This window comes from Miniopterus schreibersii (genome assembly GCF_964146895.1).
Source record: "Miniopterus schreibersii genome assembly, chromosome: 1".
Classification (NCBI taxonomy): domain Eukaryota; kingdom Metazoa; phylum Chordata; class Mammalia; order Chiroptera; family Miniopteridae; genus Miniopterus; species Miniopterus schreibersii.
In genome coordinates, this window is record NC_138101.1 from 105156850 (window position 1) to 105228353 (window position 71504).

At 46.9% G+C, this 71504-nt stretch overlaps 2 protein-coding genes across 2 annotated transcripts in view; one reads left to right on the forward strand and one right to left on the reverse strand.

Annotated features, from left to right (window-relative positions):
• The first annotated feature begins 15102 nt into the window (after positions 1-15102).
• On the forward strand, positions 15103-37971 carry LOXL1 (lysyl oxidase like 1). The gene is made up of 7 exons (XM_081156308.1): positions 15103-16549; positions 29400-29508; positions 32636-32773; positions 33411-33567; positions 34167-34262; positions 35860-35975; positions 37633-37971. Exons 1-7 carry the CDS (start codon positions 15427-15429, stop codon positions 37637-37639), a joined length of 1746 nt encoding a protein of 581 aa, XP_081012434.1. The 5' UTR covers positions 15103-15426; the 3' UTR covers positions 37640-37971.
• Positions 37972-56241: 18270 nt separating this feature from the next.
• STOML1 (stomatin like 1) overlaps positions 56242-71504 on the reverse strand; it is a gene marked incomplete at its 3' end in the record, with an annotated part of 32910 nt that continues 17647 nt past the window's right edge. The window contains 7 exon segments of the mRNA XM_081150409.1: positions 56242-56435; positions 56962-56974; positions 56978-57084; positions 57087-57170; positions 57654-57663; positions 57665-57744; positions 57747-57849. Of these exon segments, the coding sequence (XP_081006535.1) occupies positions 56242-56435; positions 56962-56974; positions 56978-57084; positions 57087-57170; positions 57654-57663; positions 57665-57744; positions 57747-57849 (591 nt within the window).

Consider the following 71504-nt stretch of genomic DNA (forward strand, 5'->3'; position numbering starts at 1 on the left):
CGTCAGGGCACATGCTTAGGTTGTAGGTTCGATCCCCAATCGGGGTGCATACTAGAAGGCAACCAATCAATGTTTCTCTCTCACATTGATGTTTCTCTCTCTCTCTCTCTTTCTCTCTCTCTCTCTCTTTATTTCTCACTCTACCCCCCCCCCCATCTCTCTTCCTTCCTCACTCTCCAAAACCAATGGGCATGTCCTTGAGTGAGGATTTTAAAAAAAGAAATGCAAATTTTAAAACAAATATTAATAAAAAACACTTAAGAATTAATTTAACCAAGGAGGTAAAAGACTTGTATTTGGAAAATTATAAGACAGTAAAGAAAGAAACTGAAGAAGATACAAATAAATGGAAGCATATGGATAGAAAGAATTAGTATTGTTAAAATAGCCATACTACTCAAAGCAATCTATAAATTTAATGCAATCCTTACCAAAATACCAATGGCATTTTTCATAGAACTAGAACAAATAACCTTAACATTTGTATGAAACCACAAAAGACCCTGAATAGCCACAGCAATCTTAGGAAAGAAGTTGGAGGTATCACACTCCCTGATATGAAACTATACTACAAGGCTATAGTAATCAAAATAGCATGGAACTGGCATAAAAACCACCTGTCAGAATGGCTATCATCAATAAATCAACTAACAACAAGTGTTGCCAAGGATGTGGAGAAAAGGGAACCCTCATGCACTGTTGGTGGGAATGCATATTGCTGCAGCCACTATGGAAAACAGTGTGGAGGTTCCTCAAAAAATTAAAATAGAACTACCATTTGACCCAGAAACTCCACTTCTGGAAATTCATCCAAAGAAATCCAAAACACTAATTCAAGAAGATATACACACCCCTATGTTCATTGCAGCATTATTTACAACAGCCAAGATATGAAAGCAACCTAAGTGTCCATCAATAGATGAATGGATAAAGAAGATGTGGGACATACATACAATGGAATGTTAGTTGGCCATAAAAAAGAATGAAATCTTACCATTTGAGGTAATGTGGATGGACCTAGAGGGTATTATGCTAAGTGAAGTAAGTAAAACAGAGAAAGTCAAATACTGCATGATTTCACTTATATGTGGAAACTAAAAACAAAATAAATGAACAAACAAAACACAAACAGACAAAATACAGAGAACCAACTGATGGTTTCCAGATGGGAGGGAGGTAGGGAGCCTGGATGAAAAGGTGAAGGGATTAAGAAATAGAAATTGGTAGTCACAAAATAGTCATGGGGATGTAAAGTACAGCATAGGGAATAAGCACTAGACTTATCAGGGGGATTACTTCATAAATTATATACAAAAGTAGGTTATAGTTGTGAGTACACAAAACAGGGTTTATTCTTGTATTATTATTTTTAATTATTGTATCATTTTCCATGCAAACAACTGTAAACCTACCTTTGCCCCACCCTGTAAATGTCTATTCACTATGCCGTACACCTGAAATTAATATAAAATAATACTGAATGTCAACTTTAATTTCAAAAAATTAATTGCACAATATGTGGCAAAGAGTGATATATGAAAAGGTGCTACTAAATATGCTACATCTTATAAATCAATACTAAACAGATCAACATTACAAAACATAGTCAAAGAACATGAACAAGAAGTTCATCATTCCTTCATATTTTCAACAAATATTTATTGAGTGCCTCTTATGTGCCAGACAATTCTAGGTATTTGGCACACAGCAGTGCACAAGACAAGAGGGTACCTGTCCTTGGAGCTTACAGTCTAGTGGAGAGAGACAGGCCTTAATGAATAAGTAAATTATGGAGTATTTTAAAAGGTGATAAGTACTACTGGTAAAAGAACAAGAAGAGTAAGTAAGGAGATCAGGAGTGAGGAGTGGAGAGGAATCTTATTGAAAAGGTGACATTTGGCCAAAGCCTTGAAAAAACTCAAGGAGTCAGCTAGCCATGGTGGGGGTTACAGGGTGTGCAACAGCTCTGGTGTGCGGAAGTGATAGAAGGAAGCCTGGAGGAAGGCTGGAGCAGGGAGAGCGAGGGACCAGTTGGTAAGGACCTACAGGCCATTAAGAGGGCTTTGGCTTTTATCCCCAGTGAAATGGGGAACCATTGCTGGGCTTAGAGCAGAAGAATGAAATTTTTCCTTGTGTCTTAAAAGGATCATTCGTGCTACTCTCTTAGAATAGACTTCTTGTGTACAAACCTAGAAGCAAGAAAGACATTTGGGAGGTCAGCAAACAATACTACGTGCTCCCTCTCATAGGTAATGAAAGATATGCAACTAAAAAAGTATTAACTTGTTTTTAACCTATTCAATGTTTAATGCCCTTTTAAGAAGACAGCACCCAGTGTTGATAAGGGCATTCCAGGCAAGTAAGTGGAGATCACCTTTTTAGGGGCAGCTGGGTAACCTCCACTAAAACCTCAGAAATATTCAAGCCCTTTCATGAGAAAGCCCTGGTCCGTAACTCAGTTGGTTAGAGCATTGTCCCAATACACCAACATTGTGGGTTCGATCTGCAGTCAGGGCACATACAAGAAGTAACCAATGAATGAATAAATAAGTGGAACAACAAATCAGTGTTTCTCTTTCTCTCTCTCACTCTCTCTCTCAAAAACTAAAATTCAGGGGAATCCAAGATGGCGGCAGATTTAGTGGAAGATACACTGACATTCTCCCAGGACCAAACTAGAATTACAACTGAAATATAGAAAAACCATCCTGAATAACCAAATGAAGACTAGCTGGAGAGAACCCTTATAACCAAGGACATAAAGAGGAGGCCACATCAAAGTCTGTAGGTGCAAGAGGGCAGGCTGGAATTCCACAGGTAGAAGCTGAAGTTCCCGAAGGATATCTCAGCTGCAGGGGGTTGCCCCTAAAAAGCCTGGGGTCCAAACCCAAAACCGGGCTACCCCGCTCAGAGCACCAGAACTGGGAAAGGTAACCACATAACATCTGGCTATGAAAAGCAGTGGATTTTCTGTCCACCAGGGAGAGATGGCTGGAAATGCAGGCACCTTCTTAAAGGGCCAATGCACAAAATTTTGGGTGCAGCCACTCACCTTGGGCTCCAGCAAAGGGAGGGCAGAGTGGATTAGAGCTATGCGAGGAGAATCTGGGATTGGTGGCTCTGGGAGAGTAATGAAAGGATAGCTGCCTGGATCCTTGTGCTGAATCATTCCCCTATACTACAGAGGCCATCTCTGTCAGGCAGACCTTTAGCCTGAGGGGAAGCAATTGCCATACCCAGTGGAAACCCTCTTGTCCCACCTTGTGGAGTTTACGCCTTGATGAGGTCTACAGCTGGAGGTTCATTAAGTGACTAACAATCAGCCTGTAGGCAGGAGTGCTTTGAGTCTTTGCCTGATCTGCTTCTAGGCCTGGGGATAGGAAAAGCAGACCTTGAGGTGCAGCTTGGTTCTTCCAAAATTCCCCAGGCAAAGCACAGGGGGACACAAGCTGTAGATTGCTGATAGCTCCAAACAGGGCACTCAGAGCCAGTCACAAGCAGCATCTGACATTGGCCTGCACCAGAGACCCTCTGAGGGGGCCCAAAAACATTAAACACAGTGGCCAGCTTCAGGCAACAACAGAGCAGGATAGAAAAAGCTTCAAAAGCAGTATGTCCATAGGGAGATATTGACAGGCTCCAAAACCTGCTAAGGTGAATTTCACTTCATGTGATAGAAAACCTGCACAGCACCCTGCATGCTGTGTTTGGGGTTCAGCCTCACTGTCAGTCAGCCTGAGCGTTGAGCTCATGCACAAACCAATAGCAATCAAGACTCAATTACAAGAGGAGGGCCCACAAAACGTGCACAAGGGACATTATTAGAGCACCAAGTCTGGTGATCAGGGAGACTGAACCACTGGGTCCCACAGGTCACCTATGATATAAGGCCACCCTACCAAGACTGAGAGTCATAGCAGACCTACATAATACATAGAACCAAACCCAAACAGGCAGCCAAAATGGGGAGACAAAAAAACTCCAAATGAAAGAACAAGAGAATTCTCCAGAATAAGAACTAAATGAAATGGAGATAAGCAATTTATCAGATATAGAGTTCAGAGTAAGAATTATAAGGATGCCCAACAGCATAAAAAAAGATATAGAAATTATGAAAAACAACCAGTCAGAAATGAAGAATGACATAGCCAAAATAAAGAATACAATGGAAAGAACAAACAGCAGATTAGAGGAATAAGGATTGGATCAGCGAATTAGAAGACAGGGTAGAAAAAGATTACTTAATCAGAGAACCAAAAAGAAAAAACAGTTAAAGGTCAGGAGGCCAGTTTAAGGGAGCTGTGGGACAATAAAAACATAACAATATCTGCATCATAGGAGTACCAGAAGAAGAAGAAGAAAGTGAGCGAGGGATAGAGAAATGTTTGAAGAAATAATGGCATAAAACTTCCCTAACCTGGTGAAAGAAAAAGTCACACAACTTTGGGAAGCACAGAGAGTCCCAAACAAGAAGAACCCAAAGAGGCCCAAGCCACGACACATCATAATTAAAATGCCAAATTTTAACACAAATGGAGAATTTTAAAGGCAGTAAGAGAAAAGCAATTTGTTACCTACAAAGGAGCTCCCATAAAGCTGTCAGCTGATTTCTCATCAGGAACCCTACAGGTCAGAAGGGAATAGCATGAAGTATTCAAGGTAATGAAAAGCAAGGATCTGAAACCAAGACTACTCTAACTAGCAAGACTATCATTCAAAATTGAAAGTGAAATAAAGAGCTTCCCAGACAAAAAGGCTAAAGGAGTTTGCTACCACCAAACAAGCATTGCAAGAAATGTTGAAGGGACTGATGTAAGAATAAGAAATATATAGAGAGAAGACATGGCCATAAAGAATTAAAATGGCAATAAATAAGTACCTATCAATAAGCTGTCTAAAAGAGACCCACCTCAGAACAAAAGACACCAGATGAGAGTGAAGGGATGGAAAAAATTTTTCCATGCAAATGGAAATGAGAAAGAGCAGAGTAGTGATACTTATAACTGACAAAATAGACTTCAAAGCAAAGGCTTTAACAAGAGACAAAGAAGGTCACTGCATAATTCTAAAAGGATTGATCCAACAAGAGCATATAACCTTGCTTTACATATATGCACCCAATATAGGAGCATTTAAATATATCCTAAATACATTTTTAAAAATTCTTGGAAGACTTTAAGGTGGAGATCAACAGCAATACAATCATAGTAGGATACTTCAATACCCCACTGACTTCACTGGATAGATCTTCCAGACAAAAAATCAACAAGGAAACAATGACTGTAAATGACACTCTAGGCCAGATGGTGTTAACTGATATTTACAGAACATTTCACCCCAAAGCTGCAGAATACACCTTCTTCTCAAGTGCACATGGGAAATTCTCAAAGACAGACCATATGTTAGGACACAAAATAAATCTCTACAAGTTGAAGAAGACTGAAATCATATCAAGCATCTTCTCATATCACAATGGCATAAAACTAGAAATCTACAATAAAAACACTCAGGAACTTTCAAACACATGGAAGCTAAATAGCATGTTATTAAACAATGAATGGGTTACCAATGATCAAGGAAGAAATAAAAAACTTCCTGGAAACAAAGGAAAATGAGCACACAACCACCCAAAATCTATGGGACACAGCAAAAACAGTGCTGAGAGGGAAGTTCATAGCACTACAGGCCTACTTAAAGAAACAAGAATAATCTCTAAAAAACTATCTAACCCTACAACTTAAAGACTTAGAAAAAGAACAATAAGAAAAGCCCAGAGTAAGTAGAAGTAAGGAAATAATAAAGATCAGAGTGGAAATAAATGACATACAGACTAATACAACAATACAAAACACCAGTGAAACCAAAAGCTGGTTATTTGAAAAGATAAACAAGACTGATAAACTGCTAGCCAGATTCATCAAGAAACAAAGACAGAGGATTCAAATAAATAAAATCAGAAACAAAAGAGGTGAAGTAACAACTGACACCACAGAAATACAAAGGATTGTAAGAAAACTTTACAAACAACTATATGCCAACAAATTGAACAACCTGGGCAAAATGGATAAATTCCTAGAAACATACAATCTTCCAAAACTGAATCAGGATGAATCAGAAAATCAAAATTGACCAATAACAACTAATGAAATTGAAGCAGTAATAAAATAAAAACTGCCAGCAAACAAAAGTCCTGGACCAGACAGCTTCACAGGGGAGTTTTAACAAACATTTAAAGAAGAACTAACACCTATCCTCCTCGAACTACTCCTAAAAATTCAAGAAAAGGAAGACTTCCAAGCTCTTTTTACGAGGCCAGCATTATCCTAATTCCAAAACCAGATAAAGACACTACAAAGAAAGAAAATTAAAGGCCAATATCCCTGATGAACATAGATGCCAAAATCCTCAACAAAATATTAGCAAATCAGATCCAGCAATATATGAAATAGATTATTCACCATGGCGATGTGGGATTTATCCCAGGAATGCAAGGCTGGTACAATATTTATAAATAAATGTGATACATCACATAAACAAAAGGAAAGATAAAAATCATATAATCATATCAATAGATGCAGAAAAAGCATTGGATAAAATTCAGCACCCATTTTTTATAAAAACTCTCAGCAAAGGAGGAATAGAGAGATTATATCTCAACATAATAAAGGACACATATGAGTAACTTATAACCAACATCATACTCAATGGGCAAAAACTAAAAGCGTTTCCCCTAAGAACAGGAACAAGACAGGGGTGTCCACTCTTATTCAACATAATACTGGAAGGCCTAGCCACAGCAATCACACTAGACAAAAACATAAAAGGCATCCAAATTGGAAAGGAGGAAGTGAAACTGTCATTATTCGCAGATGACATGTTATTGTACATAGAAGACCCTACAGAATCCACCAAAAAACTACTTGATTTAATAAATTAATTTGGTAATGTATAGCAGGATACAAAATTAACATCAGAAATTGATGGCATTTTTATACCCCAGTAATGAACTCTCAGAAAGAGAAATTTAAAAAACAATTCAATTTACCATTGCAAAAAAAAAAAAAAAATTAAGATGCCTAGGAATAACCTTAACCAAGGAGGTAAAAGACCTGTACTCAGAAAACTACAGGACATGGGAAAAAGAAATAGAGGAAGATACAAAAAAATGGAAGAACATACCGTATTCACTGATTGGAAGAATTAGCATCATTAAAATGTCCATATTATCCAAAGCAATCTATAGATTTAATGCAATCCTTATTAAAATACCAATGGCATATTTCACAGATCTAGAACAAACACTCCAAAAATTTATATGGAAACAAAAAAGACCCCAAATAGCAGCAGCAATCTTGAGAAAGAACAACAAACTAGGAGGGATCACAATACTGGATATCAAGTTATACTACAAAGCTATTGCAATCAAAACAGCCTGGTACTGGCACAAGAACAAGCATATAGATCAATGGAACAGAAGAGAGAACCCAGAAATCAACCCACGCCATTGCATTCAATTAATATTTGACAAAGGAGGCAAGAGCACACAGTGGTGTAAAGACAGTCTCTTCAATAAAAGAATAAACTCAAAATGGATAAAAGTCTTAAATGTAAGTCATGAAACCATAAAAAACCTAGAAGAAACCATAGGCAGCAAAATCTCAGACATCTCTTCTAGCAATATGTTTGCTGAGACATCTCCTAGGACAAGAGAAACAAAGAAGAAAATAAACAAATGAGACTCTATCAAACTAAAAAGTTTCTGCACAGAAAAAGAAATCATCAACAAAGTGAAAAGGGAGCCTACTGTATGGGAGAACATATTTGCCAATGATACATCTAATAAGGGGTTAATAATTTCCAAAATATATAAAGAACTTAAAAAAAGACAATCCAATTTAAAAATGGGCAAAGAACCTAAATAGACGCACCTCCAAAGAAAACACACAGATGGCTAAGAATCATATGAAAAAATGCTCAAAGTCACTAATCATCAGAAAAATGCAAATTAAAACCACAATGAGGTATCACTTCACACCTGTCAGAATGGCTGCCATCAACAAATCAACAAATGACAAGTGCTGGCCAGGTGTGCAGAAAAGGGAACCTTAGTACACTGCTGGTGGGAATGCAGACTGGTGCAGCCACTGTGGAAAACAGTATGGAGGTTCCTCAAGAAATTAAAAATGGAGCTGCCATTTGACTCAGTGATCCCACTTCTAGGAATATATCCTAAGAATCCCGAAACACCAATCAGAAAGAATCTATGCACCCCTATGTTCATAGCAGTGTTGTTTACAATAGCTAGGATCTGGAAACAGCCCAAGTGCCCATCAGTAGATGAGTGGATAAAAAAGCTGTGGTACATTTATACAATGGAATACTATGTAGCTATAAAAAAAGAAGGATATCCTACCCTTTAAGACAGCATGGAGGGACCTGGAGAGTATTATGCCAAGCAAAATAAGGCAGTCAGAAGGAGACAAATATCACATGGTCTCACTTATATGTGGAATCTAATGAACAAAATAAAGTGACAAACAAAATAGAACTAGAGACATGGAAACATGCAACAGACTGACGAATCTCCAAGGGGAGGAGTAGAAAGAGATTAATCAAAGAACTTATATGCATACATGCTTAACCCATGGACACAGGCAATAGTGGGGTGAAGGCTTGGGCAGGAGGAGGGTGGGGGGAGCAGGTCAATGGGGGAAAAAGAAGACATCTGTAATACTTTCAACAATAACGATAAATATTTTAAAAATTCAAACCCTTTCACCAGAAATCCAACTTCCAATAAATTAATATAAGGGACTAATAATGACTGATGTTTATTGAGTGTTTGTATGCACCAGACTCTGTATTAAATACAACCCCTATGTCATCTCATTTCAATACTTATCATTTCCATTTTACAGAAAGAAAAAAGGCACAGTGAGTCACACAGTTCACAAATAAGGGCTGGAATCAAATCCAGGCCCTCTGAAGTTGCTATGTAGCAGAGGTAGACATAAAAATATGTGTCCAAGGGTGTTCATTACAGCATCATTTATAAGAGTAAAGAAAGTAAAATGAAATCAAAGGGAGAGTTTAATTAAATTATTATTTATCCACATAAATCAGTCATTTAAAATCTTGTTGAAGAAAAATAGTTTTCAATATAGCCAGGTGCTGACATAGGCAGAACTTCAAGGAGCTTCCTGTTAGAAGGTGCCACAGCTGTGATGTTCCATTTCTTCAGCTAGGTGGTAGTTCCACAGGTGTATTTGCTTTGGAATCATTCATCAAGTTGTACACTTTGTGTACTTTTCTGTGTGTATGTTACAGTAAATTTTTTAAGGCCCTGGCCAGGTAGCACAGTTGGTTAGAGCATCATCCCAATACACTAAGGTTACAGGTTGAACCCCTGGTGAGGGCACATACAGGAATCAACCAATGAAGGCATAAATAAGTGGAACAACAAATCAATGTTTTTCTCTCTCTCTCTCTCTAATCAATAAATAAAAATTTTAAAAATAGTTGCTTTTGAAAATTTAAGTTGCCAGATGCTTCTCCTCCTAGGGGAACACAGAAAAAGTGTGGAGCAGACTTTTTTTTTCTGGGGTCAAAGAAGCCCCTGGAGTCCCTCTTGGTCCTGTAGACACAGGCTGCAGCCACCAACCACTCCACAGGGAGTGTGCTCCCAACCTTTCATGGTCATAGAAAGTCTGGTCCTTCCAACACCACAGGAAGGAAGTGGCTGGAGTCCTGCATAGATAGAAATAAGGCAATCCCACCACTGCACCTTCCCATTTCAATCACTGGGTCAAGATGCCCCAATTTAGACCTGAGTTTCTCTTGTCAGAGTGAAACTGAAGATCTGTGGATTCGGGTCTAGTCCTGGAGAGGATGAGATTTTGATAGGAGAGGAGCTGAGGCTGGAGCCTTGCCTGAGCTAGCTCCCCACTGCCCAGACAATGGGCATTGAGGGGAACAAAATCTTGAGCATCGCCTCATCTGGGTAGGCAGGAGCTCCTGCGATCAATATGAACACTGGAAAGAAAAGTAGATCATGACAGTTACCCTTTCTATTCTATATTCTAAATTTCCTATCACTGACATATTTCATTTGTAATCTAAAATGCAAAGCTATAAAAAATTGTAGGGAAGAGACTGCTAATATTTTGTCTCCACTCCTCTTTCATCACACTGTGATCCCTTCCTCTTCCGGCCCCAAAGTGGGCAAACTAAACTCCTAGAGGATTCCTAGAGGTGGGGGTCACTTACACCAAAGTACAGGAAAGAACCTTACTTTGTTTGTCCTATGGCATACAATAGGAGCTTAATCCATACAGATGATCCTCATCTCATCTCACTCAGAAATGCCTGAAGAAAATCCTAGTGTCAGACTCAGGGCCTCAGAAGTTCACTGGAGCAGTATCCTGGGGAGGCATCCCTGTCCCCAGCACATGGCAGGCATGGCTGTTAGCAAATGTCTGTCAGCACATGTCTGTCAGCACTGACCCTGAGGGCCACGCTCCTTTTATCACCCACCTCTACCCTCACCCAGACCACCTGCTTCCCCCACCAGAGGGAAAGAAACAAATGGCGTGTGTCTCACAGAAAGTGGAGAGCAAGCCACCTCACAAAGGTGACACCTGGAAAGTCACAGATGGACAGGGACAGACAGACGAACAGAGACCGAGGAAGATAGAAATGTCTCTCAAAGGTCACAAAGAGGCAGCACAATGTCTTTGCTTCCACTCGGGACTCTCACTCTATTCCTTCTGCTCACTTGAATCACCCTCACTAGCCTTTGGGGACCACACAGGTTTGCTTCTCTCTGTAGCTCCTGCAGCCAGCCAGGTGCCCAGGGATACGCTGACAAAGTGAGTGGACAGGTTAAGGGATAATTGGGAGAAACATCAGCAGATGGGAAGTGGAAGAATAGAGACTGCGAGACCCAGAAGCAGAGGGAGACAGAGAAAATGAATGAATGAATATACTTAAAACAGAAACAAAAGATCTAGAGACCCAGAAACTTAGTTACAGAGGCAGGAAAACAAAAACAGAGAGAGGGGTGGGGAGAGAATGAAGAGAAGAGCCTTCCCTTAGAACCAGAGGGTTCCTGCCTCTGTTTCCCTGCTAGTTCTCCAGGGTTATCCTGGTGGTAGCCTAAGGGCCGGAGCATCCTGCTTGGTCCTGCCAGCACACTCCTTTGGGCAGGAGACTGTTACCTCCTTCTCCCCACTGCATACTGGCTGAGGTCTACCCTCCTACTTTGACATAAGGGGCTCTCCCACTCAGGAGACCCCAGCCAACAGCTTTGGCCAAATGCCTCCACTGAGGAAGGGCCCAGGATGAGTGAGATTCCCTCTCCTCATCTTGTAATAATGACCCTCCCCTGCCTCTACCAGTCCCCAGAAGCTGGGGGGGGGGGGATGGGAAGAGGAATGTACCATTGAGTCCCCAACGCCATGGCTGCCTGTTGGGAGGGGGAGAGTTAGGAAGGGGAGAAGCTGACTGGGCTAGAGGCTGAGGGGCCCAAGGGGGCTTCCTGCCTCCACAGAGCCTTGCCTTGATGCCCAGACTGTTATATTAGTACCAGTATTTCCAATTTCCCAAGAATTATGGGGGAGGGGCCCAGAAGGGCCCTTCCTGGGAGGAAAAACTGAGTGGGAGGTGGCCAGAGCCACCAAATTCCCGTGAGTCCTAGAGAATCGTGGGTTCCTTCCCTTCTCGTTCACCCCATCTGTCTCTGACCGCACCTCCCCCACTTCCTGGCTTCTCCTAAGTTCCAACCCTAAAGAAAGACATTTCCAAGCCATGGGGCCCCAACCCCCTCTACGGCCCCTCCAGTCTGCCTGGGCTCCAGGGAGACAGAAGCCCCCCTGCCTCCTCCACCATTGCGCCAGATGTGGCTGCAGGGGAGGGGTGGGCACAGGGCCCAGCTGGCAGTGGTCACTTGGTGGTCCTTTTGCTGCCGAGTCAGCAGATTCTGTTCCAGCTGCCAGGCCTTCTCACTCAGCACTTCCTCCAGCCCACTTTCCAGAGTGGCTGGGGCTTCCAGTCCCAATTCAGCACAAAAGCTATCCACGACCTTTCCTGGGCTTCCCACCCAGATGCCAGGGCCTGGGCTCAGCAGTCAGTGATCATGGGAGGAGGAAGATGCCCAGCCCTGCCCAGTGTAAGAGACATAGGGCAGGGGCACCAGAGCCTGCCTCACCCCTTCCCAAGCACAGAAGCATTCTGACCCACAGTGGGTCTCCTTGTCCTTTGCAAAGCAGTGAGGCATGCCATGGGCTCCTATCCCTTCTCTGCTCCCCAAAGTCTCTGCTGATCAGGCCTAATGCCTCCTTGCTCCCCACAGATTTTCCATCACAGGGGCAAGAGACACTGGCCACTCCATGGGAACCCCAGCAACAACAGAGCAGCCCAGTCCAGAATTAAAAACACAGCAGGTGCTTAAAAGTCATGCACACTCAACAAGCTCTTTCAGCCCCGTATCACTGTCCCTCCAAGGTCCCTTGGGACTGATTCCTAATTCCAGGAACTGACAACAAGCCTTAACCCCATGGCTGGGTCTTAAAAATGTGGGTATGAATCTTGGCCTGTAGGGACAAGGCCTCCAGACAGCTCAGGCCCAGCCCAGCCTGGGGGCTTGAAGCCCTCATTTGACCCAAGCTCTGTACCCTATACAGCCTACCCAGGTCTCTCTCGGTTCCCCACTCTGCAAGCCTCAGTGAAACGATGCCAGGACATCTCCAGCCACTGAAGCAAGGTGTTGCCCTTTGTGAAGAGGTGGAATTACAAAGGCTCCCCTGAGCTCATAGAGCTGCTGAGCTGCCACACCACCCCTACAGTGGGAGACCCAGCCTGAATGAAGAAGGAAGTCAGAGGGAGGGAATGGAGAGGAGGCAAGAGGACAGTCCTCAAGGGAGGTGCCTGCCTTGCACAAGGTTCACACTGGGCAAGGCAGAGTGCTGAAGACAGGTAAAAACAGGAAAGAGACAGGGAAAATTGGGGGGGGGGCTTGAGAAATGATCCCCTCCCTTCTCTCACAGTCCAAGGGAAAGAGAGAAAATAGTGGCCATATGCCTGGTACTATGCTGGGTACTTTTCATAATCTTCTCGTTTATTCTCCCAGATAAACCATAAAAATGGTATTACCCTCAGGCTATAAATGAAGATTCTGAAGCTCTGACAGCTTAATTGGTTTCCCAGGGCAGAGGCCTGGCCAAGCCAGGACCCCAGCTCCATTATACTGGGGACCCCAGGTCTCCAGGCTTGGCAGGGGCCTGGCAGAGCTGCAGCCCTGGCCCTGGGAGCCTGTGCAGAGGCCCAAGCTGTGTTCAGAGCAGTTTATTCAAACAGAGCCTAACAGGAAATTTGGCTTCTCTGACTCACTCTGATTTGACCTTATTAAGAAAAAACAAAGAGGCGCAGGAGCCAGCATAGGATAGGGTTTCATGCCAAGAGCTGGCTCAGAGTTAGAGGCCTGCAGAGCACAATGGCCCATGCCCTGATCTCCCCACTGCTGGAAAGCTTGAGGCAGCCCCTGCCTCCTGCCTGACTTGCAAAGAGGGGTTCTGCCTTCTCCACTCTAGGCCTGTGAGGCTTCCCTATCTATGTGCTCCCTCCATTCTTCCTCTTCCCTTCCCCGCCTGCCTGGGGGTACCCTGAGGCCTGTTTCCACTTCACCTCCTCCTCTCCTGGCGTTGCTGCCCATCTGGCTGGCAGGAGGGCCCTATAGGACCCCAGGGATTCCAAGCAGCTGAGGCCAGCACTGCAGGGGGCAGGCAGGAGGGAGGGAAGGCTTAACCCTCCAGGTCCCGGTGATCCACTGTGAGATGGTTTTGCCTTTGGCTTGATGTCCTGAGCCAAACCAGTTGCTCCTTGCAGGAGTCCTGTCTGGAGTCTAAAACCAAACTCCACACTACGAAGCTGAGGGACCAGTACTGACTGGTTGCTGGCTAGGCTAAAGGATTTAAAGGATAGACAGATACCCCGAGTCACCTGAACCAGGCCTCATCCTAAAGTATAGTGTGATAGGTAAACAAGTGCTGGCTGGGGGACAAAGGTTCAGGATTCCTAAGGAATGTCCATTCTGGCTGTATCCTCCAACGGTGGACCCCAGGAGTTCCCAAAGTAGAAGGACAATCTGCAGGGGCCAGGTTAAAGGCAGGGTCTTCCTACCTGGTTTATAAGCACCAGAGTGGGATTTCTACTCTCCAGTTCCCAGGAGCAAGGTTGGAAGGCAGAAGGCAGCCCAGAGGAGACATTCAGAATGTGATTTCTTGGACACCAAAATGTTCAAACAGGACTAGGCCCATTCTCCTGAATTGTCCATTCTGCTGTTGTATGTTATAGCATACAATGCTCTGAATGATCCCCATCCCATATCAGACAGCCCTGGGTTTCATTTTATGCACTCGGGATATTTCTAGGCTATTTAACTCAAGAGATACAGAACAGAAACCACATATAATGTGTAGGAAGTTGATCTCTCTTATGATTTCACAAGTTCTATTCAAAACAGGGGCATATGTCCTTTCTATAGACCAGGAGGGTAAGAGAGAAAAAAGCTGAAGCTCCAGCCCCTTTGTATTCAGGCCCAAGGAATTGAGGTGTATGTGGGGTCCAGCATTAGAGGGTGGTTCAGCTAGGGATTAGCATCTCCCCAAGAAGGCCCATCAACAAGGAGGGTGTATCTTAGCTTTGGGGAATGGGAGCCCAGGGATCCTGGTGAGAAGCTGGAGTGGACAGGAGTCAGGGGCTCATTCAAGCCCACACAAGAAGCAGTAAGTATGGTGGAGACCAGGGAGTCTGGGTCCAAAGCAGAGAGAAATGGCCAGGGTGCTGCTGACCCCTCCAGCCCTGTTCTGCTTGCCTGGGCGCCCCTTGCCAGGCCTGAGTCCCCATAGGCCCCCTCCTACTCCAGGCTTCATTCCCTTTCTCAGAGGCAGGTCTGTGGCTTGGCTGGGAGATCCAGGAACTGAGGGAGCACAGCAGCTGTGGGACAAGCCACATAGCTAAAACCCGGCGGGCCATAGGGCCCTGCGGAGGAGACCCCAGCAGGCGGACTAGGCTGTCCAAAACCTCCTAACACTCCCAGCCTGTTGCTTATTCATTCAGAGTGGGAAAGCGCCAGCCCCAAGACCAGTCTGTGCAGGGCTGCCCAAGTGAGGCCCCCAGGCGGTCTTGCCCGGTGCCCGGCAGAGAGCCTCGTGCAACCCTGGGCACCGCCCCTGCCCTGCCCTGACCCCTTGGCCTCAAAATGCTGTCATCGGAGGAGCCGTCCCGCTCGGACCAAGGCCAGGATGGACAAAGCTAGAGCTGAGGCAGGCAAGGAGCCATCCTGTCCTCGAGGCCGTGGGAAGAGAAGCACGCATAGGGGGCCACTCCTGACAGCCTCTCCGTCCACCAGGCCTCTGCAGAGGGGCCACCATGGCTCTGGCCTCAGCCGGCTGGGAGGTGGGGGCGCTGGTGTGGGGCGCCTGCCTCTGCGTCCTGGTGCGCGGGCAACAGGCCCAGCCAGGGCAGGGCGCAGACCCCGGGCGCTGGCGGCAGCTGATTCAGTGGGAGAACAACGGGCAGGTGTACAGCCTGCTCAACTCGGGCTCCGAGTACGTTCCCGCCCGAGCTCAGCGCGCCGAGAGTAGCTCCCGGGTGCTGCTGGCTGGCGCTCCTCAGATCCCGCAGCGGCGCAGCCCAGGAGGCCCCCGGCGACGGCAGGCCCCGTCCCTGCCCCTGCCCGGGCGCGTGGGCTCGGACACTGTGCGCGGCCAAGCGCGGCACCCATTCGGCTTCGGCCAGGTGCCCGACAACTGGCGCGAGGTGGCCGTCGGGGACAGCACGGGCGTGGCACGGGCTCGCACCTCGGTCTCCCAGCACAGGGGCTCCGCCTCCTCGGTCTCAGCCTCGGCCTTCGCCACCACGTACCGCCAGCAGCCCTCCTTCCCGCAGCAGTTCCCCTACCCGCAGGCGCCCTTCGTCAGCCAGTACGAGGCCTACGACCCGGTGGCGCGGACCTACGACCAGGGCTACGTGTACTACCGCGGCGCGGGTGGCGCCGGCGCAGCGGCCATGGCCTCGGCGGGGGTCGTCTACCCCTTCCAGCCGCCCGCGCGCTACGAGGAGTACGGCGGCGGCGGCGAGGAGCAGCCCGAGTACTCGCCGCAGGGCTTCTACCCCCCGGAGAGGCCCTACGCGCAGCCGCCCGCGCCCGCCGACGGCCTAGACCGCCGCTACTCGCACAGCCTGTACCACGAGGGCGCCGCGGGCTCCGAGCAGGGCCCCCCTGACCCCGGCCCCGACGCGGCGCAGGCCACGGGCGGCGCCTACGGCGGCGACCCCCGCCTCGGCTGGTACCCGACCTATGCCAACGTTCCTCCCGAGGCCTACGTCCCGCCGAGGGCCGTGGAGCCGCAGCCCCCGTTCCGCGCGCCGGAGCCACCCTACCTGCCCGTGCGCAGCTCCGACGCGCCCCCGCCGGTGGCCGAGCGCAGCGGCTCCCAGCAAGGCCGCCTCAGCGTGGGCAGCGTGTACCGGCCCACCCAAAACGGCCGCGGTGAGTATGGTCCCCGTTTCCCAGCCCTGCGCTTTGTCCTCCTGGTCTCTGGTGCGCTGCTCCGTGTGCCTAGACCCTCCTCCGTCCGTTACCAAAGGCCCTCCCTGAGCAGCTAAGTAAGGGCCCCCCAACCCCCAATCAACAGCCCCAGTGCGTCCCACCTCCCAGCTTCCGCATCCATACATCATCAGTGCCAGCATTAGGCCGGCGGGGCTGGGCTCAGACCCTGGCTGGAGGGGCAGGGGGTGGAGGAGGAGGCACCTCTCAGGCCTGGCTTGGGTCATTTGGGGACAAAGGGCAGGAGCCCTTCTCGGTGCCTCTTCCTCATTCTAATCAGGGCAAGTCCTCCACCCTTGAAGATGCCCCTATGTCAGCCTCACCGGGTGAAGTAGGGAACAAAGGGTCAGGAAGACCTCTGGAGGTGTGGCAAGTTCACAGTCACTGGACTATGTGAGCTTGGCCCCAATGAGCAGGAGGTTAGAGGGGAAGCTCTTGTCCCAATCAGGAATCCAGTCTATATGACAAGAGTTCCCGCAGGGACACTAGAGAGGCACAAAATTGAAGGGACTGCCAAAAACTCAGTAATTGAGATAAGTAATATTTAATGCATTTTTTATATCAAAACAGTGCAAAAATTTCACGATGAACAAAATATCCCGATTTTCTACAGTACCTATAATGGTATCATGCCAAGCCATATAGGAGCCTAAGGTAAACTGAAAAATCAGGAATCCTTATACTGTCTTTATTTGAAATTTTTATATTTTGTTCATCACACAGATTTTTTGCATTGATTTTGATTTTTTTAAATATTGCATCAAATATTACTTCTCTTGATTACTGAGTTTCGTACTCCAGGCCAGCCCATCCTAGTCCTGGCCCTGAGGGAGAGTCTTAGGAGGCCACTGTGGATGGGCTTCCCTCTGTCTTTTTGGGGGTGGAGGGATGAAGATATGACTTGGGAAGGCCCAAGCCATCTGCACACAAGGACACAGTGCAGGGGGCAGCCTTCCTTCTTCAGATGGACAACTCCTCATGTGCTATTAGCATGTGGGCTACTGTGCCAAGGACCTGCTAGTAGTCTGGCCAGGGCTAGCCAGCTATTGGTCCATCCTCTACTGTCTTAGAATTCCACTTCCTGCTTCTGTCTTGGTCAAGGTTTTCCATTCAGTCTCCAATGCATATGTGGTCCACTCCTGCCATGCCTCTTTCAGGCTACAATCAGTGCCCTGATTCTCTGCTGCACACTGAGGTTGGCGTGCCAGCCTGCCAGACGAGGGCTAAAGCCTTTGGGCCCAGAGGCTCAGTTGCTGCTCCCCCAGCCTTTGCTCTGCTGCCTCTGTCAGCACAGGGACTGCTGCCGTGTCTTCAGCCATACTGACCTTGGGTGAGAGGCTGCTGCTGAGGCAGGGGTTGGGGTGAGGGTGGTGCTCTTGTCTCCCTAGGGGCTACTGGAACCCAAGGCTAGGTCTCTCGAGAAGAGTGTCCCCACTGGTAGCACATCCAAGGCATAGAACTCAAGTTGGGTGCTGATTCCCAGCTTGAGAATCTGCAGGAGCTAGGAAAGGACCGAGATGGAGGGCCCTCTGTGATGTGATGAAGGGTGCATCCTTGTGGTCCTCACTGTGACTTGTAGCACCTGAGCATCAGCTGTTCCTAGAGTTCCTTGGAGAAGAGGATGTTTTGCTATAAGGTGCTAAGTTTTTGTGGTGGCTTTCCTTAGAATGCAAGACCACAGAGTGGGGCTCAGCCAAAAAGCACCCCACCTCTGGGCAGAGGAGAAAACTGAGACCTCAAATTCCATAGCACTGCTGATAGAGCCAAGCATGGGACTGGATGTATGTACTCCAAACCAGTGAGTGTTCTAGGGCCCCTTTTTGGCCTGTCAGTTTTTAAGGTTCAGAAGGGGACCTGCGAGGATAAGGCCATGTCTGGAGTGGAGGTGCTTGCTACTTAACAGGGCCTCTGGCCATTGCCCCTGAGCCCCACTGTTCATTTGGATTAAAGACATTTCTCCTCTAAAGGTAGCATGCTAGAGGCCAGGCAGAGTGTGCTGGTATGCACCAAATTTAGGCCTTGCTCTGGGAGGCACAGCAAAGAGGGCATCTCAGTACTGTGATTCTGCAGGCATTGGTGGATGGACTAGGGGAGGTCAGAGGAGGAGTCTGACCTGCACTGTTGCAAGGAATGGCCATCAGCACCCTCCCCTGGTCATGAAGGGGATGGTGTGTGGGGTGGGACTGTGGGGAGCGCAGGGTAGTTTGGGGCTCAGAGAGGGAGAACTACCTTCTCTCCCATCATTGGTTCCTCCTTCTTACCCTGCTAGGCCAGGACCATGGAAAATCCCAGTTCAGGGAAGGCCAAGTCTTGTTCTTTAACTCAGACCCCCAGGCTTGGTGTGGGAGTCCAGGGCAGATTCTCCAAAGCTGACCTCATTCCTCCTGGCCACACACCCAGGGGTCTGAGGCCCGGTGCTGGCAGCCTGAGTGTGTGGGCGTGGATGTGTCCTCACAACACTAAACACATGTGCACACCACCCTCGTCCCTCTGTGTCTGGGTGGTTTCCAAGTGCCTGTCCAGAACCCAGTTTCTTCCTGGTGCGCCTTGACCCTCTCCCTCCCACCCAGGGCAGGGGTGCCCAAGGACATCCGACTCTGAAATGTGTAACTGGATGGAAGACTAGGAAACAGAGGCTCAGAGAGGGTGACATACTTTTTCTGGCTCTCCACAAATCCATGCAGAGTTCTGGAGGGTGGCCACCTGCTTCCCAGGCCCAGTTGCGTCCCCTTCACTGTGTCTCTCTCCCACTGCCAGGGCCTCCTCTCCCAGCCTCCTTGCCCCCACTTCTGCCTCCCCACAGCCTCAGCTTCTCTGAGCTGGTGGTCTTAGTGGTGACTCCAGAAGACCACAGCTCTTCTCCTAGGCCCCCCCTCCACACACACCCTTTGCCTGATTCATCAGCTCTGACAATCCTATGAAAGTAACATGGAGCAGGCTGCCCAGGCCGTCCTCCCAGGACATCTCTCAGGACCTCACCAGCCTAACCTGACATAGGTCTTTCAGCCCTGTCTTCACACAGCCAGTCAGAGGTTAGGAGAGAGTTGTGGTTGCCTCCTCCCTGGTCCCCTGGTCCCCTGGTCCCCTGATCCCCGCCTCTCTCTCGCCAGTCCATCCTACACATGGGACAGATAAATCTTTGCATTGCTAACCATGCTACTCTCCTGCTCAACAAGGCCCTTTGGCTCCCAAAGCCTTCAGGACAAAATCTAATGCCTTGGTCTGTGGCTCCAGAACCTTGAGGTACCTCCTTCCTCTCCCCTCCTCCTCCTCCCTCTCTCAGGCCTCTGAAGCCCCCATGGGGACTCTGCTACAACTAGGCCTAGAGGTTTCCTCTCCCTCCACACCTGGGTGTTTCTGGGGTACTCACCTCTCCATCCAGTGCCCTGCACTCAAGAGGCCATACAGGGTTCCTTAGTCCCTAAGAGCAGCCCTAGCTCCCTGCCCACACACCTACTGTCTGCCCCTCCAGGTCACCTGCCCACCTCCTCAGGACTTGAAGTAGATGCAGGGAAGGACAGAAGCAGTCTCCCCAGGCAAGCATCCAGAGTTAGAGTCCCAAGGCAGAGATGACGGTAATAACGTGGCCATTTGCTGAAGAACACCTACTGAACTTAGTGGTTTCAATGTTTAATTTTCATTCACCCTCACAGCCTCCCAGAGAGGTGGAGATGATGGTCCTCTGGTACAGATGAGAAAACTGAGATTTAGGGAGGTCTCACTGCTAGATGCAGCTGAGCCAAAGTTCAAACTGAGCCTGTCACCTCTGCATTGCACAGAGATGAGCCAGGAAGAGCCTCCCCCCCCCCCCCCCCCCCCGCAAACCAGGCAGGCAATGAGAGAGCCTGGGCCTCCACCACCAACCTCCCCTCTCTGGGCCTCAGTTCCCCCAGCTGCAGCAGGGGAGGGGGATATTTACACTAGCATCTGTTCGGTACTTTACATAGCACCCTTTTTAATTCCTGCAGCAATAATGAGTCAGGTACTGTCATTCATCCTATTTCATAGATAAGATGATAGACTCACTTGCTGATTTTCACACAGCCTCTTAGTAGTGAAACCAGGATTCGAGTCTGTGTGACTTCAAATATCATACATTATTATTTAATTTTTGTGTATTCTTGCTTACCCCGCACACTTTATCTGTTTGCTCATTTATTTGGTCAATCAACAGATATTTGATTGTCAACTGTGTTCCAGGCAGTGGTTGTGGCAGGATGAGATGGGTCAGTGAGTGCACAAGGCTTTGGAAGTGAAGAGTCCCTCAGCAGTGTGGTGCTAGAGCCTTGTCATCCTCACTCCAGACTCTAGACCTTGACTTAACAAACACTTATCTAGTGCTTCCTTAGTGCCTAAACTGTTCTGGGAGCTTTACAATTAGAGCCGCTTAACTCTCATAACAACCCAAGGTACTATTATTATTATCCCCGTTTTGCAAATGAGGAAACGGAGGCCCTCAGAGATTGACTTGCCCAAGATCATATAACTGGCGACTAGTAGAGCCAGAATCGCAGTTCAGCACTCCTTCCTCCTTCCCTGAAGTTGTCTCAGTGCTCCTTCAGAAAGAAATGGAGTCTTCAGGCCAGGAAGCTGTCATAAAGGGTCAGATGGGCTGTGGAGACAGGGACCTGGGTCCTCCTCCTAATTACTTTTGACAGTTAAATGCCACTAGTGTGGGAACAAACAAGTGGTGTCCTGGCAGCCTCATCTTAGGCAGACTTCCTGTCTCTCTTCTCATCCATTTGAGGGGTCACATCGTCTCTCCCCTGGTATCAAAATGGACCATCCCTGCAAGAAGAAACAGCTCCTATTTTAAATAATAATAATAGCAGCTGATCTTTACTGAACACTTACCATGTACCAGACACTATGCCAAGTAGTTTATTTTTATTTTCTCATTTAATTCCCCCAGCAACCTTGTGACATATATAGTTTTATCACCCCCATTTTACAGACCAGAAAAGAGACTAGAGAAGTTCAGTAACTCATCCAAGGTCTCAGAGCTCATCAGTGGCCAAGCTTGGACCCAGGCTGACTCTACCCCACTGAACTCCCCATATGGGAAGGATATGTCTTCGTGTTCATTGTTTCTCTCAGGTCTAGATTCCCTGAAAAACCAACTTTTGGATTTTTACCTTGAATCCACAGGTGCCACAGAGCCTTTTTGGGGTGATGGCCAAGCAGGGTGGAGAGTCGTTAGGACCTACAGGCACCAGGCTACTGCAGCACTTGACCTGGGAGCTCTGGCCTTTTGTCCCCCTCCTCCCTCTCTCCTAACCCTAGAGGCCCCTATTTCAATGTCCTCTCAGCTCTGAAGGGGCACCTCTCCCCAGCAGTCCCAGCCTGATCCCACCCTACTCCTGTCCAAGCCAAGAACACACGGAAAGCTCTTCAGGGCAGCGGCTGGAATGGCAGGAGAGGAAGAGCTGGGATAGCTGGAGATGAGTGGTCGGCCCAGGCAGCCCACACCTGCTTTCAATTCCCATACAAGCATTCTTGCTAAGCAGCTGTCAGAAGGGCTACGGAGGGAGCCTGGAAGGAGAGGTTAGGTCTTGTCCCGTCCTCTGCCCTGACCTAATGGCCTCCTTGCTGCAGGCAGCTGGACCCAGAGGGCCTTTATTTCTGGATTTAGAATTATAGGGCCAGGATTGGGCCGGGGTTCCTCTTCCCCTTGCTGATGGCACTTAGAAATCAGACATTTCAGTATCACCTGGAAATGGGTGATACTGGTGTCAGAACTCCAGAGCAGAAGGGACTCGGGTGGAGAAGACATGGCTGGAGAGGCCTGTGCCATCAGGAGACAACCCACCCTTCTTCCTGCTTGTGAGCCAACTGGTACCATGACCTTTTGCCAAAGAAAGGACTTTTGGAGTCAGTCCCAGCCTTTGCTTGATAATGAAGTCTGTGCTTCCACTGGCAGGTGCCACCAGACCCTTTGTGGGGGGCAGGTGTTTGTGCACATGCTCACCAAGGGTGTATGGCTACCAGGCCCTGAGCTGAGTATAGGGAACCCATCCCTATCCTCACCGAGGTCTCAGCCCAGCAGCAAGAAACCAGGCACACAGGATGCAGTGACCCAAGGCCACCTCCATCTTGCCTGTCTCTCTAGTTCCCAGACCTGCTGTGCACTGAGACCTGGGCCCACAGCTGGGCTGCAGGCAAAGCAGAGCCCCACCCACTCCCAGGTGCTCTGTCTGGCTGATCATTTCATGAGGACATTCAGCCATTCAACAATATTATTAGCACCTTACTATGTTCTGGGCAGTGGTCTAGAGCTCGGTATTCATTAGAGCAAAGAAAGATAAAATTTTTGTAATTGTGGATCTTATATTTTCATGCGTAAGCATAATAAATAGGTAAATAATAGAAAGTGGTAAGTACTGTGGAAAAAATATAGATACATAAGGGACATCTGGAGCTTGGGGGAGTAGGTTGCAAAGGTGGTAAGGGTAGGTCTCATGAGGTGACATATGAGCAGAGACTTTGACTGGAATGAGCGAGCTATGCAGCTCTCTGTGGGAAGAATATTCTAGATAGAGGAAACAGCCAGTGCAGAGGCCCTGAGGCAGGAGTTCCCTGGGGTTTTCAAGTATGTGCCAATGGGGTTAGAGCAGAATGGAATGGGAGTGGGGGCATAATAGGAGACAGGCCAAAGAGGTATCAGGCCCAGACCATGGAGGGATTTGTAGGCCATTGTTAGAACTTTGGCTTTTATTCTTCATGCATGGGGGAGCTACTGCAGGGTTTGAGCTGAGCAGTGACATTGAAACAGAGCCCTGACTGCTATGCTGGGAATGGACAGTGGGAAGGTAGGCAGGAGACTGAGAGGAGGCTGGTACAGAGATCCAGGCAGAGATGATGGCAACTGGGCAGGGTGGCAGCAATAGAGATGATAGGAAGTCAGATTCGGGATGTATTCTGGAGATAGAGCTGATGGGATTTCCTGATGGACTAGATGTGTGGTGTAAGAGAAAGAGAGGAGTCAGGTATAACATGAAGGTTTATGGCCTGTGCAGCTGGAAGGATGGAGTTGTTAGAAGCTGAGATGGGAAGGCTATGGGCTGAGTGGGTTTTGTAAAAAAGGTAAAAAGTTCAGGTCACTGTGAAGCATCCCAGGGGCAGAGAGGGAACTCAGGGGACTGCAGCATCCAGGAAGACTTCTGGAGGTGTGGCCAGGGGCACTGAGCAGGGCCTGCAAAGGTGGGAGGGTGGGAGGGCAATGAGGTGTGCAAGGAGGAGGCTAAAGGTTTGGCCAGAGGGGTAGGTAGCTGACCTCCCTAAGGTTAGCCTCCTCCCAGCTCAGCCCCATCTGCTTCCTGGGCAGTTTGCTCAATTAAACAAACACTCACAGATCCCCTCTTCTGAGTCGGGCCTGCCACACAGAGGAGTGAGGTTGTCACTGCTACTGGACTGTGCCTCCCAGTTGGGAGGGGGCAGCAGACATGTGCTGGAAAGGGGGCACAGGGTGATGGCGGAGGGGTGGTCAAAACTGACAAGGCAGGCTTTGGCCTAAAGACTGTGAGGTCATAGCTGGCCTGTGCGTGTCTGTATGTGTGTGTGTGTGTGTGTGTGTGTGTGTGTGTGTGTGTGTGTGTGTGTAGTAGAGAATTCCAAGACAAGGCACCGTGGTGTCAGAGGCCAGGGCAGAAAAGGTCAGCTGTGCTAAGTAGATGTCTACGGGTCCTTAGGGTTAAGAGATCTGAAAGGTTGGGTTAAGTAAGGCTAGAGCAACAGAGGCCTTAGCTGCCACTTTGAGAAGTTTGGGCTTGATTCCATAGGCAGTGGGGAGCCATTGAAAGTTCTGGGCTTGATTTTATGGCTATCATAGCTCCTTTGCCTGGGCTGCAATTGACCCTTCATGGTGGGGCACAGAGGACCCTGCAGCTACCTTGCCTGGTGTGGCACTGCCAGGCCGGTGATGACAATTTAATGTTCTCATTTTTAGATGATAACTTCATAGGGCACAGAGCTGTCAGCTCCCACCCTGGAGGCCCTCTTGGCTCATCTTTATTCAAGGCTGTGCTTTGTGAGCATTCTGCTTTCCTTTAGGGGCTCCTCTGGAGCCTAGCTGCATGAGCCAGTACATCCCACTGCACACATATTTCAGAGCCCACTGCCCCATTCCTGCTGGACATTGTCTATCCTCCAGCCTGGGCTCAGGAGATTAGAGCTATTTGGCATTCCAGTCTCTCTCATCTGTTTCTCATGAGCAGGAGGCCTGGGGAGGAAAGATTTCCAAGGAGGTGGGTTTATGGAACCCATAGAAAAGGGAAGTCACCAGGGAAACAGGTGAGGTGTGGGGAAGCAGCAGGAATGTAATCACAGGCCCTCTGCTCTGGGCAGCCTTCAGGAACCACTGAGCAGGAGGGAACAGATCTCTCATGAAGCAGGAAGGATTTAGGTCAGACGTGGGCGAATTTCTTGGCTGCTAAATAATCGCCTGTAGAGGTTGTGAGAGGTCTTAGGCTTTTGCCCAAGGCTGGGGAGTAGACTGAATAGATCCTGAAAAGTATTTTAGTCTCCAAATATTTATGGAATTATCAAATTATGTCAAGGACTGGTTAGTCCAATCTCCCCGTCGTCCACATGGGGAAACTGAGCCTATGAAAAGGGAAGGGACTTGGACAATAGGGGATTGGGGCAGACTGGTCCTGAGCACATTGTGAAGGGGCTTTGGATCCCCCCACAGAGGAGGCTCTGGGGACAGAGCCAGAATGCAAAAGCTGGTCCTTGTCCTTGGCTCTGTCTTCGCTGCCCTGGAGGGTCTGACGGGCCCTCCTAGGCTGAATGACTTCCCAGACCAGCAGCTGCCTATGGAATGGCCTTGTTACCCAATTCAGTTACACCCAGCCCCTGCCTAGCCAAGCAGCCTGGCTCATCCCACAGGCCTTTGCTACCCTTTGACTCAGTGTTCCCCACCCTGGCCCAGGCTCTAAGCAGCCTGAATCCCTAAGTGCAAGACCCCATGGTCAGCATGGAAGAGTGTCCATGGCTCCAGGCCATGAGTAGAATAGAGGACAATTAGATCTGAAGAAATGGTTAGGCCTGGAGAGGGCCCAGGCCTGCCCAGGGTCACACAGAATGTCTGTGACAGAGTAGAGTAGAATCCAGGCTCTTGTCTGCCTTGTGGGAGCAGAAGGCCAGAAGCTGATGGTGACCAGGGCCTCCCTGGGTAGCCTGAGCAAGACCATCCTTCAGGTGGTTAGCCCCACCCCTGGGGGTCTATCCCAGGAGACCATATAGACTGGCCATGGGTCAGAGGGTACACACTATTTAACAGTGACAAGCAATGAACTAAATAGATCTTAAAAGTTTACATTGACTGAAAACTCAAGAATCAGAATGATATTATAAGACAATATCAATTATATACTTCAAAATGCATAAGCACTGCAGATTTTATAGAGACACAAATGGTCAAGGGCCTATCTAAGGGTCAGGGGTGAGGATGAAGGTTAAAAAATTTTATTACAAGAGAGGAGCCTTGCATCGGCCAGTGATAATGGTTAATTTGCTCTGAAATGAGAATTATGATTAATTCCATTTTCCGCATTCATAAAAACGAGAGTCTCCAGGAAAAGTTCTCATTGGAACCCACTTAATATAGTGTCCAGTGCCACGTCCAAGGGCTGGATTACTCCATACATTCTGAATAAGAGATCCCAGCCCCTCTTCAAATCCATAGCTTGACTGTGGTGATATACATTTGTTAAAACTTGTCAGGCTGTACACCTAAAATCTGTACATTTGAATGTGTGTAGATTAAATTTCAAAAGTGTTCATTTTTATTAAAAAAAGAATGGCCCTAGCTGATTTGGCTCAGTGGTTAGGCCTGCAGACTGAAGTGTCTCGGGTTTGGTTCTGGCCAAGGGCACTTACCTCCTCGGTTGCAGGCTCAGTCTGGGCGCATTTGGAAGGCAACCAATCGATGTGTCTCTCTCACATTGATGTTTCTCTCTCCTCTCTCTCTCCTCTCTCTCTCTCTCTCTCTCTCTCTCTCTCTCTCTCTCCCCCACACACACACACTCTCTCTGAAAAAAATGGAAAAAATATCCTCGGGTAAGGATTTAAAAAAAATTTTTTTAAAAAGAATGACAAGAGGAGTTCTGGGAGGGGTTCAGGACCTGGGATCTCCTGGAGCTGCCCCAACTCCCTGTGTGACTATGGTAAATTCATTGCCTTTTTAGAGCCTCAGTTCCCTCTAGCACCTCCATGTGCCCTAGTGTCCTGTGGGGTACAGGGTGAGGAACATGCTTGTGGATGATGGAACAGTAAAGTATAGTGGGCCCTCCATATCCAGAGATGGGGCTGGCAGATAAAGAGGGCTGACTAAGGGACCTGAGCATCTGTAGATTTTGGTATCCTTGTGGGGTGGTCCTGGGACCAATCCTCCTTGGATACTGAGGGATGACTATATTACCCTGCTAATCATTAAAGAAGCTTACCTGACAGAGTCCCTTGGGATTGGCAGTCCGTCAACCCCTGCAACATGGGGATGGGAGATGGGGGGGCCTTCTCTGCCAATGGAAGCGAGGGCACCTGCCTGGACCTGAGATTTCTCAACAATAAGAGGAAGAAGACCACCTGTGGCCAGGGTCAGGGCTCATTGTAACCAGCAGCTCAGAGGTGTCTGCACACATGTAGTACTCCACAACCACCACCACCACCCACCACCCCGCCATGGCTCTGGGGTTATTTAAAAAACTGACCACACTCAGTTACAATAAAAAAGGATTGATGATATCAAAGCAACTCCTTTTAAGGTGTTTTTTTTCTCTTAAGTACCACATTTTAGTCTATAATCTGGGGACAAACTGTAATGAGTCTGGGGTTCAGAGCTGTTGATAGGTATTAGACCTCAGTGTGTGGCTAGGATTAGGGCTTAGTATAGGACCAGGGTCACGGATCAGTGAGAGGTCTGGAGTGGCATTAACCCTCGCTGGCCCTGAATACCCCTGGCCTCTTACCCAGCAGGCTCTTCTACTTCCCCAGACTGCACAGTTAGCTCATGAACTGGCCTAGAGAGGAAGGGTCAAGCCAGAAAAGCTTTGTGGAGCCATCTGTTCAGTGTTTATTAAAACCAGGCCTGGGATGGGGGTGGCAGCTTCTAGGGCCAAATGCTGGGTCTCATGAGGCTTCAAGCCCAACTGACCCACCCTCACATGTTGCTGAAGGACGGGGGATGATTCCTGTCTTCCTCACCTCTCCCCCAGAAGCTTTTAGGAACCAGTGGGTGAGAACCAGCTGGACACCAAGGTGGCCTCTTGCTTCGAGGGCATGAGGATCCCTGGAAAATGACTGCAGGCATTCCTGGGGGCTTGAGTAATGGGACCTAGGCTGGCCAAGATGGCCCCACCAGCCAGGAGCCGCTTCATCCTCACCCACCCTTGTGCTCCAAGCTTCCTCTTCATTCCAAGGCCGTGAGGTCACACTGGCTGCCTGGACCCAGTCCCCACATAAGGCTGGGGCCCCAGGGTGAGCCGGGGTACAGTCTGGAAGCCCAAGGGATGTGTGCAAGGGATGGTATGCAGGCAGACACCTCTGTGAATGGCTTAGAAGCCAGAGTCCCCCTCCTCTGCCTCATCTCCTGGACCTAAAAGCTGACAAGAGGGTTTTGGCAGCCAGAAGGGGGAGCTGGAAGCCTGTACACATGACAGAAGTCCCCCTGCCTTGCTTATCCCCCGAGAATAGATGGCTTAAAAGAAGCTAAGAGGAACTTATGGCCTTGTTTCATCTTTATCTGTCAGAATCCCTGAAGCCTGAGAGGGGAGGGGATGTGGAGGACCCAGCCTTGCTCCCCTTTAAGTCAGTGGCCCAGCAGGAGCCCATGCAGAGGGGTCTGGACACCTGAACTCGGTTTCTGCTAATTCCTGAAAGCTTCAATGGGAATAACTTATGTCTGAGGGGAGGGGAGAGGAGGAAGGAAGGTAGGATGGACTTGGCTCTAGCCTATCCTGGGAACAAGTGATCACAGGGGCTGGAGCAGACTCCATACTTCCCCTGGGCCCTGCAGGGGAAGGAGCCAGGTGCCCTCAGGTTGGAAGCCAGAAGCTGCAGACAGGGGAGGGCGTGGTTCTGTCTGGGGGCAGATGACAGGAAGAAAGGAATAGGGCTAGGTGCCCAGGCTGAGAATCCTGCCTAGTCAGCAGCCTGCTCTGGGGACGTGTTTTCCTTCTAGCCCATCCCTTCCTTCCCACCCCCACTTCTGCCTGCCAACATTCACCTGGCTCTTCCCACGAGCCTGCTGGGACCCAATTAGGGGCAGAAGCCCAGCACTGTCTTGGTGGTTTATGAGAAATGCTGGGTGAGGGGTGCAGAGGGTATCTGGAGGCTAACGCAGAGGCCTGGGGAATAGGACATGGAGGAAAGTGTCTCTGTCGAGAAATTACTTGGTTCATTCAGTGTTGCCTCCAGGCCCTTGTCCATGCTGTTCCCCCTATCAAGAATACCCTTCCCTCTTTGGCTTTCCACATTCTGCCCTGTCTCCCAGCTCTTACTCATGTTCCAGCTCTGCCAGGAGGTCTCAGCACTCCCACAGCATGGAGTTTGAGAGGTGAACTCCTGCTCCCTGACCTCCCTGACCCCACACCTGAACCTAGGGAGAGGGGATCACATCCCACACCTGGCTCCAGCTGGGAAGCTTCCTGAAGGAGATGACAGCCTGTGTAGAGGAAGGAGAATGGCAAAGGGTGTTTGGGGCTGGGGAGGTCTCTGGGTATTAACCATAGCCAACCTGACTCTCCTCAATGTCACACTTCCTCCCTCCCCCCTTTCTCCCACTGCCCATTCCCAGGTCTCCCTGACTTAGTCCCAGACCCCAACTATGTGCAAGCATCCACCTATGTCCAGAGAGCTCACCTGTACTCCCTGCGCTGTGCAGCAGAGGAGAAGTGCCTGGCCAGGTAAGGAGCTGAGGATGAAGCTTGGCGCATTGGGACAGTCTCTAGGAGTCACTCAGAACCCACTGGCATGCCAGCCAGGCGGCCAGGATGCCTGCAAGCCATTCGACCCTGGCCAAGTGTTTGAGCCTCTCAGGTCCTGGCCTTCCTCATCTATGAGCCTTGCCTGCCCCGAGGGAGTTGGGAGGGAAAGGGAACAAGCTGTTATCCAGCATTTGTCACTACACAAAAAAGCTGACTTTTACTGTGGCTTTTAATCTTCACATCAGCCCTGAAGGTACGTGGTGCCAGCAGGGCAGGAAACTGAGGTGCAGTGACAGGAACTAAAACTTTTCCTCTCTGAGCTGCCTATGAGAAGGTTCTTTGCCCAGCTGGCGTGGTTCAGTGGTTGAGCATCAACCTAGGATCCAGGTTTGATTCCTGGTCAGGGCACATGCCCGGGTTGAGGGCTTCATCCCCAGTCAGGGGCATGCAGGAAGCAGCCGATCAATGACTCTCTCATTATTGATGTTTCTATCTCTCTCTCCTCCCTTCCTCTCTCTGAAGTCAATAAAGACATATTTTTTAAAAAGAAGAAAAAAAAAGGTTCCTTGTGGAGGGCCCAGGTTCCCAGTGGAGGGCCCAGGTTCCCAGTGTTCCTACGAGGACCACAGAGTACAGGTGTGGCTGTGGCTGGCCCAAGCTGTCTGCCGGGATCACAGCAGGGACAGTGGGCATGGGTGACAAAGAGGCCTCAGTTATGTGTGGCACCAGAGAGGGAAAAGAGACTATTTACATGACCCCAAAGGTGAGTACAGCCAACTCTCCATTATTCCTGGGTGATTCTGCCTCCTGCAGAGCTGGCTTCTAACTTTATTAACAGTGAATATCCTGTTCAAATGTGTATGCTTTGGGAACATCTCCCTGTGCTAAAGAATTAGTTAAATATTACATTGACCTACTTCTTTTGTTGACATTTCTCTATGCTGGAAACACCTGGTTTTCTTAATTACTTGCTTTTTTTGACATTTGAACTCTTTATTTATTTTTATTTTTTTAGTATCTGGAAAGCCCTTTGGAATATAAATATTTTCTCACTTAAGGAATTTCTAGTCCACTGCCACTCAGAGGAGCTGACCACAACTGTTATCTCTCTGTAACAAGATAAGGAGCTTGCACCAAGATGTAGCTCAACTCACTGCTTCCTTCATCAAGAAAATCTGGCTTTAAAAAATGAAGTGTGATTAGTAATGCAGTTGATTTACATGCTGATGCAAGTTCCTTATCTCATTATAGACTGGCAACAAAAAGTGTGTGAACTGGCAACAGTCCTGGGACCACACCTTGAGTCCGCTCAGTTGTTCATGGAAAGAGAACACAGTGATAATGCTCCTGCTGATTCCTCCAACAGTAAGGAACTCACAGCCTCCATGGCAATCCATTAAGGCTGAGTTTTGAAGAGTTTGAGTCAAAACCCAACTATCACTCCATCTTCATGGAGCATTCCTTGTGTCCAGACCTGAGCTCCTGGATGGGCTGAGGAGGAGACAACCAGGCACTGTCCTGAGGGGATGTCCTGGTCCTGCCAGAGGGACCAAGTAACTGAGAGTGGGAGGAGAGCTAGCATGAACAATTTGCAGGCTAGAGCTAACTTTGTGAGTTCAGAGAAGGAGAGGTCGGCAAGGGTTGAGGCATCAGAGGAGGCTGGATGCAGAGTACAGACCTAGAAAACCCAGCAAAACTGAAGCGCTGGAGCACAAGGGCCCTTAGGAATCATCGGAGGTGTTGGTTGCAGGCTGGTGCCAAAGCACAAATGGCCAGCAGGACCTAGACAAGGGAAGGGACTTATTCCAAGTCTCATCATGAGTTTGTGGCCAAGCTGGGCCTAGAATCTTGATGGTTTCCCACAGAAGGGCAGCATTAAACTCACGGGGAAGGAGGACATTTGTTCCAACCTAGACACAGATGGATTCCAAGTCTCTTCCAGACAAGGCCAAGGGTCTTATGTCCTGGCAGAGAGGAGCCTGCAGTGCCTATTGTCCAGACATCTTCTCAGAGCAAGCTAATTCCCACAAATGGCCACCTTCTGCCTCTGGCTTTAGGACCCAGACCTTAATGAGTTTCAGGGAAGTGCCCCTGAGGCCAGCCAGGACAGCCCATCTCAGTTGGGAATTGGGGGTCAGTAAGTGAATTGGGAACAGGCAGTCTGCACCAGACCCATACCTCCTGAACAGAAAAGGGCAGGACGCTGGCCCTGAAGCCATGTAATCAGGTAGAGGTGACCTAGTGACATGGACCCAGCTTGGGGAGTATGTGGAATCACTGTTAGAGCTCACAAGCAGTCAAGATTTCTTTAAGTAGAGCAATCAGGTCAGACTTCCTTAAGGAGGGGACCTGAGTTGGCATAGGAGGCTATGAGTTCTGGGTCAAGCAATCAGCATGGACAAAAGCATCGATTAGCAAAAGAATTAAGTCTGTTTGAGAAACAGAGTTTGAAGCCGGAACCCAGAGAGTGTGGGGAGTGGAAGACAGGACCAGGAAAGTGACGAGGCTTTGACACTGAAAAGCCTGAACCTGTTTCTTAGGCCCACACCTGAGACATGACATACTTTAGTCACCAATTAGGGCTTTGTCTGGAGGAGGGAAGACTCAGCAGAATCTCCTGGATAGGCACATATTTATTGTGTGTGTTTTTAAAATACGTTTTTATTGATTTCAGAGAGAGGAAGGGAGAGGGAGAGAAACATCGATTGGCTGGCTCTTGCACGCCCCCTACTGGGGATGGAGCCTGCATGTGCCCTGACCAGGAATCAAACCGGTGACCCACTGGTGCATGGGATGATGCTCAACCAACTGAGCCACACTGGCAGCGCAAGATAGGTCCATTTTTAAAAAAGATCTCTAAAGATTTTTATATGACCCCACCCCCAGCAGTTTTCCCCAGCTAAGAGTCTCCTGCAGGCACCAGGGACCCTCAGAGGCTCACTGTCAGACGCGATGCTGCCAGCCTTATGGAGGGAGGGGGAGAGGCCTGAGCCTTCACCGAAACACAGGGGTCAGATGTCAGGGTCTTCAGGGACAAGTTGGCCCATTCTGGGTTTCGATATCATGGTTCCCAGTCCCACTCCGGTCTTCCCACCTGTCCCTGCAGCACAGCCTATGCCCCGGAGGCCACCGACTATGACCTGCGGGTGTTGCTGCGCTTCCCCCAGCGGGTGAAGAACCAAGGCACCGCCGACTTCCTCCCAAACCGTCCTCGGCACACCTGGGAGTGGCACAGCTGCCACCAGTGAGTGGAGCCAGTGGCCTCTCCCACCCTTCCTCTGGGCTGGAGGACTTGTGCCCCAGCTCCCCTCCCCCATTAGTGCTCCTGGTGGGGGCAGGTGCTGGTGGGAGAGCCCTATGAGGTGTTTTCTGCCAAGGATCCATCACTGGGGCAAGAGTTTCTCAGAGGAGCCTTAGTAAAAGCAGGGCTGGGAGAGGGGACATGGAAGAATCAATCTTTAAGGGATGGAAATGTCTAGAATAAAGGGCACTGCCCAAGGGAGGCCAGTGCAAGTAGTTGCCCAAAAGGAAGTGAGGAGTCCTGAGGGGGTGCTCTCCTCGGGTGAACTGGCTGGTTGGGGACAGGAAAAATGCTGCCCTGTGGGACACAGGAGACCCAGGAACCCAGACTGGTCAGGAGGCTGTGTCACAGCAGGGTCACAGGGGCCCATATCAGAAGGGGGATGGGATGGGATGGGATGGGATGGGATGGGATGGGATGGGATGGGATGGGATGGGATGGGATGGGATGGGATGGGGTGGGGTGGGGTGGGGTGGGGTGGGGCGGGGCGGGGCGGGGCGGGGCGGGGTGGGGTGGGATGGGATGGGAAGCCCTAGGGTGACTAGGCCTTCTTCTCTCTCCTCCTGTCTTGTGCCTCCAGACATTATCACAGCATGGACGAGTTCAGCCACTACGACCTGTTGGATGCAGCCACAGGCATGAAGGTAGCTGAGGGCCACAAGGCCAGCTTCTGCCTGGAGGACAGCACCTGCGACTTCGGCAACCTCAAGCGCTACGCATGCACCTCACACACACAGGTTGGGCTAGAGAAGCAGGGCAGGGGCATAGGGTGCAGGATGCTGCCCCACCCTGGGAGCTGGAGGAGCAGACAGCAATGTAGTCTGGGCCAAGCTGAAGGGCCAGTGCCAAGACCCATGGCCACTCAGCTCAACCAGAATGGTAGTCTTCTTGCCAGTCCTCGGGCCACCACAGGGCCCCTTTGGACTCTCCCTTCCAACCAGGCCCCTTCCTACGTCATTCCCAGGGTGTTTGCTCATGGAAAGAAAGAAACATTCCAACAGAGTTGAATGGCATGATGTTCCAATCGACTATTTTTCTATCCAGATCTTCCTGTCCATCTGTCTAAGCATCATAGAGTGGCCATCTATCCTCTATCCATTTCTCCCAGGCATGCCCCTTCTTCATTTGATCCCCCTAATCTGGAAATTATATCTATCATCTCTCTGGTCCATTCCCCCTGTGGGTTTAGGGAGGGGCAGTCCCACTCTAAGCAGCTGCCCTAGACCAGGGTCAGGGCAAAGCACAGAGGAAGGAGGGCCCTTGGCTGCTGGACTAAGCATGAGGGGTGCTGAGGAGTATGTAGCACCCTACCCTCTACTCTTGTCCCTGTTCTCAGGGCCTGAGCCCAGGCTGCTATGACACTTACAACGCGGACATCGACTGCCAGTGGATTGACATAACTGATGTGCAGCCCGGGAACTACATCCTCAAGGTGGGCCTCCCAGTCTGGGGCACCCCCTCTAGCCTGATGCTCACATCAGTGTCCCCACCTCTGAGATATGCTTCAGCTCCTGGGCACGTTCCCCTCTTCCCAGCAGCTGAGCAGAGGCACCATCTTCGGGTATCTTGCAGAGGGCTGCACTTCCCACCTGAAGGTCCTTAGCCTAGGGCAGATACAGCCTCGTTCCATAAAGACACCAAGGAACCCTGGGCCAGGTGTGGTGGGGTTAGAAGAGGGGATGAATCAGCCATGTGGTCCATCCTCCTGTCTGTGGGCAGTGAAGGGTATCTAGGAGAGGACACCACCCTCTGAGAGAGACCTTCAGCTCTTCACAGTGACCCCTGCAAAGCCAGGGGCTCCTGTGACCAAAAGTCCCTTCCAGCCTAAACTCCACATCCAATGCTCGCTTGCTTAAATGCCCCTTCCCTTGGTGGGGGGCAAGTAGAAAAGCATATTAAGGACCCACTACCCAGCGTGATATACCCCTGCACAGGCTGGGCAGGGCTGAGTTGTCATGACCTCAACTGGGGAAGGCAAATCTCAGCCTCCTCCACACAGGTGTGAAGTGAAGGCGGGGTCATTGTGCCAGGTCCCCCGGACCCACTGTTCCACACAGAAGTTCAGAGGAGGAGCAGTGAAGACAGGCTTGGGAGGCGGCTTTAACCTGCATGAAGATGGCTACTAGGGCGCCGCGGTCAGAACATAGCAACCTATCCTGAGTGCCTCTCGGCAAGCTCCATGGGCCTCTCTTCACCTCACCCAAGAGCAAGGGTTGTCAAGGGTATTCTGTCCTTCCTTCCTTCATCCACTCACCAAACATGTACAAAGGATCCTCTGAGTTCTGGGTGCTGGGGATTCAACTCACATTAGCTATACACAGTTCCCACCCTTAAGGAATGTACGAGGACTTAAAAGTAATATCCTTCCATCTGATCCTAAATGCTCTGCTGTATTTGCTGGATGCAGTCTACCCTAGTGAACCACCCCACCCGCGCAATAATTCAATATTTGAAAGGCTTCCTTGTGTCTGGACAGCTCTCCTTCAGACAAAAAGTACAGGTTATGCTTGGGCCATCATCTCAGTGAGTGTTGGGCACCCTGGGCTCCAGGGCAGGGGATGCCACCTGGCATCAGACAAGCCTTCAACAGGTCATGTAGATGGGCATGGTGGTGAAAGGGTGTGAGCCTCAGAGTCCAGAGACCAGGCGTGAGATCTCTGCTTGGCCCCTCATCCCTGCTGTGTTCCCGGTGGCAGTCACTCAGCCTCTGTGACCCCCAATGCCCCGTGCTGAGGGGCCCATCTGCCTGGGCTCTGGCTCTGGGGAAGTTCACATCTTCTAATAAGGGTGATCTGATGTGTTCTTTGACTGTCTCTTCTCTCCTCCCTCTGTCTCTCTGCATCTCCCCATGTCTCTCCATCAGTGTATCTTTGTCTCTGTGTCTCTTCATCTCATGTGGTCTTTCTTCAACTCCCTGTCTTCCTCTCCTTGTCTCTTCTGTGTCTATCTGTCTGCCTCTCCACCATCTTCCCTGGTGACCAAGTGAAGCACAGCCCCCTGACCAGACCTTTACTCTGCCCCCACTTCAGGTGCACGTGAACCCTAAGTACATTGTTTTGGAGTCTGACTTCACCAACAACGTGGTGAGATGCAACATCCACTATACAGGTCGCTATGTTTCTACGACAAACTGCAAAATTGTCCAGTAAGTGCTCCCCCGCCGCCTCCCTGCCCCAGCCCCTTTCCTACATGGGGAGCAGGCTGGCCACACGAAACACATAAGATACCTGCACTTTGGGTCACATCAATCACCAAACTCGGTTGCGATTGGGCCCAGCCCACAGGCTGAGATGGAGGAGCCTTGTCTGTGCCAGCCCCAAGCTGAGTTCCCACGGTGGGGCTCAGGCTGCACTGCTGATCTGTGATGCAGCTCCCTACGATTTCTCAAGTGGGAACCAGCAGGAGGCAGCATTGTTGGGTGGACGTTCACAGGCTCTGCAATCCTACTTCTGTGACTTCCTCGCTCTGTGACACTGAACAGTTCACCTCACTTCTCTGAGCTACTTTTCTCAACTGGGAAATATAAAATAGGCATTTTTTATATCCCAGTAGGCTTCTGAGGAAATTTAAAGGCCTTATGTCTGAGTATTCGGGAACCTTTCACAGTAGCACTCAGTGAATGGTATCTATGATGATTAGTGTCCTTATCAAGTAGATTGAATTAAACAGTCCCAGATTAGAAGTGATTGTGGTTGGAACGAGCCATCATCAATCCCCTGACCCCACCGTTGAGTTGATAAACTCTGAGCTCAGGCCTTTGGCACATGGCTCTTGGGCAGGGTCCTCAGCTGTTGCTGCCCGACGCTGGCTGTCCTCAGCCTCTCTCCTGATTCCCCACATGAAGTACTTTGCAGAGGAGGCCTTTACTTACAAGTTTGCAAAGAAACCTCACCCCCCTCCATGTGAATTTAAAATATTTGATCAGGTCAAAGCAACTCTTTTCCATTAAAAGGGTGAGAGAGAGAGCAATCCCAGAGTTTTCATCCGTCACCTGGGGGATGAATGGGAGTGAGTCCAAGGCCCAGAGAGGCCTCTTTACCCAAAAGTGAATGCTTATTAATACTTGACAGGTATGAGAGGTGGAACCTGGAACCAGGATCAGGGCTCAGTGTGTGAGCAGAGTCAGGGCTCATTTAGAGAAAGCTTTCATCCTTGGCTGCTACCACTAGACTAACTGTTTAGAGACTAACCCCCCCCCCCCACACACACACACACACAATAATACCATGTGCAGTGATTAAGTTCCTCATAAGCAGAATTAGATCAGAATTATCCAGGTCACAGAGTGTGTTTGAAACAACGAGTCCTGCCCCATCCCTAGCAACGTGGCTCTTTGGCAGGCCTGGATTTCCAGCACTTTTTCACTCCTCAGGGCCTGTCTCAGCCATTTATACTGAGGGGTCACCTAAATGGCAGAGGTTTTCTGGGAAGCAATTCTATGAAAGGAAAAGGAGGAAGGAAGAAAGGAAGGAAGGGAAGGAGGAGGAGGAGGAGGAGGAGGGAGGGGAAGGGAGGGAGGGAGGGAGGGAGGGAGGGAGGGAGGGAGGGAGGGAGGGAGGGAGGGAGGGAGGGAGAGAAAACAGGCTGGGGTATGGGGAAGGGGTGGTGCTGAGACCCTGCCCTGGGTTGGAGTCCATGAAACGCCTCTTCTTGGACCTGGGCTTAGGGGGCCCTTTCCCCAAACCCTCCCATGTGGGATCTGGCCTGTGGAGGGGAAGCCCTCAGCAGGGGAGGCAGTGGGGACCTTGCCAACAGTGGAATGAGGGGCCTACCCAGAAGCCTACCTCTCTTTCTTCCCTTAGATCCTGATCTCCAAGAAGGTGGACAGACGGCCAACCGCCCCGCTTCCCAAAGCAAGTCCTGCTTACCAGGCAGTGTCCCACCAGGACAAACCTGGTCCAAGGGGTGCAACCCCTTACCCACAGGCAGGGGCAGCTGAACACAGGGGCATCCCTCTCTGCCGGCCTCAGGGAGTGAACCTGGACCAAAACCACAGGGATTCCGGGTGCCAGGCCCAATTTCATACTTAAGTTTTCTCTACAACATTATTTTGTTGGTTGTTGGTTATTATTTTTTATATTTTGACTATACCACAGAGCAAGATTGCCCAGACCTGAGCTGAATAAAACAAGGTTTTTCTACTCTCTGGCTCTGCATATGGCCTGCCTGATGGGCCTGCCAGAGCTAGGTTGGGCTCTGGGGACAACATGGGACTTCTTTCTCCCAGCAGAACTCAGAAAGAGCAGCCACAGCCCCATCAGGACTACAGCTTGATCAAGAGGGCATCGAGCCCACTGTGGAAACCCTGAGAAGTTTACCCCCAAGCCAAGCCCTCTGTGTGGGAAGAGGGTCCCCCGGGGTGAGGGTCTCTGGTCAGTCTCCCGCCCCTTCACCATTTGCCTCCTGCAGCCTCACTCTCCCACCCTCCTCACTCTCATATGAAGGCACTCACTCTACCAGCCACTTATCCGCATATTGAACACACACTAAAGAATCAGACAGTCCCTACTCTCAGAGCTCACAGGGAACGAAGTCAGGTGCACGCCACACCTAGTGAGACAACCCCTGGGGGGACATGGAGTCTTCACATAGGAGGTGGTGTGAAGGGAAGGGATGGGGGTATACTTGGCAGAGGCTGATGGAGGTGGGAGTTGGAGGTGGAGAGAAGCCCTTGGCTGCCGTAGCCCTCACTCTCCAGCCCTGGCTGTGGTGTCCTTGAGGTCCTAGATACTGGGTCATGGCAGGAAGAAGTGGAATGGTGTGCCTCCCCTCTTCCATCCCCCTCCCATGAGCCCTCAGGATACCTCTGCACCTACCTGCCCCCTGCCAGCTCCCTGCCTCCCCAGGGGAGTAACACTAGTGGAAAAGGGCAAGAGATGTCCAAAAACCAGGGCTTGGCTCCAGGGCCCGTTCTCCTGCTCACTGGCTGTGTGACTTTGGACAAGTCATGCTACACCTTGGGGCCTTGGTTTCCTCAGCATCAAGTGGGAATGCTCCCCCGCCAGGCTTGCACGCAGAAATGGAGAGCCAGCATGCTCCGGCTACAGGGACAGGCACTGTGTGAACTGCAGGGGCTTGGACCTACCCTCCAGATCACTGTGGACCCCCGCTTGTTTGCACCCAGAGTTCCCAAAGGAGAAAGGAGCCCCCCTTTTGGCTCTCATGCAATTTATACCTCAGGGTCCTTGGTAGCAACTAAGTCTTCTGGCAGGGTGGGGAGGGAGGGCTTCTAGGAGCCATGCTGTGCTTCCAGAGGGCCCTGGCCCCAGGCCCCTGAGCCTTGGGCCACTCCCAGCCAAGGCAGCAGGATGGTGTGGAGCTTGATAGGATCAGCTCTTTCCTGGCACAGAGAGTGCGCTTCAGCCCTTCCACCCTCCCTCCAGGCTGGGCCATGAGGCCCGAAGAGAGTAGACAAAAGCCTGTCCTCCAAGGGCCATCCTGCTGCACTCACGCCCTCCTGTGCCTCCGAGATGCTGTCTTGATTCCAGCCCCACCCCTCCATTCTAAGCACCCCCAAGACTGAGCAAGGGAGGGCTCAGACATGGTCACTCTATTCTGGACTATCAGAGGGCCCTTGAGGTGGAGTCAAAAGTCCCCAATTCCCGTATCAGAAAGGAAGCCCAGAATGGGAGCCTGTCTGAGGCCACAGGCTCAGCCAGTGCTCAAGGGAGGCTCCTGGGGATTCACGGTGCTCCTGGAGGGAGGGGTAGCCTGCCTGGCTCTGGGCAGACTAGAGGGCTGAGGGGAGGAGGAGAGGAGGAGCAGGACCAGCTTCCCTGGCTGAACCAAGAAAGGGTGATTTCTTTTTTCTTTTTAATATATCTTTATTGATTTCCAGAGAGAGAGGAAGGGGGGGGGGAGAGAAAGAGAGAGAGAGAGAGAGAGAGAGGGAGGGAGAGAGAGAGAGAGAGAGAGAGAAACATCAATGATGAGAGAGTCGTCATTGATCAGCTGCCTCCTGCAAGCCCCCGACGGGATCAAGCAGGGTTATTTCTTGAAAGTGGATTTCTAAGAAAGCCAGTTGGTGAGGGCCTTGGCACCAACCAGGGTCCCCCTTGGTCCCTGGCAGTACCTGTGTGCCCACCTGAGCTTGGCACTCAGCACCACACAGGGCCTTCCAGGAAAAGGAGGAAGGCATGGTAGGGGGGTCATCTCCATTCCTGACCCCCCAGCTAAGGGGAGTCCTGCTTGCCCTGCTGGTTCCAGACTAACCATGCCTGCCCCTCTAGGTGGGGGGCTACTTCCCAGATCCGCCTGGCATCTCCTCCCCTCATGGTCAAGACAAGAAGCCAAGGCACCTTGGCTACCCATGCACAGCCCCTGAGGCCTGCTGGTCATGCACAAGACGGCTCCTCACTATGGCTGCATCCGAGCACACACCACAGCCACAGCTCCTATTGGAAATCACTGCACAGCTCTCTGCAACCCCCACAGGCATCCCCCAGGTTGAGTCATGCAGGAGGTGCCTGTGGGTGGGCCTGGCCAGGGCCAATGAGAGGCGCTGCCCACACCCCAGGAGCCTCACTGAAGCCTGTGTGGATACAGCTGTGGAGAACAGCCACAACCTGGGGCCCAAGGGTGCACATGACACATGTATATTCTGGAATTTGCAGAACTTTCTGAGAATGAGAAGTTCTCAAAAAAGCTTTAATGCTGAAACTCAAAATACAGAAGGCAAGGGAGCAGCTGGGGCCTTTGCACTTGCGTGTCCTGACTGCATGAAACCACCTCTTCTTTTTTCCTTTTTCAAAACCAAATGTAACCTGCTTTGAGTCCCTGGCTACCAAGTGGAAAATTCAATGTCCTGAATCATTTTACTCCCACCTGAGAAGCTTTAAAAGCCCGGAACATCAGTTCCCGGGTCTTCAGTTCCCTCTAGTTATCTCACATAGGCTTGTTGACCTCCGAGAGCGGGCACCTCCAATTTCTGCATAGCTTGGGCACAAGACACCAGTTAGCCTTACATCCCTCAAGGTTCACCACAGCCCCAGGGTGATGTCAGGTGAAGACACAGCCCTTGCTACCTAGCAGAGCCTCAGCTCCCAGTCCCCAGCTTTCCCAGCCTCTTTCCTCTGCCTGCTTCCACCACGTCCCCCTTAACTCCTCACTCACTCTGTTTGGGGCAGCCCTCCACCACCCCACAGTGCGCCTCGATTCACAGAAGCTGCTTTAGCTATGTGCCAGGCTCTGCCCTAAACGCTCTACAAAGGTTAGCCCATTTAATACTCATAATGACGCTGAGAAGGACACACTGTCAGTGTAGCCATTCTGCAGATGGGGAAGCAGAGGCATAAAGAGGTCATGTGATTTGCTTCGGTTTCCTCAGCTTAATATATGGGAGAGCTGGGATTCAAACCAAGGCACATTCTGGAAACAGGGTGTGGTTTCCACCAGATCCTCAAAGGCAGTCTGGAAGCAGACAAAAAGCCATATGCCTGTGCTTTGAAGTTTAGCCAGAGTGCCGTTCAAACCTTTATCTCTTTCCTCCACAGCTCTCTGGAATCATGACTCCTGGAAACAGCAGCTCAAACACAGGCTGGGGGAGGAGAAGCAGAATTCCTCCTAGAAGCAGTGTGATTCATACTTAGATTCTTCTTTATGGACAAAGGAAGGGAGGAGCAAATTAAAACTGACCGGCCAGTCAATGAAAAATACAGCCCTGGCCGGGTGGCTCAGTTGGTTTGAGTGTCCTCCCATACACCAAAAGGTTGCAGGTTCAATTCCAATCAGGGCACATGGCCAGGTTGCAGGTTTCATCCCCAGTCTGGGCACATGCGGAAGGAGACCGATCAATGTTTCTCTCTCTCAAATAAATAAACATATTCTTGGGTGAGGATAAAAAAGATCAGATGAGAAAGGAAATACTAACATAACCATGGAGATGACTTTTGAAATTTTAGAGAATAGTATATACAACTCCATGTTTATGAATCAGTGTTTCAGCATTAAATAATAATATTCTAGGCATATATTTGTAAATTGCCAAAACTGACTTGATGAGTGAAAGACCAATAACTATGGAAGAAAGTTTAAAAGTTGTCATCTCTAAAAAAGACACCAGGTGTAGAGTTTGAGTGTGAGTTCCTTTAAACAGGAGGAACAGGTCATTTCCATGTTATTTAAATTCTTCCAGAGCATATGGGGGAAAGGATGGATTGATTTCATGCTCCTGAGTGAATCTGAAGCCAACATCACCCTGATACCCAAATCTGACAAAGATAGCCATCCTACCCCACCCACCTTCCTGATGATAACCACAGACCAATTTTACTCTTGGCAATGGAGACAAAAACCCCAGGTGAAAGGTTCCCAAAGGAATCTATTATTGCATTGTCTAACACAGTCAGCAGTCAGCATTGCCCACAACTGTCCAACCTCTGGTTTGGCATGCTTTCCTGTACCCTAGATCATGCTGGGGCAAAAATGGAACCCAATATCTGGCCCAGGCAATTTGGACAAAATATTCACTCTGTAGCGTCCTAAGTGTTCTTCCCAGGAAGTAGAGACAATAAATTGGAGTGGGAGTGCAAAGCTTGCAAAAACACAAAAGGCAACAGCTCGAATTTCTGTTGGAAACTTGTGGTCAGCTAGAATACCCTGTTGAGTTGATAATTTGTCATTTCTTTTCCTTTTTGAGAAGTCCTTAAGTGTTTGTTTCTTTGTTTTTAAATAAGTTATATTCTCTGCATCTCCCTGCTGGGCTTGGTAGTATCTGACTAAATAATCAAGTCTTGATGGAATTCCCTCTTTTGCTGTATCAATGTGCATATCCCCAAAACTTTGGAACAGTGCTTGCCTGCGGTCACCTGGGCAACTGAATGCTGGGCCCAAGGGACTTGATCCAGCTAGCAGAGCACTTATGTCAGACAAGAGATGGGGCCTTGACCTCTGTTTGGGGTCCCAGGGGCCTGGGAGCTCCTCAGCCAGGAAGCAGACTGTCACTGCACCTGGAGGACACCATAGGGTGCAGGACTCTATGTCCAGAATATGTGACATCAAAGTCCATCTCATTTCTGACTCACAGCTATTGTCTCTTTCATTTTTTAAATATAATTCAAATATATTAAGGAATAATTTGAATACAGTGAGATTCACCCATTTTAGGTATACAGTTTGATGAGTTTTGACAGTTATGTGCAGTTGTAGAATAAAACCCACAATCAAGATGTAAAATATCTTCATCACCCTGAAAAGTTCTCTAATGCCTCTTTATAGTAGATTTTCTACCCCTACCCCTAGCCTCTTGGCAACCACTAATCTGCTTTCTGTCCCTAGTTTTCTCCAGAATCTCATATAAATGGCCTTTTGTATCTGTCTTCTTTCACTTAGCATAATGCTTTTCTTCTGAAATTCATCCATGTTGTCGTGTGTATCAATAGCTTGCCTTTGTATTGCTAAGTAGTATTCCATTTATTTTTCCATATACCAAAGAAGAAATATTTGGGTGTTTCCAGTTTGGGGCCATTATGAAAAAAAAAATGCTATAAACATCCACCTACAGGCCTTTGAATGGGCCTGTGTTTTAATTTTTCTTAGTTATATACCTAGGAATCAGGTTACTGGGTCACATGAGGGTGTGTTCAACTGTACAAGAAACTGCCAAACTGTTTTCCAAAGTGGTTATTGCTCCACGAAGTGGCTATTGTCACTTTGTATTGTCTTTTTTTTTTTTTTTAAGCCATTCTAGGAGGTATATAGTGGTGTTTCATTGTGGGGGTTTTTGTTTTGTTGGTTGGATTTTTTTGTGGTGTTTTTTTTCCTCACCCAAGGATATTTTTTCCATTGCTTTTCAGAGAGAGTGAAAGGGGGAGAGAGAGAGAAACACTGATGTGAGAGAGACAGATCGACTGGTTGCCTCCCACATGAGCCCCAACTGGGGTCAGAGCCTACAACTGAGGTACGTGCCCTTGGCCATAATGGAACCCGGGACCCTTCAGTCCAAGGGCCAATGCTCTAACCACTAAACAAACTTGCTAGGGCTCATTGTGGTTTTAATTTTCATTTCCCTGGTGACTAATAATGTTAAGCATCTGTTCATGTATATATTTTCCACCATATCTCATCTTTGAGGATGTTTCTGTTTAAATCCTTTGCCCATTTTCAATTGGCCTGTCTGTCTTATTACTGAGTTGGAAAGGTTCCTTATCTATTCTGGATTCAAGTCCTTTATCGGTTATGTGTTTTGCAAATATTTTCTAGCAACCTGTAGTTTGTATTCTCCTTTTCTTTTTAATTTTGGTGAAAGCCAATATAATTATGTTTTCTTTTGTATGGATTGTACTGTTTGTCTTATCTAAGAAATCTCTACCTAAACTAGGTGACAAAGATCTCCTATATTTTTGAATATAAACATGTAATACTATAATTTCCATTTAAATCGTGCCCTATAAATTTTGACATGTTGTGTTTTCATTTTCATTTAATTAAAAATATTTCTAGTTATTCTAATGGTTTCTTCTTTCAATCATGAGTTATTTTAAAGTGTGTTGTTTAATTTCCAAATATTTGGGGATTTTCCAGATACCTTTCAGTTATTGATTTATAGTTTAATTTCATTATGATGTGAGAATATATTTGTATGATTTTAATTCTTTTTAAATTTATTTGAAATTTGTTTTATGGCTCAGAATATGGTCTATCTTGGTGCTGTTCCATATGCCTTGAAAAGAAGCTATATATAGCTGCAGTTGGGTGGAGTGTCCTATAAATGTCAATCAGGTCAAGTTGGTTAGTACTGTTGTTTAAGCCATATGGACTGATTTTCTGTCTACTCAAGTATTGAGAGAGAAGTGGATTTGTCTATTTCTCCTTTCAGTTCCATCAATTGTAACTGTATGTATCCTGAGGGTCTGTTCCCAGTGCATACACATTGAGGATGAACTTGACCTCTTTATCACTATGTATTGTCCCTCTTTATTACTGGAAATACTCTGTACTCTGAAGTCTACTTTGCCTCATGTTCCTATAGACACTCCAGCTTTCTTTGGATTAGCGTAGGCATGGCATGTCTTTTTGTCATTCTTTTACTATTAACCTACCTAGGCCTTCACGTTCAGGCTTCTCATAGACAGCCTGGGTGGGGTTGCAGAGGGCTTTTCTCACTGTTGCTGTTCCCCCCTCAACTTCAGAGGCCCTTGGGCCGCCACCAGAGGCGGGCCCTCCGCTGCTCTTGCCCTCCCCCTAGTGGTGGACTGCTGCTCCTGTCTCTCGGTTCCCGGGCTCAGCTTCCCGGAGCCGGCGAGCCTTAGCAGTGTTCCTGACCTTGTATCTCTGGTGGGATTTGGACCCGCCAGCCTCTCCTGCCGGTCCCATAGGGGTTGGCTTTTATCCTTTCCCCCAGAAGCAGAGGGTCTTAATTTCTGCTTCTCATCAACCCCAATGGCTTTATTTGAAAGTCCCTCCTCCCAAAGCAGATGAAGTTGCATGCCTGTACTCCAGCAGCAGCAGATGGCTTCTTGTATGTCTGTGCCACCAAGTGTGTGAAGGGGCTTCTCCCCTCTGCTGTTCCTGCTGATCCCCCTCCAATCCTCCTCTTGGGAAATGGTGGGGAGAGACAAACTCCCTCCTGCCTCCCGCATGTTCTCTCAAGGCAAAGCCGTTTGTCCCATCTTTCCTCAGAGGAGCCTGTCACTCTTTGGGAGTCAGGTCTCCAGGTTACCTATGACAACCTCAGCTCTCTGATAGGTTTTAAATTCATACTTTTTGCAGATTATCTGGCTTTTTCTTGTTGTTAGATTGAGAGTGACATTCTCTGTGGCTTTCTACATCCTAACAGGAAGTGGAAATCAAAGGAGTTTCTGTACACCAAGTGCCTTCTGAGTGACTCTTACTGCCTCTGAGGCGACATGCACGATGTACAGTGTCTCATGGATTTTTCCATTGCCCCATAGTTTGGGTTGTGTTAGCTGTCACTTGTGTAGCTGACATTCACTGAGCACCTATTCTGTTCCAGCTCTGTTCTGAGTGTATTAGTTCATTTCAAGCCATCCCTAACTCCTCCCTTTCCTCTCACACCCACATCCAGTCTCCAGGTGACCCTTGGCTTTATCTTCAAAATATAACCAGTTCCTTTCAAAGCAAAACAATGGGCTCACGAAGGGCCCCACAAACACATTTATCCCAGAGAAATTAAGACGTATTTTCATAGAGGAACTTGTACACAAACATTCACACCAGCTTTATTGGTAATAGCCTAAGCCTGAAAACTATCCAGATGTCTTCCAAGGGTGGATGGTTAAGCAAACTGATACATCCATACCATAGAACACTGCTCAGCAATGAAAAGGAATGAACTACTGATACAAGCAACAGCTTGTACGACTCTCCAGAGAATTATGCTGAATGAAAAAGCCAGCCTCAAAAGGATGCATCCTGCACGATTTCACTCATAGATGAGTGGTTGTCGGGGACTAGGAATGAAAGGGGTGGGGTGTGGCTAAAAAGGGGTGACATGAGGGATCTCATGATGATGGTACACAACATCCTTATTGTTGTGGTGGTTACTCCAGGCTATAGATGTGACAGGATTTCATAGACACACACACACACACACATGAGTGCACACACAGCTGGTGAAATCTGAATAAACTGTGGAGTGTGCCAATGTCAGTGTCTTTGTTTTGATACTGTGCTCTGGTTATAGATGTTGAAGGAACATGGCTGGGGGAGGGGTACATGGGACTTCTCTGTACATTTCTTTGTAACTGCTTGTGAATCTTTAATAAAAATAGGAAAATTAAAATATGTGTAGCTAGAATCCAACCCCTTCTGATCACCTGCCTGGTACCACCCTGGTCTAAGTCACTCTCGTATATTACCTGGATTATTGCAACAGCCCCTTAATGGGTCTCCATACTTACCATTTGTGGAAATAAAGACCAGCCAAATGAGAAAAGCAAAGGCTATTTATTCAGAGCTGGTTCCAGCAAGGGAGGCAGCCTCATCACTTTGTGTTGGCAGAGACTCAGAGGAGGAAGAGAAGTGGGAAAGCTTTATAGTGGAAAAAAGGAAGGCTGGTGGCCTGGGGAAGCTGTTGTTGGGCTCACTAGAAGCAGGGCAACCTCTGTGATTGGTTAGGGTGCATGTTTGGCTTTTTCTGGCTGGTTCTAAGTTGGAAACAGGGACAAAAGTTAGGGAAGCTGTCAGTTCTGAACCGAGTGCTGATCACTTGGGAACTATTGTTACAGAGGTCACTGTTTAGTTTTCTGGATTGTCACTAGAGATAGCTGTCTGACCTCCAACAGGTGGCTTCCTGGGCTGGTTATTGTATGAGAGGCTGATTTCCTGGGCAGGTTGCTGCAGTTTCGGGTCAGAGTTCTATTTTTATACATGATCTGGCCATTGGCCATTTGTATATTTGGACTCTTGCACTCCTCTGCTAAGACTCTCCAGTGGTGTCCCATTAATGGCCTACAAGGCCCTCCATGAACTGGCCCCATCTTCACTGCTAGCCCCATCTCCTCCCACTCTTCCCCATTTCCACTCCAGCCACATTGGCCCCCTTGCTGTTTTAGAACATGCCAGGCCCTCTCCCAAGGTACTAATGGCCTTCTAACACAGTGTACAACTTTCTTATTTTTAATGCTTATTGTTTAAGTCTAACTCCCAACTAGAATACAAATTCCACAAGGAGTCTTAGTTGATTTGTTCACTACTACGCCAGCACCTAGAACACTGCCTTGTCTAGCTCAGTACAATTTTTGAATGAATATGTGAGTATGTGTGTGTGCAGATAGAACACTACTACTTTTTATTGGATTCTTGGACTGTACTGGGCACTGTGCTAAGTGCTTTCATATATTATCCAATTTTTATTCTTAATAGCTTTTCTATAGGGTAGGTATTATTAGAGCTACTTATTTTTCAGGTAAGATAATCCCTTGTCTCTCCTTGTTCACAGTGCCTGGAGTCCTAGAGCTTCTCAGGGACCTACATAAATGTTTAAAAATGAAAAAACACTGGCTGCAAAACGCAGAATAACCCAAATAAATCAAATATCTACAAAATGTCATCAGTTGTTAACTTATGTCACTAGTTCTGTGTCAATTATTTAATTATTAAATGTAGTGTTCATAAGAATTTCATTATGTTTGGAAATAATTTTTAAATTGGATTTTTTAAAACTCTGCAAGTCCTTCAAAAATGCAAATGAATGCTGGGGCACTGAGGACTTGCAGATAATTATGTTGTAAATGAATTGCTCTTAGCCAAATAATTTCCAAGGTAAGCTTACAAAAAATCACTTCATATCATTTTACAGTAATATGTTATATTTAATGTAGCAATTCTGTGTGTTTCAATAATTGATTTGGGGAAGAACCTCCAAAAATAATAGCACCTCATCCTAGGAAAGTCTTAAAATGTCCTTTGATATAATTAGCCCCAATTTATAGATTTAACTCCATGAGCTGCAGTTTCCGGGTCACACTAGTCAACCTTCCCGTTTCTTCTAGCTAAACCCTCCCAAGGTCCTATTCCCCAATTCTCTCCCTAACCCCCATCACCACCAAGTTCAGCCTGGGCCTGGATACACATAGGAAGATGTTTGTGTGAATGTATATGGGAATGGTCAGGCAAGGTAACATTTCCTCTCTTCACTTTCTCTCCACTGCCTGCTTCAATTCTTCAGATCCATGACAGCTTCATCTGGAATAAGAAAACCCGCTATCCCCCAAATCACCAGAAGATGGCGCCACAAGCCCATAACTGACACCCCCTCCTCCCCTTTGGCTTCAAGGAGACCAGATTCAGAAGCTGAGCCCAGGAGACCGGCCGTATCTACTCCTCAGGTGACTCTAGCCCCTCCAAGTGACCAACATGGCTCTTTTTGCACCACTGTGGCAGACACAGGGGTTTGGTTCCTACTCCCTTTCTCTGTTCCTGCCTCCCTGTGGTTTTGTCTCTCCTTGTTCACCTTCTAGTCTCCCTCGGTCTCTATTTCTCTCTCTCCCTATCCCTATCCCTCTTTCCCTGTCTGCCTGCCTCTACCTCCATCTTCCTCAACAAACCTAATATTCCCTCTATTCACCAAGTTAGTTTTAGTAACCAGTTGCTAATGTCTAGTGTATGGCAGACACTGCCAGGCTCTGGAAAGTCAATGAAAGCAAGCTGGAGTCCCAGTCCAGGGGAGCTGGCTCCCAGCAGAAGGCCCTTTTATCTTCAACTCCTCCTTGTCTCCTCCCCTCCCCTCACTTTCCTCAGTCTCTCCTGGCTGAGTGGCAGATAATCTAGAGCAGCAGGGATGGCAGCTGTGTCCCCTTGTCCCACCTCCATACAGTGGAGTCAGGCTTGGCTGAGCAACAGGAAGCCCCAGGATCCTGAGAACCTCTTTATTCTAAGCCAATCCCTCTACCTCATGATCTGCACTGATGCAGTGAACATTGGTTCTGGCCCAGCTCTGTCCCAAATCCCTCTGGGAAGGTTGTCTCTGGGCCTGTGGGCCGGGGTCTTCCCACCTGTGACATGAGATGGGTGGGTCAATCATTTTCTCCCTTCCAGCTAGGGACCCTGAGGTTCTCCAGGAACACCCCCCCCCCCCCAAACACACACACCTGGCCTTGGCTTCGCAGGCTCACCTGGCATTCCTAGCTTCTCATCAGTATTGAAGCATTGGCCTCAGTTAAAGATTCGCTGTCCTTGCTGGTCAGATGGATGCCACTTAGCTTAGGATGGGAATCAAGAATCATTCACCAGAAAAAGCCAGAAATGTTTCCCAGCCTGCAATACATAAACAAATCTTCCAGAAGCCCCACCTCCTTATCACTCTCAGCTCATGGTTTTCAGTTTAGAGGCCACTGAGGTTTAGAGGCCACCGAGGGGCTAACCAGGAAGGCCTGTGTGAGTGACCCAGTGACTAAGATTTTATCACCAGCTCTTTTTTCCCTTGACTTTGTTATAGTTAGTAAACATCCCAGAGCCACATCCCACCCTGTCCCACACCTTATGCTAGGCTTTGTGTGGGGGGGTGCATGTTTACCCCTTATTCCCTCCCTTCTTTCTCCAGTCTCTTCCTCCCCCAACTCTCTCTTTCTTTTTCTCACTTAAATTCCAAATGGGTCAAAATTTTACATTAAAAAATAGAATTACAAGAGTACTTTATGATCTCAGAATTAAGGATTTTTAAACTTGATTCAAAATCTAAGATCCATAAAATATCTATCAATTAAAATACATTTTTTAAATTTCATGGGAAAATATCATAAGTAAAGTCAAAATACAAACAAATTGGGTTTTAAAAAAGAACTTTATAACTCATAGCAAAAAAAGCTCACCTTCTGTGTATTTAAGGAGCTCCTAGATGAAAAAAACAAAAATAGAAACAACTAATGCTAGAAAAATGGACAAAGTCAATGAAATGACAGTTCACAGAAAGGAAACACAATGATTCTTAAATATAATACAAAATGTTCAACTTCACACAAAATAAGGAGAAACAGTTGAAAGGCTTCAAGGTAATTCAATGAGGAAAAGATACCTTTTCAACAAAAAAAATGCTGGAATAATTGGATATCTATGTGGGGAGGAAAAGAACCTCAATCTTTTATCTCACACCTTACACAAAAAGTAACTCAAAATGGACCTAATAGCTAAATCTATAAACTTTTATAAGAAAACATAGGAGAAAATCTTTTAGACCTTGGAATGAGCAAAGACTTTGAAGACAGGACACAGATCAGAGACAAAAAGATGGTGGCGTAGGTAACCACAGGTCCGCCCCCCCAACCTCCCACAACCACATCAAAATTACAACTAAAATACAGAACCACCATCACTCAGAGCCTCCTGAAATCTGGCTGAACAGAAGCCCTGCAACCAGGAAGCTGAAGAAGCTATGAAACCGGTAGGAGGGGTGGAGATGCGGGCGGATTGGGGCTGAATCCCGGAGACACAGCCACAGGTCCACACCGGGTGCCGCGCTTTAAACCCGGGAGGGATATCTTGGGGGTGGAGGTTTCCTGGAGGGTTGAGGGGTCCCAGTGCCACAACAGGCCCCCAGCCCAGGGCTACAGGGCTGGGAAGAGAAATCCCCACAACTTCAGGCTGTAAAAACCAGTGGGGATTTTTGCAGAGGCTGCAGGAGCCCCAGGCAGCTCCTCTTAAAGGACCCGCACATGGACTCACCAAGACACGCTCCCTTTGAGCTCCAGGGCTGGGTAGCAGCTTGAAAGGAACCTGGGACATTTGCGGAGGAACTAACTTGCCTGGATTCAGGGTGAGAGCTGGAGGAGCAACTTTCTCCCAGACAGAAGAGCTGGCAGAGGCCACTGCTCCTGTGGCGAGTCCTCCCCACCCCCTACCACCCCAGCCGGCAGGCAGGCACTGTATTTGAATCTCCAGCACCTGACTCACACCTTTGGCCCTGCCCCTTCCTACTTGCAGGCTCATCCAAGCCATTTCCAGTGGCTTTTCTATGCAAGTGGCCTCTCTAGCCTCAGGCTTAGGAATTTCCTAAAATCTATCAAACAAGCAGCAGCATGCCCCATACCTCTTGATAAATAGCCCAAGGCCTGGTGCTAGCAGCAGCCTGCACTGGGTCATAGCTTGGCCTCTCCTGGACACTTCTAAGCTCAGCACAAGTAGCAGCCAACTGCGGTTTGCTATGTAGCTCATGCTGGGTGGCCCTGGGCAGAGGCTGACTTTGCACCTCCCAGGAGGCCCCAGAGACAGTGCACCTGGTGGTCAGAGTGGACCACGCTGGATTACAACCCTACCACATCCACGAGTGGCACACTCAAGGGGTGCACTTAGTGAACACCAAAGCTCCACTGAAGTAGATTCTGCTCCATAGGGGTGTCTCCAGCACAGCAGCTCTTTTAGCTGTAGTTGCAGCTGGTCTTCACAGTCAATTTGCCTGGGGGTCAGTTCCTCCCAGTAACACCAATAGCAACCAAGGCTTGACCACAACAGGACAGTGCACACAGCCCAGACAGGGGAGCACCTAGAAGGCCCAGCTCAGGTGACTGGGGAGGCTGAGCCACTGGACCATGCAGGACACCTACTACTCAAAGCCACTCTACAAATTCCAAGAGACATAGCAGCTCTAGTTAATACATAGAAACAAACACTTGGAAGCCGCCAAAATGTAGAGGCAAAGAAACATGTCACAAAGGAAAGAACAGAAGAAATCTCCAGTAAAGGAACTATATGAAATGGAGCCAAGCAAGCTACTAGATACAGAGTTCAGAATAATGGTTATAAGGATGCTCAAGGATCTTAGTAAGACTATGAAGGAAACTAGTGAGATCATCAATGACATAATAAAGAACCAGTCAGAAATGAAGGCTACAGGAACTGAAATGAAGAAGAATTTACAGGGAATCAACAGTAGAGTAGAGGACGCTGAGAATCAAATCAGCAATTTGGAACATGAGGAAACAAAAAACACCCAACCAGAAGAGCAAAAAGAAAAAAGAATCCAGAAATATGAAGATAGTATAAGGAGCCTCTGGGACAACTTCAAGAGGCCCAACATTCGTATTATTGGGGAAGAAAGAGACCAAGAAATTGAAAACCTATTTGAAAAAATAACTACAGAAAAGTTCCCCTACCTGGGGAAAGAAACAGACTTACCAGTCCAGGAAAAACAGAGGGTCCTAAACAAAAGGAACCCAAAGAGGCCCACAGCAAGACACATCATAATTAAAATGCCAAAGGTTAAAGACAAAGAGAGAATCTTAAAAGCAGCAAGAGAAAAACAGTTAGTTACCTACAAGGGAGCACCCATACGACTGTCAGCTGATTTCTCAAAAGAAACCTTGCAGGCCAGAAGGGAGTGTCAAGACATATTCAAAGTGATGAAAAGCAAGAACCTGCAACCAAGATTACTCTACCCAACAAAGCTATCATTTAGAACTGAAGGTCAGATAAAGAGCTTCACAGATAAGAAAAAGCTAGGCCAGTACCACCAGACCAGTACTACATGAAATGTTGAAGGATCTTCTTTAAGAAGAAGCTAATGAACAAAAGAAACTGACAAACTAAATAGACCCGGAGACACTGACGCATGTAACAGAGGGTTGTATCTCAGAGGGAAGAGGGAAAGGGGGTGGAGGGTGGGAAGAGATTAACCAAAGAACTTATATTCATATATGTATAACCCATGGACACAGACAATAATGGGGTGAAGGCCTGGAGATGGGGTAGTAGCGAGGTGGAGGGGGTCAGTGGGGGGGGAAATGGGATACCTGTAATACTTTCAACAATAAAGATAAATTTTTTAAAAAAAATTTGGGCAACATTTATTAAATTACAAATGCTTTGACCTAGTAATTTCCCTTTTAGGATTTTATCCTACTCATAAACTCAACCACAGTTTGAATAGCATATTTAAAAGTTATTACTGCAATATTGTTTGAAATAGCAAAACTCAAAACATAATCTAAATACAAGACAGGTTAAATAAATAGTGATACATCCATATAATGGAATCATATGTAACTACAAAAAGGACGGGGGAAGGTCTGTGTGTGCTAATATGGAAAAAAGGGGCAAGGTTTAGTGTGAAGAAAGCAACATGCGTTCGTTATGTTGTAGTAACTTGTGTAAAAAAACCCAGAGGATACATATTTGGATTTTCTTGCATATACATTAAAAAATAACAAACTTCTGGAAGAATAACCAAGAAGCTAATACTAGGGGATACCTATTAGGAGGAAGATGTAGGAAAAATGGATGGAGTCAGGAGTATGAAAGACGATATTCATAGTGTGCCTTTCTAATCTTTTAAAATTTTTTAACCATGTGACTATACTAGCTATCCAAAGTTTAAATATTTAAAAAGTAACATCAAAATAATACATTATATATTAATATATAAATACAGCATAACTGTTGTAATATATAGGCAGTGTCTAGTCCACTACAGGGATATTCTTGGCACACAGTGACAGCTACCGTATTTATCCGCACTCAGACTTCAGGTTTCAGTCCCCCAAATCAAAGGTGCCCAGCTGCTTTTTGCGTCCATGCCCTCACAGGGGCTTTCCCTTCTGCCCAGTGTTTCTCCCCCATTTCTCCTCTTCTCACCCACGTAGTTGCAAGTCTCAGGCATCACCTCCTCAGGAACCCTTCTCTGATTGATACCCCCTCCCTCCCCACACCCTGACCCTGTTAGGAGCTCCTCACCCTCTGTGGGGACTGCCAGGTCTGTTCAGTCCTCTGAAAGCCAGGGACTCTCAAGCCTGTGGGCTCCCTTTCCTGGAGTGCTGGCCTCACCAGGGTGGCAAATAGTTCCAAGATGGGGTATTACTGGCTGGCAGAGCACTTGCTCTCTACCACACAGACATTCACAACTTTCAATTTCCCCTAAATGATATGTTGATCCTCCCACGCCCAGAGACTCTGAGGAGTTTCGGTTTCCTTTAAGCTTTCACAGGAAAGTGCCTGGGCTGCCCCATTTAACACTTGGTGAGCCATGTGCTGTAGCTAGGAAGGGAACAGAGGCCAATCCCTCACACAGGAAGCTCGTGGTTCTACCAGGAGGGCAGGCACTTGTGCAAGAAACAGTGACTCAGACCACGGGGAATGGGCATAATGACAGCCCCAAAGTGAAGGGGGAACCCAGGCGAGAGTGAGGACAATGGCCCAGTAGGTCTCAGAGTGGCGGAAGTGCAGTGGGTTAGGATGAGTGAGAAGGCTTTTGAGTAGACAGCCTGGCTGGCAGCCTCCAAGGGAATGGAGAGTGGCAGAGCTGGGGCGGCAGGCTGAGGCTCTGGCCTCTGGGGCAGGGCCCCGGAGCTGCAGCCTGAGCCCGGTGGGTGTGCAGTCTGTGCTGGAAGGACATACAGCAAGGACAAAGCCTGATGCCAAGGAAGCTGGAGAGGGTCCTGAGGGAGCTCTGGTGCCAGAGGCTGATCCTCAAAGGGAAGGCTCAGATTTCTGTGGAGGTTTTTACCCACACCTCTTCAGGAAATGAGATTCATTTCTTTCCTTCCTCTCTCTCTCTCTCTCTCTCTCTCTCTCTCTCTCTCTCTCTCCTTTCTTTGTTCTTTCTTTCCCTTTCTTTCTTCTTTCCTTCCCTTCCTTCCTCCCTCCCTCCCTCTTTCTTTCTTTCTTTCTTTCTTTCTTTCTTTCTTTCTTTCTTTCTTTCTTTCTTTCTTTCTTTCTTTCTTTCTTTCTTTCTTTCTTTCTTTCTTTCTTCTTCCTTCCTTCCTTCCTTCCTTCCTTCCTTCCTTCCTTCCTTCCTTCCTTCCTTCCTTCCTTCCTTCCTTCCTTCCTTCCCTTTCCTCTCTCTTGAGATTCATTTCTGAGGAATGGAGAAGTCAAAGGCCCCTCCTCTGGGGTCCCTGGGGTTTGGCCTGGAACATTGAAGCAGAAAGCCAGGCCAGGCCTCAGCCCATGGAAAAAGTGACCCTAGGTGTAGCTGGAGGGGAAGCTGAGAGCAGCCCCCAACTCCTCTCCTGAATGTGGTGCCTTGCATTAGGTTTGTTTCGGGACAAGCTCTTTCAGAGGCATACTCCTCTTTCCTGGCATACCTCCTGACTCTCAAGAGGAACAGAGTGCCCGCTTCTGCCCTAGGGGCCTGGAGATCCCTTGGCAGAACGGGGATCTCTGGGTGATTCAAGAGCATCCTGAGGGGTTGTGTCAGCCTTCAGGGCCTGGAGCCCTGGTTGCAGACACTGGGACATAGCCTGGGGACCATCCACCCCCACACCCCACTGCTCTGCAGTACATTGTAAACACATTTAGTTGAGTTTTCAAACTTCTGGTAAGAAGCACAGGAAGGTCAGGGCTCCCCTTCATGTTGCCGTAGACCCCAGCCTGGCCCATCAGGCATGCAAGACGGAGTTGTTGGACAAGTCAAGAGGCCTTCATGCCTGGCTGGCCAGGGAAGAGCAGGCCCCACTCTTCCCCCCCCCCCCCCACTAACCTGGATCTAACTTGAAATCTGGAAGGTGGGCCCTACCTAATCCCCAGATCCCTCTGGCAGTGACATCTCCTTGATGGTCACCTCCCTCTACATCCCCCAACCTCTCTAATCCCCACACCCAGCCCCAAACACACATATACACACTCTGGAGCTGGGAGCCTGAGCCACATGCTTTGTTCCCTCATACTAGGACCAAACCAGATATTGTCAGGCTGTTTCTTTAGGCTCTGCCTCTCCAGCCAACTAGCCAGCATCGCAGAGCAGGCATGGGTCTGCTATCACGGTGCTCTGTACCCACTTTAGGGGATTGGGATGGGCAAAGGTTTGTCCAGAGAACCTCTGTAGGTCAGAAGGGCAGGGCAGACTGACTCAGCCTGGCCCAGCCTCCAGTGTCGCCCAGACTCCATTCACTGGCTGCTGGCTGGGCCTGAAACTTCTCAGGGCCTCAATAATATAAGGTGTAGCGCCAATGCTTCTTCCTCCAAGATGACCCCCTGGCTTGGTGCCAGGCTTGGGCTGGGCTGTGGATGGTCAGCCAAGACTACTACTTCAGGGCCCTGAGGACAGCCTCCAGCTTCATGGCCATTGCTAGGTTGCCCATCACCTTCATCTGCCCGCTCATGTAGGTTCCCAGGGGCTGCAGTTCCTTGCACAACAGGGCCTGTAGGTCTGCCTCGGTCATCTCCACCACCAAGTCAGGGATGCCATCAGACACCCCACGTCCCGCCCTCCCCTGCCCTGTGAGGAGAAAGAAAACCAAGCATGAGTAGGGGGATAACTATGCGGTGGGGGAAAAGGGGATTAGCATGTTCCACTGGGAGGAGTAGAGTAGTGGTTAAGCATTCAGACTCTAATATCCTGGGTTGAAGTCGTATTGGCTATGTAACTTCTCAGAGCCTCAGTTTCCAAACTGGGGAAATGGGGATGTGATATTCCCTAAATCATAGATTCATGGTGAAAAGTAGGTGAGATAATGCCTGAAAAGTGCTCAGCACAGAGCCTGGCGCACAGTAAGCCTGCAATGTGTGCAGGGTTCTTGGTACAGGAAGCTTGGCTATCTGAGTCGTCCTGGTGATGAGGACAGGACAAGAAGACAAAGGCTTAGATAATCACTCTCTGCAAATGGTATATGAGTCCCCGACTGCTATGGATTCACTCTAAACTCTTGGCAGGAGCAGGGGTAGTCTAAAAGAGGACCTGGGGTGGGGGGCAGGAGCTACAAGCAACCTTGGTGGGAAGGAGAGGGCAAGGAGGGCAGTTGCGCCTGTAGTGAGGTCCTAGAAGTAGATGCCCTGGGTGTCACTGGGCAGGACGACTCTGAACTGGTAGCAGGCCCCTACTTGGCTGACCAGGGTCTCAGACAGGTAGAGCTGCAGAGCAGTCAGCACCCCTCTGCCACAGGCTGCTTCAAGCTGGGCCCATCACCAACATGAGGGGCAGGCAGCTTGACTTTGCTCACCATCTCCAAGGTGTCTGATGGTGGGGTGGAGGTAGCCCACAGGGTTGGGGAGGGAGGCAGAGAGGGAAGGTCAATATGCTGCCAAGGTCAGGGTCACTGTGGCCTCCATACCTTGGCAGCAATTCCATCTTACATCCCATTCAGGCCTGTGTTCAACTTCCTACTCTGCTAAGAAGCCACTCTTGAGTTTTCATCCTTAACTCCCAAACCCCATTTCTAAGCTACTCCAGCCTTGAATGTAAATCTCTTTTCTGGATGCTGTTGCTTCCCACCATGGAGGTTCCCAAAGCCTCCCTGCACTTAGAGACACCTGGGCTCTTCCCACTGCCTTAGTTCTAGTCAGCTTTGGAATCAGAGTGACCTGAAAGACGGGCAGGGTATGGACTGCACAAAGGTGCTTTGGTTAAGGGAGCAAGTAGCAAAGCTCAGCCTGTGCTGGACACCAAGCTGAGTGCTCTGCTGAGCCTTCCCCCCACTATTTTCTGGAGGTTCCTCACCTAGCCCTGGGGGCAGGGTTACCTTCTGCCATTGAGGACATGCCCCTCCCCAGGAAGTGGAGAACCAGCTGCTGGAGGGGACTGTCCTGGCCGGGCCCGCGGGGCTGTTCTGGGGTGGCTGCAGCATGGACTCCACTGCCAGCTCCACACAGTCCACCTTGAGCCCCCAGAGCCTGGTCACATCATTGATCTCCAGCTGGAGGAGTGTGGGGAGAAATGAAACTCATTCAGCACACATTCTTGGAGCACCTTCTTTGGGTAGGCTGGTATAGCCACACATAAACATGGTGGCACAGGAGGCACCATACCCACCCTTGACAAGTTTCCCCCTGGGAATGTGGGCATTGGACAATACAACAATGCTGTGGGCTGCTGGCAGTAAGCAACCAGGAGAGAACCAGGGAGGACATGGGGCATTGAATTATCCAGGTTAAGAGGCATCAAGGAAAGGAGCACCCTTCCAGGAAATGGGAACAGCATGTGCACAAGCCCAGACAGGAGAACCTGAAATGTTCTGGAATTGCAAGTAACCACAGTTCCCTTTAGTTAGACACCAAGTATGGCCTGGGAGACTAGAGACAGCTGAGGGTCAGAGGTGGTTGCTCCTGCTCACCTGGATTTATTCTGAGGCACAAGGAGCCCCAGAGAGGAGTTTAGCAGGGATTTGACAGCAGACTTGCTTGTTGGAAAGAGTCTCTTGGCTGCCATATGGACAGTGGGGGGGGGGGGGCGGGGGGGGGGCTGAGGGTGGAGGCACAGAGACCAAGTAGGATGTTGTTTCAAATTGCCAACAGAAATTATGTGGATCTGGTGTCAGGCAGACAGGCGGCCATGGAGCCAAGTGAGAATCACAATTCTGTAAACTATATGAAACTACAGCAAGACACTAGAGAAAGAGAACCACTAGGCTAGTCAGCTGCTCAGATGTGTGATGACAGAGAAGGCAGTGAGGAGAAGTCAGATAGCCAGGTTTCTGGTGTGGATCATGGGTGTGGGTGTTCACCTAGAAGGGCACACAGCAGACAATGCAGAATTGGGGGTTGATAGGGGAGAGATGATAACTTCTTTTTAATACATTAAGATTGAGGTGTGTATGGTACAGCCAAATGTCCAATATGCAGTTGGATAAATGGGTCCAGGGTGCAGGAGAGAGTGGGGCTGGAGTAGAGTGGTGTAAATAATTAGTGTCCAGAGGTAGCAAAAGCCCCAGGTAAATGAGCTCTACCAAGGAGTTCATAGATGAAAAGAGGCCATTGACAGAAACCTGGAAACTGAAGTGCAGTACAATAAGGGGTAACAAGGGTGACAAGGAAGGAAAAAAGAAAGCCGGAGTGCAGAGTAATGGAATCCCAGGGAAGCAACGATTGATCTAGAGTAGGAGAAAGATGTGTGCACAGAGTCAAAAGCTGCCACCAGGTGAAGTAGGGGAAGGACTGAAAAGTAGCCTCTGCATTAGCAAGAGGGATTTCACTGTGATGTCTTAGGAGCCTGTGGGAAGCCTAGACTAAGGACAGGAGGAAAGGAAGGAAAGGGGAGAGAGGCAGAAAGGCAAGAAGAGAGGATGGCCCGGCCGGGCGTGGCTCAGCGGTTGAGCGTCGACCTAGGATCCAGGCAATCGGGGTTCGATTCCTGGTCAGGGCACATGCCCAGGTTGCGGGTTCAATCAATGGCTTTCTCATCATTGATGTTTCTATCTCTCTCTCTCTCTCCTTTCCTCTCTCTGAAATCAATAAAGATATTAAAAAAAAAAAAAAAAGATCTAAGAAGAGAGGATGGTTGGATAAAGGGAGCCAGGTCCTGGGCCCAGAGCACTGTTGGTACAAGAATGGGTCTCAGACAGAGGAAGGGGATGCTTCCAATGAGGCAGGAAAAATAGCATAGCCCAGGCCAGTATGGCTCAGCTGGTTGGAGCATCATCCCATACACCGAAATCGAATCATGGGTTTGATTCCCAGTCAGGAAACATACCAAGATTTCAGGTTCGATCCCCAGTCGTGATGTGTACGGGAGGCAACTGATCAATGTTTCTCTCACACATCTCTCTCCTCTCTCTCTCTCTCTCTTTCTCCTTTCCTCCCTCCCACCCTCTCGCTTCCTCTCTCTAAAATCAATGGAAACATCCTCAAGTGAGGATTTAAATAAAAAATAGCAAAGATGTTAATGATTTTGAAGGGTGATGCTGGAGGAAGATGAAAGAGGTCTTGTCCTAGAGTTTTTTCTCCTGAGGCTTAGGAGGCAAGGCCTGCTGCAGAGTAATGGGTGAGGGTGCGAGGCTGGATCAAGGCAATGAGGGGTAAAGTTTCTGGCCTGGAGCAGCTAAGGAGAGTCTGGCAAGTAAGAGGTGGGGAGTGTTCATTCCCTCCAGATGAAATGTAGGCAAAAAGGGGAGTGAGAATGAAAAATGTATGCCTGAACCAGGGCTTAGGGAGTTGTGCTACCTTTCCTGAGATTTCATTTTAACTAGAGGCACTGACCCCACTTTACCAGTGGCCAACTCAGCCTGGGCAATGGGCCCTAATTGGCTCTAACAACCTGGTATGAAACTGACTCCTCCCAAACTTTGTGCACCAAAGTCCAGTGCAACAGGTTGAGAACAATTTTCTCTTAATAAACATAAATTAAAATGGAATGTGGTTCCATGAATAAAAATTATCAACTTGTTATCTGAGTTGTATAAGACTGAGCACTGGAAATGAACTTAAGGAAGAATAGGCAAACTCAGTGAGAACTTACACAAAGAGATAGAAACGAAAAAAAAAAAGAACCAGTCAGAAATGAAGAATATATTAAAATCAATAGCAGATTAGATAAAGCAGAGGATGGAACCAACGATTTGGAAGACAAGGTACTTGAAAACACCAAATTGGAACAGCAAAAAGAAAAAAAATTTTTTTAATGAAGATAGTTTAAAGGACCTCTGGGACAACAACAAGCATAAAAACATTTGCATCATAGGGGTACCAGAAAGAAAAGAGAAAGAGTAAGACATTGAAAACCTATTTGAAGAAATAATAACTGAAAATTTTCCTAACCTGGCAAAGGAAATAGACACACATATCCAAACAAGATGATCACAAACAGGCCCACACCAAGACAAATCTAATTAAAATGCCAAAGGTAAAAGACAGAGAATCATCAAAGCAGCAAGAGAAAGGTTCCTACAAGGGAGCACCCATAAGATTGTCAGCTGATTTCTCAACAGAAACTTTGTAGGCCAGAAGGGATTAACAAAATAGACAAAGTGAATAACAGCAAGTGAATACAACCAAGATTATTCTACCCAGCAAGACTATCATTTAGAATCAAAGGAGAGCCAAAGAGCTTCCAAGACAAGAAAAAGCTAAAGGATTTCATCACCACTAAACCAGTAGTATTATAAGAAAGGTTAAAAGGAATTCTTTAAGAAGAAAAAAGAGATAAAAGGTATGAATAATAAAATGGCAATAACTACATACCTATCAATAATTACTTTAAATGTAAATTGATTAAATGATCCAATCAAAAGACATAGGTGGCTGAATGGATAAGAAAATAAGACCCATGCATATGCTGCCTATAAGAGATCCACTTCAGATAGAAAGACACACACAGACTGAAAGTAAAGGGATGAAAAAAGATATTTCATGCAAATGGTAACAACAACCAAAAACGTTGTGGTGGATATAGTTATAGTTGACAAAATAGACTTTAAAACAAAGGCTACATCAAGAGACTAAGAAAGACATTTCATAATGATAACGGGATCAGTCCAACAGAGGATATAACCTTTGTAAACACCCAATGTGGGAGCATCTAAATATATAAAGCAAATACTGACCGGCATAAAGAGAAAGATCTACAGTAGTATAGTCATCATAGGGGAATTTAATACTTCATTGACATCAATGGATAGATCTTCCAGACAGAAAACCAACAAGGAAATAGCAGCCTTATATGACACATTAGACCAAATGTACTTAATAGATATTTTAAGAACATTCCACCCCAAAGCAACAGATATACACTTTTTTCCAGCACACATGAAACATTTTCAAGGACAGACCACATGCTGGGCAACAAGACAACTCTCAATAAATTCAATAAGATTTAAATCATATCAAGCATTTTCTCCAAACACAATGGTATGAAACTAGAAAATCAATTAGAAGAAGAAAGCTAAAAAATACACAAACAGATGAAGGCTAAATAACATGATACTATACAATAAATGCACTAACAAGATCAAGGAATAAATCAAAAGATATCTTGAGACAAATAAAAATGAAAACACAATAACCCCAAATCTATGGGATGCAGCCAAAGCAGTTCTAAGAGGAAAATGGATAGCAATACAGGCCTACTTCAAGAAACAAGAAAAACCTCAAGAAACAAGAAAAATATAACCATCCACCTAAAGAAACTAGAGAAAGATTAAAGATGGCGGCAAACTGAGTGGAAGCTACACTGACATTCTCACAAGACCAAACTAGAATTATACCTAAAATATACAAAAACCATCCTGAATAATCAATTGCAACTGAAAACGAGCTGGAGAGCACCCTCCTAACCAAGGGGGGGAAATGAGGGCCACATAGAGACTGGTAGAAAGTGCGGAGGCAAGAGAGGGCTGGCTGGGCTCCCATAGGCAGCATCTGAAGGTCTGGAAGGATATCTCAGCTGTGGGGGGTTCCTAATGAGGACTCTGGGGCCTAAACTCCAGGCTAGGTTTCCCAGCCCAGATCACCAGAACTGAAAAAGGTGCCCACATAACATCTGGCTATGAAAAGCCAGGTTTCTGTCAGCCAAGGAGCAACAGGCCAAAGAGAAATGGCTGGAAATTAAGGCACCCTCTTAAAGAGCCAATGCATATAGTTTCCTGTGCAGCCACTTACTTTGGGCTCCAGCAGAGGGAGGGCAGAGTGGACTTGAGCTGTGTGAGGAGAATCTAGAATTGTGTGCTTTGGAGACTGAGATCAGAAGGCGCCCATCTGGATTCCTGTGCAGTCATTACCCCATACTGCAGAGGACATCTTTCTCAGGAGACAATATGATGCTTTTGCCTGAAGGGAGGATGCAATTGCCCCAACCTGCTGGAAAACCTCGCCCCCTACCCAGAGGAGTTTGTATAGCCTCAGGATCATTAAGAAACAGATAACAATCAGCAACCCCACCCTGTAGAGTTTCTACAGCCTGAGGCTCATTAAAAGAATCAGATTAATCAGCCTGCAGGAGAGGCAGACCTCAGAGTGCTTTGAGCCTCTGCCTAAACTGTTTCGGGACCCAGGCCTTGAAAATGCAGACTTTGGTGTGCATCTTGGTCCTGTCCAAATGAACCCAGCCCCAGCAGAAGAGACCTCAAGCTGAGGGTTGTTGATAGCTCCAAACAGGGTACTTAGGGCTAGTCACAAACTGTGTCTGACGTTGGCAAGCACAAGAGACCCTCCAAAAAGGATAAGAGTCCTAGGAGGCCTACATAATACATAAAAACAAATCCAAAAAGGTAGCCAAAATGGGGACACAAAAAGACAAGCCCCAAGTGAAAGAACAAGAGAAGTCTCCTGAAAAAGAGCTACATGAAATGGAGATAAGCAATCTCTCAGATATAGAGTTCAGAATACTGATTGTAAGGATGCTCAACAGCATGACAAAATATATGGAAACTATGAAGGAAATTAAGAATGACATAGCAGAAATAAAGAATACATTGAAAGGGATAAACAGCAGATTAGAGGAAGCTGAGAATCGGATCAGTGAATTAGAAAACAGGGTTAAAAAAATTACTCAATCAGAGATCCAAAAAGAAAAAACAATTAAAAAACAGGGGGACAGTTTAAGGGAGCTGTGAGACAACATGAAACATAACAATATTTGCATTATAGGGGTGCCAGAAGGTGTTGAAAGTAAGCAAGGATTAGAAAAACTGTTTGAAGAAATAAAGGCAGAAAAGTTCCCTAACCTGATGAAGGAAACAGTCACACAAGTTCAGGATGTGCAGGGAATCCCAAGCAAGAAGAATCCAAAGAGGACCATGCACAGACACATCATCACTAAAATGCCAAGAACTCACAACAAAGAGAGAATCTTAAAGGCAGCAAGAGAAAAGCAATCTGTTACCTTTAAAGGAGCTCTCATAATGCTGTCAGCTGACCTCTCATCAGAAACTCTACAGGTCAGAAGGGAATGGCAGGAAGTATTCAAGGTAGTACAAAGCAAGGATCTGAAACCAAGACTATTCGATCCAGCAAAACTTTCATTCAAAATAAGTGGTGAAATAAAGTTTACCAGACCAAAAAAAGGCCAAAGGAGCATTGCAGGAAATGTTAATAGAACTGCTGTAATTAGAAGTAGAAAGAGAGAGAGAGAGAGAGAGAGAGAGAGAGAGAAACATAGGCATAAAGAATTAAAATGGCAATAGATAAGTATCTATCAATAATAACCTTAAATGTAAATGGATTAAATGATCCAATAAAAGGACATAAAGTGGCTGAATGGATAAGAAAACATGACTCAAATATATGCTGTCTACAAGAGGCCCATCTCAAAACAAAAGACTCACAATGGATGAAAGTGAAGGGATAGAAAAAAATTTTCCATGCAAAAGGAAATGAAAAAAAGACTGGGGTAGCAATACTCATAATGGACAAAATGGGCTTCAAAATGAAGACCATAACAAGAGGCAAGAAAGGTCACTATATAATATTAAAGGGGTCAATCCAAAAAGAGGATATAACCCTGATAAACATATATGCACCCAATATAGGAGCACCTAAATTTACTTTTAAAAACTTCTAGAAGACTTTAAGGGAGAGATCAATAGCAATACAGTAATAGCAGGGGATTTTAACACCCCACTGACTTCACCGGATAGGTATTCTAGACAAAAAATCAACAACGAAACAGTGACCCTAAATGACACAGTAGATCAGATTAATTTAATTGACATTTACAGAACATTCTACCACAAATCTAAGAATATACATTCTTCTCAAGTGCACATGAGACATTCTCAAAGATAGATGACGTGTTAGGGCACAAAACAAGTCTCTTCAAGTTCAAGAAGATTGAAATCATATCAAGCATCTTCTCAGAGCACAATGGTATGAAATTAGAAATCAACTACAATAAAAACACTAAAAAACATTCACACACATGGAGGCTAAACAGCATGTTTCTAAACAATGAATAGGTCAACAAAGATATGAAGAAAGAAATCAAAAACTTCCAGGAAAGAAATGACACAACAACTCCAAATCTATGAGACACAATGAAAACAATCCTGAGAGTAAAGTTCATAGGACTACAAGCCTACCTCAAAAAAACAAGAAAAACTTCTAATAGACTCTCTACCCATATAACTAAAAAACTGAGAAAGAGAACAAGAAAAGCCCAGAGTAAGTAGAAGAAAGGAAATAATAAAGATCAGAAAAGAAATAAATGACACAAAGACTAAAATAACAAAAGATCAAGGAAACCAAGAGCTTGTTCTTTGATAAGATAAAGATTGATGAACCTTTAGCCAGACTTATCAGGAAACAGAGAGGACCCAAATAAAGAAAATTAGAAGTGAAAGAGGTGAATTAACAACTGACCCAACAGAAATGCAAAGGATTGTAAGAAAATACTGTGAAAAACTATATGCCACCAAGCTGGACAACCTGGATGAAATGCACAAATTCCTAAAAAAATACAACCTTCCAAAACTCAATCAGGAAGAGTCAGAAAATCTAAAAAGGCCAATAACTGCAGATGAAGTTGAAGTAGTGATCAAAAAAAAAAAAAAAAAACAGCTCACAAAAAGCCCTGGTGCAGACGGCTTCACAGGGGAGTTTTACCAAACATTCAAAGAACAACTAACACCTATTCTCCTCACACTATTCCAAAAAATCCAAGAGGGAGGAACACTTCCAAGCTTTTTTTATGAGGTCAGCGTTATTCTAATTCCAAAACCAGATAAAGACACTACAAAAAAAGAGAATTACAGGGCAATATCCCTGATGAACATAGATGCTAAAATCCTCAACAAAATATTAGCAAACCAGATCCAGCAGTACATTAAAAAGATCATACATCATGATCAAGTGAGATTTATTTCAGGGATGCAAGGCTGGTACAATATTCACAAATCAATAAATGTGGTACACCACATAAACAAAATGAAGAAAAAAACTCACATGATCATATCAATAGATGAAGAAAAAGCATTTGACAAAATCCAGCATCCATTTTTGCTAAAAACTCTCAGCAAAGTGGGGACAGAAGGAGCATAACTCAACATAATAAAGGCCATATATGACAATCTTACAGTCAATATGAATGGAATAAACTAAAATCATTTTCCTTAAAAACAAGAACAAGATAGGGTTGTCCACTTTCACCACGCTTATTTAAGATAGTACTGGAAGTCCTTGCAACAGCCATCAGACAGGAAGAAAACATAGAAGGTATCCAAATTGGAAAGTAGGAAGTAAAACTGTCATTATTTGCAGATGACATGATATAGTACATAGAAAACCCTAAGGACTCCACCAAAGTAGTACTAGATTTCATAAATGATTCGGCAAGGCAGCTGGATACAAAATTAACATCTGAAAATCGACAGCATTTTTATACACCAACAATGAAGTCTCAGAGAGAGAAACTAAAAAGCAATAACATTTACCATTGCAACTAAAAAAATAAGGTACCTAGGAATAAATTTAACCCAGGATGTAAAAGACCTGGACTTGGAAAACTACAGGACACTGAAAAAAGAAATAGAGAAAGATATAAACAAGTGGAAGCATACACCATGCTCATGGATTGGAAGAATTAATATCATTAAAATGTCCATACTACCCAAAGGGATTTATAGATTCATTGCTATTTCTATTAAAATACCAACAGCATATTTCACAGATCTACAACAAATATTCCAAAAATTTATATGGAACCAAAAAAGACCCTGAATAGCTGCAGCCACCTTGAGAAAGAAGAACAGAGTTGGAGGGATCACTTACTGGATATCAAACTATACTACAAAGCCATTGTAATCAAAACAGCCTGGTATTGGTACAACAACAGACATATAGACCAATGGAACAGAACAGAGACCCCAGAAATAGACCCACGCCATTATGGTCAGTTAATATTTGACAAAGGAGGCAAGAGCATACAATGGAGAAAAGACAGCCTCACTCAATAAATGGTGCTAGGAAAATTGGACAGGTACATGCAAAAAAAATGAAACTAGACCACCAACTTTCACCATACACAAAAATAAACTCAAAATGGATAAAAGACTTAAATGTAAGTTGTGAAACTGTAAAAATCCTGGTAGAAAACATAGGCAGTAACGTCACAAACATCCCACGTAGTGGAATTTTTACTGATACATCTCCTAGGGCAAGAGAAACAAAGGAAAAAATAAACAAATGGGACTACATCAAACTAAGAAGCTTCTGCACAGCAAAAGAAAACAGCCTCAAAATACAAAGGAACCCCACGGTCTGGGAAAACATATTTGCCAAGGATGTACCTGATAAGGGGCTAATTTCCAAAGTGTACAAAGAACTCATACTACTCAACAAGAGGAAGACAAACAATTCAATTAAAAAATGGGCAAAGGACCTGAATAGACACTTCTCCAAAGAGGACATACAGATGGCCAAGAGACATATGAGAAAATGCTCAACGTTACTAATCATCAGAGAGATGCAATTAAAACCACAATGAGGTATCACTTCACACCTGTCAGAACATCTACCATCAACAAATCAACAAAGGACATGTGCTGGCGAGGATGTGGAGAAAGGGGAACCCTAGTGCACTGCTGGTGGGAATGCAGACTGGTGCAGCCACTATGGAAAACAGTATGGAGGTTCCTCAAGAAATTAAAAATGGAGCTGCCTTTTGACCCAGTGACCCCACTTCTAGAAATATATCCTAAGAATCCTGAAACACTAATCAGAAAGAATATATGCACCCCTATGTTCATAGCAGCCCAATTTACAATAGCTAAGATCTGGAAACAGCCCAAGTGCCCATCAGTAGATGAGTGGATAAAAAAAGCTGTGGGACATTTACACCATGGAATACTATGCAGCTGTAAAAAAGAAGGATCTCATACCCTTTGGGACAGTATGGAAGGACCTGTAGAATATTATGCTAAGCAAAATAAGCCAGGCAGAGAAAGTGAAACATCATATGATCTCACTTATATGTGGAATCTAAAGACCTTAATAAACTGATGAACAGAAATGATTCAATGACATGGAAGCATGGATCGGACTGACAAATCTCAGAGGGATGGAGGAGGGCAGGTGGGTGGAGGGGAGAGATTTACCAAGGAATTTATATGCATATATCCATAACCCAAGGACAACACAATGGTGTGGTGAAGGATTGGGGAGGGGAGTGGAAGGGGAGGAAGAGCTCAATGGGGAGAAAAAGGGACATCTGTAACAGTTTGAAGAGAAATAAAATAAAATAATAAAATAAAATAAATGACACAATTACGGATTTGATTATAATGCAATTGACATGGAATTCTGTCCTTTCTGCAAAACACAATATTCCAGAATAACAAAGTTATAAATGATAGTATATCAGAATTTAAAGACTCCTGGAGATTTTTATATCTATTTTAATAACATGTATAAATAGAATATAGTTATTATTTCTTTACATGACAAAGCTTCCCATGTATCTTAAGCTTTTCCTTCATAAAGAGGGAAAACAGTGTCCTTTAGGTATTCCAAGGCCTATTGGTATGACCTAAACCCAATTCTAGGTCAAGAAAAAGTTTATTAAATTCAAACCTTGGGAAGGTTGTCAAACTTATGTGACCAAAAGTTCATATATCATTATTATTATTATTATTATGAAACAGCATTAGAGTATTTATTCATTCAAAGTGACAAGAGATATTAAATACAAACCTAGGCTAGCAAAACTTCAGTGTCCCAACCCTTCTACAACTTTCACAAAACTTCTTACCCATTCAGAAGTAACCAGCTTTAGAGCAAGTAACTTTTTTTCCTTCAAAATGCATCTCCATGCCTCATGCCTTCTTTTACCAAAACCATTTAATTTCTTTCCAATTAGTTAGAATTTTTAACTCTTAGAAACCTTAATTTTTATGTGACAAGTAAGTAATTAATATTCCTCAGGTTAGCAATACATTCACATTTTTAAAAAAGATATTTCAAATGAAATGCAACACATATTTATTTACAGATTCAAATCTATCCTCTAGATTCTCTGTAATAAGAAGCCAAAATAAGTAAACTCAGACCAATTAATATTTTAGTATCATGTTATTTCAAAATACCTAGATATTTAATAATTGTTACTATTTTACTCAGAAAAACTCCAGTCTTAAGTTACCAAAGACCTTGGGAAACTGTTTATATATATAAAATTATTACTCAAAAGCCTTATAAAAACCCTTTATTTTAGGTATATCTAATTTTTATGTCTGAAAAACCTTATGAGATTTTAAAACCAATTATTATTTCCTAAGGCATTTTCTTTGCAAACTTGTAACAGGGATAATATGACCTTGACAAGTTTTAGGAGGCTGGAAAACTGGTGGGGGGGAGAAGGGAGATAATAGGCCCCTCAGCTTGTTCCCAGGACTGTAGCAACTCTCAGGCCTCTAGCAGCTTTAGTGAAAAAGTACCCTCCCCCCCCCATAAGGGGAGTGCCCCTTCCTCTGCCTGAGTGCAGCTCTGGTCCTTCTGGGAGAAAATAGTTGGGAAGTTTAAAATATTTATTTCCCATATTTTCTTTCTCAGTAGAATTATGCAGAGACAAAGGCTTGAACATAGTGCACCTCCCCCCATTTCCCCAACCATTGACAGAATAGTTCAAGCTGCAGAGTAGTAAAATATTAAGAGATCCACTGGCCACCAATCACCAAATTCTAAAACATACATGGGCCAAACAGTATTGCAATAAAAGATCATTTTCTCTTTAGTCATAGAATCATAAGCATAAGTCAACCAATCAGCCAGAATGAGGCCCACAAATACCAGAAACAGAAGGTACCTTAAATATGCCACTTCTGGCTTATAGTGCCTGGGACTTTCAGACCAGAACACGTGCTCAACCAGAACACTGAAGGTGACTGGGAAAGTTTGTGGGCACCAGGGAAAGTTCCCAAGTTAAATAACTCGACAACTGCTATTTTCTACAAGTGCTTTCATGGAGTTCCCCACATCTAGAGAGCCACTCAGAGTTCGTTGGCACTTCCTGAAGGAACTTATCTAAGGCTCAGAGGGGAGTCCCAGCAGAGTCGCCAAATTTATGTTACCAGGAAACCAAGTTAAGTTCGGGCTGCCAATCGCTGTGTCTAATTCAACAGAGACAGGGCTGAATCATATAAGGCATTTATTGAGAAGGCTAGCCAACCAAGAAGACAGGGAGCATACGAGCATCCAAAACCTGTCTTACAGCATGGTGGAAGGGATGGGATTATAAAGGGGAATGGGGTAAGTTGAGGCTGGGGACAGAATGAAGTTATGTGTAGCCATGGAGGTCCACAGACGTCATTTATTGTTCTTGATCAATCTGGTGATTCAAGGACAAAACAGTGTCTGAGTCTTGTGGTCAGCACACATCTCTGTTCTCTGGATTTATGACTTTATTCTTTTTATTTTTTAAAAAATATATCTTTTTTGATTTTGGGGAGAGGAAGGGAGAGGGAGAGAGAGAGGTAGGAACATCAATGATGAGAGAGTTGTCATTGATCCACTGCCTCCTGCACAACCATGACTGGGGATCAAGCCCACAACCCAGGCATGTGCCCTGATTGGGAATCAAACTGCAATCTCCTGGATGCTAGGTCGATGCGCTGAGCCATGCCTGGCTGGACTACGACTTTATTCTTTTTTTAAATTTTTTTAAAAAAATTTATTATTATTATTTTTTATTTTTGTTTAAAATATTACAGATGTCCCTTTTTCTCCCCATTGAGCTCTTCCTCCCCTTCCACTCCCCTCCCCAATCCTTCACCACACCATTGTGTTGTCCTTGGGTTATGGATATATGCATATAAATTCCTTGGTAAATCTCTCCCCTCCACCCACCTGCCCTCCTCCATCCCTCTGAGATTTGTCAGTCCGATCCATGCTTCCATGTCATTGAATCATTTCTGTTCATCAGTTTATTAAGGTCTTTAGATTCCACATATAAGTGAGATCATATGATGTTTCACTTTCTCTGCCTGGCTTATTTTGCTTAGCATAATATTCTACAGGTCCTTCCATACTGTCCCAAAGGGTATGAGATCCTTCTTTTTTACAGCTGCATAGTATTCCATGGTGTAAATGTCCCACAGCTTTTTTTATCCACTCATCTACTGATGGGCACTTGGGCTGTTTCCAGATCTTAGCTATTGTAAATTGGGCTGCTATGAACATAGGGGTGCATATATTCTTTCTGATTAGTGTTTCAGGATTCTTAGGATATATTTCTAGAAGTGGGGTCACTGGGTCAAAAGGCAGCTCCATTTTTAATTTCTTGAGGAACCTCCATACTGTTTTCCATAGTGGCTGCACCAGTCTGCATTCCCACCAGCAGTGCACTAGGGTTCCCCTTTCTCCACATCCTCGCCAGCACATGTCCTTTGTTGATTTGTTGATGGTAGATGTTCTGACAGGTGTGAAGTGATACCTCATTGTGGTTTTAATTGCATCTCTCTGATGATTAGTAACGTTGAGCATTTTCTCATATGTCTCTTGGCCATCTGTATGTCCTCTTTGGAGAAGTGTCTATTCAGGTCCTTTGCCCATTTTTTAATTGAATTGTTTGTCTTCCTCTTGTTGAGTAGTATGAGTTCTTTGTACACTTTGGAAATTAGCCCCTTATCAGGTACATCCTTGGCAAATATGT

Excerpts from the sequence above, each read along its gene's own strand:
- LOXL1 (XM_081156308.1), top strand. The coding sequence starts at position 15,427 with ATGGCTCTGGCCTCAGCCGGCTGGGAGGTGGGGGCGCTGGTGTGGGGC. Across the intron at positions 29,509-32,635 it reads GAGGAGAAGTGCCTGGCCAG|CACAGCCTATGCCCCGGAGG; the intron begins GTAAGGAGCTGA and ends CTGTCCCTGCAG. Across the intron at positions 33,568-34,166 it reads CATGCACCTCACACACACAG|GGCCTGAGCCCAGGCTGCTA; the intron begins GTTGGGCTAGAG and ends CCCTGTTCTCAG.